The 69,629-nt window shown below is 46.8% G+C and overlaps 2 non-coding genes across 2 annotated transcripts; both read left to right on the forward strand.

Annotated features, from left to right (window-relative positions):
- The first annotated feature begins 48,948 nt into the window (after window positions 1-48,948).
- Window positions 48,949-49,031, forward strand: TRNAL-CAG (transfer RNA leucine (anticodon CAG)). Its single transcript has one exon. It is a non-coding gene; the product is annotated as a tRNA-Leu (tRNA).
- A 3,159-nt stretch (window positions 49,032-52,190) lies between these two features.
- TRNAL-CAA (transfer RNA leucine (anticodon CAA)) lies at window positions 52,191-52,273 on the forward strand. Its single transcript has one exon. It is a non-coding gene; the product is annotated as a tRNA-Leu (tRNA).
- The last annotated feature ends 17,356 nt before the right edge of the window (window positions 52,274-69,629 follow it).

The raw sequence follows: 69,629 nt of genomic DNA on the forward strand, positions 1-69,629 counted from the left end.
AGCAGCTTGTCCCAGCTTAAGCGCAATTGATCTTGGCAAGTGATCACTCCATGGCACAAACAGGTAGGCAGCTTCTCCACGGGTCCCCAGCACGTTCTAACAGCAGAAACTCGGGCATTCCAACTTTTTAAGCCAATTGGATTGGAGTAATGTGCCTAGGAGGTGGAGTTCCAGGAGGGAGAAGTCGTGGCGTGCCCCTTGACTCGGCGCAGCACGTACCAGCACACTCTCCCGCAAAAACAATCATGCAGAATGTATGGCTCGTCCCCAAGGTCGGCCACACCTCATCATGGTTTTCCTGTACATCCACGGATCTTTCCCTCCTAGCGCTTTTGAGTGAGTGAAGAGGTTTTGTCTGCAATGTGGTTTTGTTTAAAAGATGATCGAGCATCGTGTAAGAGAATTGGAGAGAAGGGAAAAACATAACAAAACCCACCCAACGCATTTGCCCCATTTCCATCTAAACAGGTGGAGGTCTATCTGCACACGTAAACTAACAGCATGACCGATTCTAACAGCATGACGATGACCGACCAGGGGGGGAGGTGCACTTATTTACCAGGGGGGGGGGGTGGGGAGGTTTCATAACAATCACAATATTATCGCACTCTCTGCGCATGTGCGGTCGGTAAAAATTCACAGCCAAAGTACTGTTAAACGACAGGTTTGTTTACAGATTCATGCTCAGATTCGTGTTCAAAATAAAACATTAAATTCAAATAAGTTGCCAACATTTGTGGACAGACGGACGTGAACCAATTGCTTCACCCCACCTATCACTTTGAGTTTGCAGGGTAATTAAACAGCTACCTCCAAGCACAACATGGGAATGTAAAAGTCTTTCATGTCAAAGACACAAGAAATGCCAATATTATGGACTGCATGTTCCAATTTGCAGAAACCCTTGTTGACACCACAGTTAAACTGAGATTTTTCTGTGACTTTCACCCCATCTGAAAGTACAACAAATACAGCGAGGCAGGTTAGATCAGGTATGGCAACCCATCGCCATGCCCACTTTCTGCAGGTACTTTACAGGAGTATTTAAGCAGTGGAGATGAAGCACGATACGAGGTGAATGTAGATTGCAGACCCAATTAGAGATGGTTCATGTCTCTGGAGAACTGTGCGGTTTCCTGGGCGTCGATGTGACAGAGTCGAGGACGACGTGGCTGGTAATTTGAGCGGGACAGAGAGGATAATGAAGGAGCGGAGATGAAGCCAGACAGGAAGCAAATGTGGATTGAAGGCCTGTTTCCACCAGAGACGACGCTCAGAGACTGTTCCGGTATCGAGAGGACATGAGGACGACCTTGCTGGGAAGGAAATGCTCAGAATGGCAAGGAAAAGCACTTCAGTGACAGATGCAATGGGCATGGAGGTCTGCGAACCCGAACAAGGCCTTGCGGTTGATTGTGTGCTCCAAACATTATTCAGAGAAGCAATCGACAAACGTAATGTCGAGTCACCAGCTCGGAGATCCCAGAAGTGAGAAACTACTTCCGATGGGCTGAAGGAGGGTGGGCGAAGTGCCGGGGGAAGGTAATAGCCTTCGACAAATGAAATGCGTGTTGGACATAAAGTAAAAGAAAACAAATTATGGGACACAAACCACCGTGTGGTATTAGTCTATGTGGCGGCACTGAGCTCACTCCAAAGAATGAAGCCTGCACCTCCTCCAGTGGGAAGAAACAGCATCTCACAATTGGATAGAGATTGGCACCAAGCAAAGAGGCTGTTTAGGTGCTACCCATCTAAAAAACTAAGCTCAAGAAAAGGAACCTTAGAGCAAGAAGGAGAAGGAGTCCATTTACGTTACTACTGTAATAGACATTACTACTGTAACGTCTATTCAAGACATCAACAGTAGGGGGTGGCCAGCAGAGGAACAACATTAATGGCCCAGCTGAGGAATACCAAATTGACCACCAGAGCAGGGATGGTGCCATCCAAAAAAATTGAAAAAGTTGAGTCAGCGGCACATAAATCCGAAAATAAAAATAAAATAGGTTTGGTGAAGGGCAGATGACAAGCACAATAAATGAAGAGGATGGGAGCCACATGGTCAGAGATGGACAGAGGAGAGGTGCAAAAGTGGCCACAATGGCACGGGGAGGGACTGCGTGATGAAGCAATGGTTTGGACTATGGAGCATCACTGGGAACCTCACCGCGAAGGTGTGGCGAGACAGAGGTAGAGGAAACAAAGAACCACTCTAATGGGGAGGGGAAACAGACCCGACTTACAATCGTGGACCGAGTGAAAACACCAACACAAATTGAATGGGATGAAAATGAAAATGGCAGATGATAACACACAGAAGGACAGAAGAAACAGGGGGGTGAAGGAGAGGAGTAAAAGGATGATGAGGAATAGCAAAGACTGGAATATGAGCTGGCAAACAAAATAGTGGAGATGAGGTTGCACCATTTGGGGAAAGACCACAACTATACAAGAAAACAATCGACGGACAAAAATGCTGTTTGGGGGACACCCAAAAAAAAGAAGAAAATGTGGAGCAATCCATGAACCCATCTGCAAAAGTCTCAATATCCCAGTTCCAGAAAACTCCTGTGAACATTATCCAAAAGCAATCATGGAAAACAATGAAGTAATCCCTGGTTCAGGTACAACCTAATTATCCCAATGAGCACAGAAAACAAAGCATTGTGACCATATATACGGGTTGTATATGCATACGGGCACGATTATCGACAATTCGTTACCATTTGTGTATATCTTGAGTAAATATTAGTGACTGTATGTAAAATTTAACAAATTAAGAAATATCGCGAATCACATACATGACGAGCCCTATGAATATGATCTCAACTCGTTTGTGTAAACATTCAGATAATGACAACTGGGCGTTTCTCGTACCCAATGGTCCCATCTAGCCAAATACATGGGTTTAAGGTATAAATGTACACAGATGCATGAATGAAATTCACAATACTAGGGCATGCCCGTACGTGGGTGCCCGTTCCTTGCCAAAAAAAAAAAAAAACGCTGCCCGTACGCCCGTAAACAAAAAAAACAACGCTCTTCGCTTCCGCCCTTCGCTCTGGGAGAAATAATGCGCATAAGAAATCGAGAAATTATTATTTTCTCCGGAAGAAATCGAATTACGAACCATAATGGCGCACGCGCTCGGCTCGGCTCGCTCTCACATCGGCCACGCCTACGCAACAACGTGTTCTGTGATTGGCTGCCGGAAGTGCAGTCTTCACTGTCCGGAAGGTCGCATATCGCAGTTACGATGAATCGCAAATTAGTTTTAATTAGTTTTAAAACATAGTTTAACGCCAACATAGCGCCAACATAGTTTGCCAACGTGAAATAAATGAATACGCTCTCAAATGTGCCGTCCGAGGCAGAGTCTGTTCGCCACGTTCGGCACACGTGATAGCTCGCTGCTCTCTGATTGGTTGAATCGTTTTTTGGACATAGCTCGGTAACTACTTGTCCGATTAATTTCAAACCTTGAAAAGGCACATCCTCGGGTCCCCAGCAATATACCTGGCAAGTTTCAAGTATATCGGACCCGTGGTTGTCGAGAAACAGTGGTCACAGACAACACACACACACACACACACACACACACACACACACACACACACACACACACACACACACACACACACACACACACACACACACACACACACACACACACACACACACACACACACACACACACACACACACACACACACACGTGGAATTATAGATAGATTAGCCACTTTTTTTTCTTTTCTTTTTTTTGTATACAGAATCGAGGCTCGTGAAAGAGCTAACACTAATTTCACAAACAAATCAAAACGACAAACAAAATATATAAAAAGAGGGAGCGGTAGACAAGATGGGGAGAGAAGGGGAAGCACACAAACACAACATTTGAGAGCACGGACATCAGGAGATGTGCGGGAGCGAGAGGGCTTGGGGGGAGGAGGCGTGGGAGGGGGGGAGGATGGGAGAAGTATAAAACACAAGGACAACAAGGACAGAAGTTGGTATTTCAAAAAGAGTGTATTTGGGGTGAAATTAGCAGAAGTTGGTTCACTTTCGTGAAGTTGGTTCCCATACTATTACTGAAATAGTGGTGGATACTTCGAGACTGGGAGGCCTCCATTCCACCTTCTGAAATCCACATATGTAGACAAAAACCAACCACACACACAACACACACAAAACACACACACAACACACACACAACACACACACAACACACACACAACACACACACAACACACACACAACACACACACAACACACACACAACACACACACAACACACACACAACACACACACAACACACACACAACACACACACACACACACACACACACCTCCCTTGCGCGGCGGATGGGCTGATTATCTGGATCTTCACCAAAATTTAACCAATACGTCAGCACACACGCAACCTGTCCAACAAGTTTAGTCAGAATCCATCCATAATGTTTTCAGATTTCCTGCTCACAAACAGACAGGAGTGAAAACATAACCACCGAATTTGGTGGCAGGGATAAAAAAAAAAATCAGCCACAGAACCTAAAGGTTACTTCTTGACATGTGATGTTGTATTTAAAGAATACGTCACGTATCAGACTTTGGTGTTAATCCATCATCCTGAAATTGGAGACAGCAGGAATCACTGAGCCCGATTCCACAGATACCAGAAACGTTGTCCAGGTGCACATTTTGAGATCCAAAAATCTTTTCACAGAAACTGCAAAGTTCCCAAATAACATTCTCTAAGGTGACGAAAATATTCCCCAATAGAGAAGAACATGCAATAAGGATATCTTGTGGCTTCGAAAAAGAATTAATAAATTTACAGAAGTCAGCATACATTGCAAATTGGAATTTCTCTTTGGCGAGAGAGAGGAGCTCAGTCCGCAATGGATCCGACTCAATACAAGCTCGAATAATCTTCCGATACTCGACTCCAAACATATCGATCACTGCTTAGGCTGTTTCTGCTCTCAGGCCTTGGGACTTGACCCATTCCAATAAGTTTTCCATTTCACCGATGACGTGCCAAGGATACCATGCTTATGTTAATCACAGAAAGTTATACATGTTATTTTCTTTACTCAGTTTGGAATTTTTTGTGAGTTATTATCTTATCAAATTTGATCTCATATCCAGCTAAACGGTAAGCGTATCCATCTTGATCACCACATATACACTAACAGTATACGTAAGAGAAAGCCACACTCACCTTTGAGCTGTGAAGCATGGTCACAAATAAATGATTTGCCAGTTCGTTGTCCTGATGAGCCAAAAATAAGGGGGTAAGCTGGATCGGCCACTCTAATTCCATGTATTTGTGACCAAAAATCTGTCTTTAAAGATCTGAGTAGGACATGGATGCTATCCTAGTTTAAAGGTGATCTGTTGGCCTAAAATAAACATTAAAGCCTTAAATATAGAGTGATGCTTACGTTAGTGAGATACTTGGTTTGCTTCTGAGAACCTATCAGATCAATCTGAGGTGGGGTGGGTGAGAGGCCGACTCACAACGTACCATTCAAAGTTGCTTTCAGATCATTCCTGGTCTTTGATTTAGTGCCAATCACAAGTGAAAACCCTGAATCACACAGGTATGTGGTGGTGAATGGTAACAGGAACTTGATAGCCTGCTCTGACTGAATACCCTTCCACTGTAAACCAGAACTCAATATATCCGGGGTTGTATTTCCTGACAATGTGTTTCACCTCCTTTTAGCAACTCCTGAAGTTCCGCCACCATCATTGGGTTTAATTTTCAGTTAACGGTCCATGTTTGTCAAAATAAAATACGTACAGCAAAATTAAAATACACCAGCTTGCCTTTTCGTGTGAACACGAGATGCCCGAGACGTTCTCCATACCGAAACACCTTCAACAACAAAAACAGACATTTTAAGGCCATTTTCCCTGAAAGAGCGGGGATTAGCTTTGCAGTCCACATGAACATGACAATCTTCTCCATTTTGCCCTATTTTCTGCATCATCCTTGTTAACCCCCTTGCCCGCATTTCTTCTTCGACCATCTTCAGCCAAGTCTTTCTCAGTCTTCCCCATCCTCTACTACCTTCTACATTCATTTCCATCACTCTTCTCAACCAGTCACTTTCATCCTTCCTCAACACATGACCAAACCATCTCAAACTGTTTCTCTTCACAGCATCCATCACATGCTCTATTCCCATCATCTTTTGCAATTCATCATTTGTCTTCCTCTTTCTCTCAATGATACTCCACACATTCACCGAACCATTCGCCTTTCCACCCTTTCCAGCCTTCGTTGCTGCTCTACGTTCCTTACCCATGTCTCGCCCCCATAAATCATAACACTTCTCACACATGCAGCATACACCTTCCCCTTCAGCTTCAACGACACTCCCCTCCTCGTCAGCATGCCACTCAGTTCCCGAAACTTCTTCCATGCACATCTCACTCCAGCAACCGTTGCCGAGTCTGATCCACCTTCTCCATTCAGCATGTCTCCTATGTAACAAAATGTTTTCACACCTTCCAACTTCATGCCGTCTCCAAGATCCAACTCAACATTTCCTCCATCTGCAGCTCCCTCTGTGCACACCTTACACTTGAATGTAGCTGCTAGGATATGTAGCTCCAAGATTCCAAGATACCGAAACACCTTCGATCAACCAAGTACGGTTATTAATGGCGAAAATGCAAATATCGAATCCGTGAATGTTACGGATGGAAACCCTTACGTCATTTCCTAATTCACCTTTAATCTCAATCTCTCTGTATTTTCATTTTAAACAGAATCATTCCAATCATAAATTCATACAATAACATCAAGATAACTTTTTTTCGTGAGGTTAATTTTACAAACACTTGTGAGTTAAACGAATCACCTGCCTTCTCAGGTGGGTATGATGTCCACGGACCACAACGTTGACCCATCCGGCCCACTGATGGTCATGACCCACCGGTTGAGAATCTCTGGCTTAAACGACTTTTTAGAGAACATCGTCCAACTTTAGATTTGGATGTAGCACATGGGGCCGACATTTTCTTCCATACCAACACTACATAGATCCCTCATCCATCCATCATCGACAACCTTTATAACTCCTCATTTAGAGGTGACATTGGTTGTACAAGTTAATTATAAAAACGTTCTATCTAGTTTGTAGTTAAAAGGATGAATGAGGTTTAACTACCGTTGCATGAATTTACTGATGACGTCATATAAAACAATGCAGTGAATAAAACAACGAGTGAAAAACATCTCAATAAATGAACAATCAAATACCTCAACATACATTTAATAAAAACTCGTTGAACTTATCTTCATTCCCGTCATCAACGAACAGAAAATTATTTTATCTTCAAATAAACGTTTTGCAGATCTTTCTCAGGATTAATAATTAATAATAAAACGAGAATCTCAGAACAAACCTCTTGAGTTCCGTTCACGTCTTTGTCACAATTACAGCACGAGGTTTGCAAGATCACCCGGAAGTTCTTCAACATTATTAAATACTGCCTGGTTAAGCACATCGTCCTCTTCCTCTTTTAAAGAAGATTCTTTGTGTCGTCGGCAATTTCTAAGCCGCCACATTACAGTGCAAAAATAAAAACGAAGATAAAGACGAAGCAGGGACTGCTTCCGGGTTAGGATTGAACCACGGGCGAGTGAGCCGCCTGCTCTGTCCGCAATGGCGGTTTAACGCACGTGTTTAATGGTCACGTGCCCAGGACCCCAAATTTAATGACGTCATTCAATCAATGCAACCCGAGATCATGAGAAATGAGAGATAACGCGAAACCGATCGTGCTCCACAATGTTTGGAGATGAGACCGAGGGTGGGTCTCACTTTACCCACAAAACACATCACCTTGTGAGTGGTGATAAGCACAGCGTAAAGGGAATGCTCCATCTCGAGGAAAGAAAGCATTGTCACGTGATTAATCGATTTTTTTTTTTACGTTTTTTCCTGATGTTTTCCAGGTTATTGACGGATTATGTTGGAGCAGATAACGATGATGTTGTGTGTGTGTGCGTGTGTGTGTGTGTGTGTGTGTGTGTGTGTGTGTGTGTGTGTGTGTGTGTGTGCGTGCGTGGTCCTTTATCAGGCGAGGTTTTAAAGGCCAAAATGTAGTGCCCAAAATACCCCAAGGGCCCAGAAGACCCCAAGGACTCCGAAAAGCCAAAATATACCAAAGACACAAAAGACGCTGAAGACCCAATGGGCCCCAAACTCCCAAAATACACAGAAGACCCCGAAAACACTGAAGACTGTTAAATATCCAAAATACTCCAAATACTTTTTAAAAACCCTAAAGGCCCCAAAATCCTTAAATAACCAAAGGACCATGAAGACTCCAAAGACCCTGGAGACCCTTAAAGACCCTGAAAACCAATAAAAACCCCAAATGCCCAAAATGCCCCAAAGACCCATAAATACCCCGAACACCAAAAAAGACCCTGAAGACTGTAAAACACCCAAAAAGACCCAGAAGACCCAAAATACCCCAAATACCCCAAAGACCCTTAAATACACTGGAGACCCAAAATACCCAAAATAACCTGAAGACCCCAATGACCCAAATGACCCAGAGGATTTAATAGACCAACTAGTCCCTGAAAACCCAAATACCCCAATGACACTAAGACCCTTAAAGATCCAAAAGACAACAAAAACCCAAAATACCCTGAAGACCCAAAATTCCCCAAAGACACATAAAGACCACAAATACCCAAAATACCACAAAACTTCCTCCGCTTCCGGTCTTGCCTCCGCTTCCGGTCTTGCCGGAGAGGTTTCGTTTTTTTGGCAGCTCTCCACACTGTCCATCGAAATCGAAGTTAAGTAATTGTTCCCATTTGTATTTTCGTTATAACTGTATTTATTTTATGGTGTGTGTACCTATATTGTGTCCCGAGAAAGTTTTTTCGGTGCAAATCTTTCATACCTGTGCAGAAAATCGTGTTAATTCGTATCGTGTCTTCTGAGGCCTTGTACAGTGTCCAACCTTGAGGCTTTGTTTTTCTCTCGGCGGTCCGTCTTTTTTGTGCGCAATAACTTTCGTTCTCTGCTTTTCCCAGTTTAAGTTAAGTTTAAGTTTAAGTTTTTCGAAGCTGTTCTTTCGAAGCAGCTTTCGAAGCAGCTCCTTTTCGAAGCTGTTCCATGCGCTCACGCTTTCGAAGCTAAGTAATCTTTCACAATTGTGGTTTTGTCGAGACTGTATCTATCTTTCGGTGTGTGTACCTATAGCGTATCTTTAGGAAAATTTTCGGTGCTAATTTTTTCGTACATGTAAGATGTATATACAATCGTCGGTTACTGCGTATCGAGTATTCTGAGGCCTAGTACTCGAAGGCTTAGGCTATCGTACCGTCTCTGACCTTGTGGTTTTGTTTTCTCTTAGCTGTTCCTCGAATGCGCTGCAATTATTTTCGTTCTCTGTTTCGTCCCAGTCGTTCACCCCATACCTCCTTGTTTAATATCTCTACTCAAAAAAAAACAACCCAAAAAAATATTTCCTTCCCAGGTCTTATTCGTTTATTTGTTGTTCTTACTTGTTCGTTCGTTCTTCGTTTGCGATCACGCGATCACGTGGTCACGTGGTTAGAAATGTAAAATCTCTCCCCTGAACAACTATTTTCTCTCATATATTATAACACCTTCTTCTTCTTCTCCTACAAAAGGATGCTTTCGTCTTGCTCACCAAATCTATTCATTCCAAAAAATAATAATAATACCAACTCCTACAGTTCCTCTTTTCTACATTCCCTAAACTCTCCAGAACTCCACCCCTCCTTCAGCGTCCTCAAACGTATTTTTGACTCGAAGGTCTCAAACTCATTTTGCAAAAAATGTTCGTTTCCCATGAATCGTACACTTTTCAAAATCCAATCTCACCCCTCCCCTCCAAATCTTCCCCATCCCCCCTTCCCTCCAAATCCTCCCCATCACCCATCCCTTTCAAATCTCCCCCCTTGCCCCTTCCCTCCCCTCCCTCCTAAACTCCTCACACACCCCTCCCCTCCGTGACTCTCCCTCGCTCCTCCCCTCCTAGACTCCCCTCTCACCCCTCCTCCTCAAAGCATCCTCCCTGCTTCTTCCCCCTTCCAACTTTCACCTTCATCTCCCCCAACCTTCTGCCTCGCTCTTCCCCCTCCTCAAATAACACCTCACTGTGCCTCACCCAATCTCCATCAAACCTTTTGTCCGCCCCATTCTTCCCTTTCTCCAAGCTATTCTGAAATCTATGAAATCTCTGACACACCTTCAACAGCTCTCCCTACCTCTTCCTCCTCTTCCACATCTTACCCTACCCCTCCCCCCCCCTGTTCTGTACCCGATGCTCCCCCTTCCACTTCATTAACGGTATGGACCTCAAACATCCGGGGCCTTCGCTCAAACTTGACTGATCTCTCCATACAGGTTGCTTCTGACAAACCAGATGTGATCTGCTTAACAGAAACTTTCCTCATTCATGATGTCTCTGATGCCTTGATATCTCTCACAGGTTACTCCCTCCTCCGGTATGATAGACCTGAGCCTCGTCCTGGAGGTGGGGTTGCTATCTTTATAAAAAACTCTCTTCCTCACTCGCCCTCCACTGCCCTCTCTCCACCTCACCCCCAGGAATACCTTTGGCTACGGCTTCCCCTTCGCACCCACCTTTTGTTCATATGTGTGTTGTACCGTCCACCAAACAGTGATGACTCCATCTACATCTTGCTCTCTGATAATATGGACCAACTTCTATCTACCCATCCCAACTCTCTCTTCCTCATATGTGGTGATTTCAATTGTCACCATGCCAGTTGGCTGGGTGTGGGTACCTCTCTCACCAGCCATGGCTCTTCAGCAAAGGACTTCTGCGACTCACTGCGACTGACACAATCTGTCAATTTCCCAACCCGGATCTCAGTCAACGGAGCATCTTCTCTTCTGGACTTGGTTATGACTAACTTCCCTGAAAATGTCTGCTGCTCTTCTTCTGCTCAGATCGGCTCATCTGATCATGTGCTTGTCAAAGTGGACATCTCTCTGACCATTCTCAGAGAGCCTCCTCAGCGTCGACGAGTCTGGCATTTCACCCAGGCCAACTGGCACGGTCTTCAAGCAGCCATCAATCATCTGGACTAGTCTCCCATCTCTACCGCCTCTGACATTAACTCATCCTGGGAATTCTTTCAAAGTAAATTGCTCTCTCTCATGCACAGATTTATCCCATCTCGTCTTCAGTTGTCATACCCTTCCTCCCATCCATGGTACACGGAATCTTGTGGTGAGGCGGTTGCCCTGAAACAACTTGCTTTCATCTCCTGGAAAGCAAATCCAACGGAAGGAAATCTCATTTCCTTTCACAAAGCCCGAAACAAGTGTGTGTCCACCCTCAGGAGAGCCAGGAAACAATATCTCACCATTCTCAAGACCGAACTCTCTTATCTGTCTCCGTCTTCCAAATCCTGGTGGCGTCTGGTCAAATATGTTTCTGGTGTTTGTTCCCCCTCCATCCCCTCCCTCACCTCAAACGGCTTAACGGCTGACTCCGCACGTGAAAAAGCTGAATGCCTCAACTCTCTGTTTGCCTCTACATCTTGTGTCCCAAACCCATCCCTCTCTGTACCCACCGTACCCAGTCGTACCCAGCTGCTCCTGGACTCTGTGTCCTTTCCTCCTGACAAGGTGGAAAAGTTTCTGTCAACCCCCGACTCTGATTCTGCAACTGGTCCTGACGGCATCAGCCCACGGGTCCTAAAATCATGTTCTTCCCCTCTTTCACTCCCTCTTTCTGTTCTCTTCACCCTCTCTTTTGCTCAAGGCCATCTGCCATCTGCTTGGAAATCAGCCAACATCACCGCTTTGCACAAAAAAGGTGCAAAAACAGATCCTAACAACTACAGACCAATCAGCCTTCTCCCAATTATCAGCAAAGTCATGGAATCCATCATTGCTTCAGATATGAAATCTTTCCTCTTCTCCAATGCCTGGATCTCTGATCATCAATTTGGTTTCAGACCTGGTCACTCTACTCTGGACATGCTGCTTCTGCTTTCTCAACAATGACTGGAGGTCCTCAATGCCAAACAGGAAATTAGCGCTGTCTCCCTTGACATTTCACGTGCCTTCGGTAAGGTCTGGCACCCTGCTCTGCTCACCAAACTCTCCTCCTTTGGTATCCATGGAAATCTCCACGCATGGCTGGCGGACTTCCTCTCTGGTCGTAGTCAACGTGTGGCCCTGAATGGGTTTCTCTCATCTCCTCTTCCTGTTCAGGCTGGAGATCCCCAAGGTAGTGTTCTGGGCCCTGTGCTTTTTCTGGTCTTCATCAATGATCTCTCTGACTCTCTTGAAAATCCTCTCTATCTCTTTTCTGATGACTCTGCTCTCTGTCACTCCATTCCTCATCCCTCAGATCGGCCGTCTGCAGCCTCCTCACTCTCTGCAGACCTGGACAAAATCACAGACTGGGCATCCAAATGGAACATGTCTTTCAATCCTGATAAATCTCACACTCTTACGATGTCTCTCTGAAAAGACCGACTGGACAACCCTCCCATCCACTTTCTGAATAATCCTCTCCAAGAAGTTCTGGCACTCAAGCTTTTGGGTCTCACTATTTGCCATGATCTTTCCTGGGAAAACCACATTTCAAATCTGGCCTCCAAAGCCAGTCGCCGACTGGGCATCCTCCGTCGTGCGAAGTCCTTCCTTGGCCGATCTGAGCTCCTCACCACATACAAGGCTTTCATCTGCAGCTCTATGGAATACTGCTCTCCCCTCTGGTCTGGTGCTCCTGCCTGACACCTAGCTCGTCTTCACGCTGTTGAAACCAAAACGTTCAGAATCATTGGAATCTCCCGTGATGAAGCTAACTCCAAGGGCCTTTCACTCACTCACCACAGGCAGGTTGGTGGTCTTTCCGTCTTCTACCGACTCCTCTCTGGCCTTGCCCCCCCAGCTCTCTCTGGGCTCTGTCCCCCAAATATTCCTACAGGTCGCACAAGATCTGCCTGCAACCCTCTTATGGTTAAACTGCCAAAATCAAGACTTTCTGCTCACCTTCACTCCTTCATTCCTCTTTTCTCCCACCTCTGGAACAAACTCCCTCACTCTCTTCAATCCCACTCCACCCTCCAGGTCTTTAGAACAGCTGTTCACCACCATCTCTTATCCTCACCCATCCAAAACCTTGATCTTTTCTACCCCCGCTAATTTCGGTCCCCTTGTGTTTTATACCTCTCCCCCCCCCCTTCCCACGCCTCCTCCTCCCCCCAAGCCCTCTCCCTCCCACACTTCTCCCTGCTCTCAAATGTTGTGGTTGTGTGCTTCCCCTTCTCTCCCCATCTTGTCTTCCACTCCCTCTTTTTGTATATTTTGTTTGTCTGGTTGTTTTGTTAGTGAAATAAATGTTAGCTCTTTCACGAGCCTCGATTCAGTATACAAACAAAAAAAAACCCCCCCCCAAAAAAACCCCCTGAAAGACCCAAAAGACCAAAAATACTCAAAATACCTAAAAGACGCAAAATACTCCAAAGACATTTAAATACCCAGAATACCGAAAATATCGAAAAGACCCAAAGGTTATGTTTGGTCGGCGAGGTTATGTTTTTTCGAAGCTGTCCACGCTCTCCACGCTATCGAAGTTAAGTAATATTTCCCATTTGTATTTTCGTCAAAACTGTATTTATTTTATGGTGTGTGTATCTACACTGGATCCCTTGGAAAATTCTCAGTGTAAATCTTTCATACCTGTATAGAAAATCGTGTTGATTCGTGTCGTGTCTTTTGAGGCCTTGTACCGTGTCCTACCTTGAGGCTTTGTTTTTCTCTCAGCAGTCCAGTCGATAGTGCTCCAATGACTTTCGTTCTCAGTTTTTCCCAGTCTTTTCACCCCATACTTGATTGTTTAAAATCTCAATTCAAAAAAAAATAAAAAATAAAAAAATACCCTTCTCTGTTCTTATTCATTGTTCTTATTTATTTAATCTTTGTTCTTATTCGTTCGTTCATTCTTCGACCACGTGTTCACCCCCATTTCCACAGATAGTTTTCACTGTTAAACTAAAATGTTTAAACTTTCCCCTGAAGTACTGTATTATGTCGTGTATTATAACACCTTTTCTTCTTCTTCTTTAAAAGGTTGCTTTCGACTTGCTCACCAAACCTATTCATTCCAAAAAAAAAATTCTATCTCTTACAGTGCCTCTTTCATACATTCCCTAAACTCTCATGCACTCCACCCCCCCCTCCAGCATCCTTAAACGTATTTTTGACTCAAAGGTCACAAGAAACTCATTTTGCAATAAATGTTCGCTTCCCATTAATCGTACACTTTCCAAAATCCAATCTCACCCCTCCCCTCCAAATCTTCCCCATTACCCCTCCCCTCCAAATCTTCCCCATCACCCCTCCCTTTCAAATCTTCCCCCTTGCCCCTCCCCTCCAAATCCTCCCCATCACCCATCCCTTTCAAATCTCGCCCCTTGCCCCTTCCCTCCTAAACTCCCCCCACACCCCTCCCCTCAAGACTCCCCCTCTCCCCTCCCCTCCTAGACTCCCCCCTGACCCCTCCACTCCAAATCTCCCCCATCTCCCATCCCTTTCAAATCCCTCACCTTGTCCCTTCCCTCCTAAACTCCCCCCTCACCCCTCCCCTCATAAACTCCCCCCTCGCCCCTCCCCTTAAAATCTCCCCACACTCATTTCTTCTCCATTTCCCCCCTCTCACTCCTCCTCCTCAAAGCATCCTCCCCACTTCTTCCCCCTTCCAACTCTTACCTCCATCTCCCCCAACCTTCTGCCTTGCTCTTCCCCCTCCTCAAATAACACCTCGCTGTGCCTCACCCAATCACCATCAAACCTTTTGTCCACCCCATCCTTCCCTTTCTCACAGCTATTCTGAAATCTCTGACACACCTTCAACAGCTCTCCCGACCTCTTCCTCCTCTTCCACATCTTACCCTACCCCTCTCCCCCTGTTCTGTGTCCGATGCTCCCTCTTCCTCTTCATTAACGGTATGGACCTCAAACATCTGGGGCCTTCGTTCAAACTTAACTGATCTCTCCATAAAGGTTGCTTCTGACAAACCAGACGTGATCTTCTCAACGGAAACTTTCCTCCTTCATGATGTCTCTGATTCTTTAGTATCTCTCCCGGGTTACTCCCTCCTCCGGTATGATAGACCTGAGCCTCATCCTGCAGGTGGGGTTGCTGTCTTTATAAAAAAAACTCTCTTCATCACTCACCCTGCACTGCCCTCTCTCCACCTCACCCCCAGGAATACCTTTGGCTATGGCTTCCCCTTCGCTCCCACCTTTTGTTCATATGTGTGTTGTACCGTCCACCAAACAGTGATGACTCCATCTACATCTCGCTGTCTGATAATATGGACTAACTTCTATCTACTCATCCCAACTCTCTCTTCCTCATATGTGGTGATTTCAATTGTCACCATGCCAGTTGGCTGGGTGTGGGTACCTCTCTCACCAGCCATGGCTCCTCAGCAAAGGATTTCTGCGACTCACTGGGACTGACACATTCTGTCAATTTCCCGACCCGGATCTCAGTCAACGGAGCATCTTCTCTTCTGGACTTGGTTATTACTGACTTCCCTGAAAATATCTGCTGCTCTTCTTCTGCTCCAATCGGCTCATCTGATCAAGTGATTATTAAAGTGGACATCTCTCTGGCCATTCTCAGAGAGCCTCCTCAGCGTCGTCGAGTCTGGCATTTCACTCAGGCCAACTGGCACTGTCTTCAAGCAGGCATCAATCATCTGGACTGGTCTCCCATCTCTACTGCCTCTGACATCAACTCATCCTGGGAATTCTTCCAAAGTAAATTGCTCTCTCTCATGCACAGATTTATCCCATCTTTTCTTCAGTTGTCATGCCCTTCCTCCCGTCCATGGTACACGGAATCCTGTGGTGAGGCTGTTGCCCAGAAACAACTTGCTTTCGTCTCCTGGAACGCAAATCCAACGGAAGGAAATCTCATTTCCTTTCACAAAGCCCGAAACAAGTGTGTGTCCACCCTCAGGAGAGCCAGGAAACAATATCTCTCTGTTCTCAAGACCGAACTCTCTTATCTGTCTCCCTCTTCCAAATCCTGGTGGCATCTGGTCAAATCTGTTTCTGGTATTTGTTCCCCCTCCATCCCCTCCCTTACCTCAAACGGCTTAACGGCTGACTCCGCACGTGAAAAAGCTGAATGCCTCAACTCTCTGTTTGCCTCTACATCTTGTGTCCCAAACCCATCCCTCTCTGTACCCACCGTACCCAGTCGTACCCAGCTGCTCCTGGACTCTGTGTCCTTTCCTCCTGACAAGGTGGAAAAGTTTCTGTCAACCCTCGACTCTGATTCTGCAACTGGTCCTGACGGCATCAGCCCACGGGTCCTAAAATCATGTTCTTCCGCTCTTTCACTCCCTCTTTCTGTTCTCTTCACCCTCTCTTTTGCTCAAGGCCATCTGCCATCTGCTTGGAAATCAGCCAACATCACCGCTTTGCACAAAAAAGGTGCAAAAACAGATCCTAACAACTACAGACCAATCAGCCTTCTCCCAATTATCAGCAAAGTCATGGAATCCATCATTGCTTCAGATATGAAATCTTTCCTCTTCTCCAATGCCTTGATCTCTGATCATCAATTTGGTTTCAGACCTGGTCACTCTACTCTGGACATGCTGCTTCTGCTTTCTCAACAATGACTGGAGGTCCTCAACGCCAAACAGGAAATTAGCGCTGTCTCCCTTGACATTTCACATGCCTTCAATAAGGTCTGGCACCCTGCTCTGCTCACCAAACTCTCCTCCTTTGGTATCCATGGAAATCTCCACGCATGGCTGGCGGACTTCCTCTCTGGTCGTAGTCAACGTGTGGCCCTGAATGGGTTTCTCTCATCTCCTCTTCCTGTTCAGGCTGGAGATCCCCAAGGTAGTGTTCTGGGCCCTGTGCTTTTTCTGGTCTTCATCAATGATCTCTCTGACTCTCTTGAAAATCCTCTCTCTCTCTTTGCTGATGACTCTGCTCTCTGTCACTCCATTCCTCATCCCTCAGATCGGCAGTCTGCAGCCTCCTCACTCTCTGCAGACCTGGACAAAATCACAGACTGGGCATCCAAATGGAACATGTCTTTCAATCCTGATAAATCTCACACTCTTACGATGTCTCTCTGAAAAGAACGACTGGACAACCCTCCCATCCACTTTCTGAATAATCCTCTCCAAGAAGTTCTGTCACTCAAGCTTTTGGGTCTCACTATTTGCCATGATCTTTCCTGGGAAAACCACATTTCAAATCTGGCCTCCAAAGCCAGTCGCCGACTGGGCATCCTCCGTCGTGCGAAGTCCTTCCTTGGCCAACCTGAGCTCCTCACCACATACAAGGCTTTCATCTGCAGCTCTATGGAATACTGCTCTCCCCTCTGGTCTGGTGCTCCTGCCTGACACCTAGCTCGTCTTCACGCTGTTGAAACCAAAACGTTCAGAATCATTGGAATCTCCCGCGATGAAGCTAACTCCAAGGGCCTTTCACTCACTCACCGCAGGCAGGTTGGTGGTCTTTCCGTCTTCTACCGACTCCTCTCTGGCCTTGCCCCCCCAGCTCTCTCTTGGCTCTGTCCCCCAAATATTCCTACAGGTCGCACAAGATTTCCTGCAACCCTCTTATGGTTAAACTGCCAAAATCAAGACTTTCTGCTCACCTTCACTCCTTCATTCCTCTTTTCTCCCACCTCTGGAACAAACTCCCTCACTCTCTTCAATCCCACTCCACCCTCCAGGTCTTTAGAACAGCTGTTCACCACCATCTCTTATCCTCACCCATCCAAAACCTTGATCTTTTCTACCCCTGCTAATTTCGGTCCCCTTGTGTTTTATACCTCTCCCCCCCCCTTCCCACGCCTCCTCCTCCCCCCAAGCCCTCTCCCTCCCACACTTCTCCCTGCTCTCAAATGTTGTGGTTGTGTGCTTTTTCTTCTCTCCCCATCTTGTCTTCCACTCCCTCCTTTTGTATATTTTGTTTGTCTGGTTGTTTTGTTAGTGAAATAAATGTTAGCTCTTTCACGAGCCTCGATTCAGTATACAAACAACCCCCCCCCCCCCAAAAAAAACCATGAAAGACCCAAAAGACCAAAAATACTCAAAATACCTAAAAGACGCAAAATACTCCAAAGACATTTAAATACCCAGAAGACCGAAAATATCGAAAATACCCAAAGGTTATGTTTGGTCGGCGAGGTTATGTTTTTTCGAAGCTGTCCACGCTCTCCACGCTATCGAAGTTAAGTAATATTTCCCATTTGTATTTTCGTCAAAACTGTATTTATTTTATGGTGTGTGTATCTACACTGGATCCCTTGGAAAATTCTCAGTGTAAATCTTTTATACCTGTATAGAAAATCGTGTTGATTCGTGTCGTGTCTTTTGAGGCCTTGTACCGTGTCCTACCTTGAGGCTTTGTTTTTCTCTCAGCAGTCCAGTCGATAGTGCTCCAATGACTTTCGTTCTCAGTTTTTCCCAGTCTTTTCACCCCATACTTGATTGTTTAAAATCTCAATTCAAAAAAAAATAAAAAATAAAAAAATACCCTTCTCTGTTCTTATTCATTGTTCTTATTTATTTAATCGTTGTTCTTATTCGTTCGTTCATTCTTCGACCACGTGTTCACCCCCATTTCCACAGATAGTTTTCACTGTTAAAGTAAAATGTTTAAACTTTCCCCTGAAGTACTGTATTATGTCGTGTATTATAACACCTTTTCTTCTTCTTCTTTAAAAGGTTGCTTTCGACTTGCTCACCAAACCTATTCATTCCCCCAAAAAAATTCTATCTCTTACAGTGCCTCTTTCATACATTCCCTAAACTCTCATGCACTCCACCCCCCCTCCAGCATCCTTAAACGTATTTTTGACTCAAAGGTCACAAGAAACTCATTTTGCAATAAATGTTCGCTTCCCATTAATCGTACACTTTCCAAAATCCAATCTCACCCCTCCCCTCCAAATCTTCCCCATTACCCCTCCCCTCCAAATCTTCCCCATCACCCCTCCCTTTCAAATCTTCCCCCTTGCCCCTCCCCTCCAAATCCTCCCCATCACCCATCCCTTTCAAATCTCGCCCCTTGCCCCTTCCCTCCTAAACTCCCCCCACACCCCTCCCCTCAAGACTCCCCCTCGCCCCTCCCCTCCTAGACTCCCCCCTGACCCCTCCACTCCAAATCTCCCCCATCTCCCATCCCTTTCAAATCCCTCACCTTGTCCCTTCCCTCCTAAACTCCCCCCTCACCCCTCCCCTCATAAACTCCCCCCTCGCCCCTCCCCTTAAAATCTCCCCACACTCATTTCTTCTCCATTTCCCCCCTCTCACTCCTCCTCCTCAAAGCATCCTCCCCACTTCTTCCCCCTTCCAACTCTTACCTCCATCTCCCCCAACCTTCTGCCTTGCTCTTCCCCCTCCTCAAATAACACCTCACTGTGCCTCACCCAATCACCATCAAACCTTTTGTCCACCCCATCCTTCCCTTTCTCAGAGCTATTCTGAAATCTCTGACACACCTTCAACAGCTCTCCCGACCTCTTCCTCCTCTTCCACATCTTACCCTAACCCTCTCCCCCTGTTCTGTGTCCGATGCTCCCTCTTCCTCTTCATTAACGGTATGGACCTCAAACATCCGGGGCCTTCGTTCAAACTTAACTGATCTCTCCATACAGGTTGCTTCTGACAAACCAGACGTGATCTTCTCAACAGAAACTTTCCTCCTTCATGATGTCTCTGATTCTTTAGTATCTCTCCCGGGTTACTCCCTCCTCCGGTATGATAGACCTGAGCCTCATCCTGCAGGTGGGGTTGCTGTCTTTATAAAAAAAACTCTCTTCCTCACTCACCCTGCACTGCCCTCTCTCCACCTCACCCCCAGGAATACCTTTGGCTATGGCTTCCCCTTCGCTCCCACCTTTTGTTCATATGTGTGTTGTACCGTCCACCAAACAGTGATGACTCCATCTACATCTCGCTGTCTGATAATATGGACTAACTTCTATCTACTCATCCCAACTCTCTCTTCCTCATATGTGGTGATTTCAATTGTCACCATGCCAGTTGGCTGGGTGTGGGTACCTCTCTCACCAGCCATGGCTCCTCAGCAAAGGATTTCTGCGACTCACTGGGACTGACACATTCTGTCAATTTCCCGACCCGGATCTCAGTCAACGGAGCATCTTCTCTTCTGGACTTGGTTATTACTGACTTCCCTGAAAATATCTGCTGCTCTTCTTCTGCTCCAATCGGCTCATCTGATCAAGTGCTTATTAAAGTGGACATCTCTCTGGCCATTCTCAGAGAGCCTCCTCAGCGTCGTCGAGTCTGGCATTTCACTCAGGCCAACTGGCACTGTCTTCAAGCAGGCATCAATCATCTGGACTGGTCTCCCATCTCTACTACCTCTGACATCAACTCATCCTGGGAATTCTTCCAAAGTAAATTGCTCTCTCTCATGCACAGATTTATCCCATCTTTTCTTCAGTTGTCATGCCCTTCCTCCCGTCCGTGGTACACGGAATCTTGGGGTGAGGCTGTTGCCCAGAAACAACTTGCTTTCGTCTCCTGGAAAGCAAATCCAACGGAAGGAAATCTCATTTCCTTTCACAAAGCCCGAAACAAGTGTGTGTCCACCCTCAGGAGAGCCAGGAAACAATATCTCTCTGTTCTCAAGACCGAACTCTCTTATCTGTCTCCCTCTTCCAAATCCTGGTGGCATCTGGTCAAATCTGTTTCTGGTGTTTGTTCCCCCTCCATCCCCTCCCTTACCTCAAACGGCTACACAGCTGAATCTGCACGTAAAAAAGCTGAATGCCTCAACTCTGTGTTTCCCTGTAAATCTTGTGTCCCAAACCCATCCCTCTCTGTACCCACCATACCTATTCATACCCAGCTGCTCCTGGACTCTGTGTCCTTTCCTCCTGACAAGGTGGAAAAGTTTCTGTCAACCCTCGATTCTGATTCTGCAACTGGACCTGACTGCATCAGCCCACGGGTCCTAAAACCCTGTTCTGCCGCTCTTTCACTCCCTCTCTCTGTTCTGTTCACCCTCTCTTTTGCTCAAGATCATCTGCCATCTGCTTGGAAATCAGCCAATATCACCGCTTTACATAAAAAAGGTGCAAAAACAGATCCTAGCATCGACAGACCAATCAGCCTTATCCCAATTATCAGCAATGTCATGGAATCCATCATTGCTTCAGATATGAAATCTTTCCTCTTCTCCAATGGCTTGATCTCTGATCATCAATTTGGTTTCAGACCAGGTCACTTTACTGTGGACATGCGGCTTCTGCTGTCTCAACAATGGATGGAGGTCCTCAATGCCAAACAGAAAATTAGAGCTGTCTCCCTTGACATATCACATGCCTTCGAAACGGTCTGGCACCCCGCTCTGCTCACCAAACTCTCCTCCTTTGGTATCCATGGAAATCTCCACGCATGGCTGGCGGACTTCCTCTCTAGTCATAAGCAACGTGTGGCCCTGAATGGGTTTCTCTCATCTTCTCTTTCTGTTCAAGCTGGAGTTCCCCAAGGCAGTGTTCTGGGCCCTGTGCTTTTTCTGGTCTTCATCAATGATCTCTCTGACTCTCTGGAAAATCCTCTCTATCTCTTTGCTGATGACTCTACTCTCTGTCGCTCCATTCCTCATCCCTCAGGTCGGCAGTCTGCAGCCTCCTCACTCTCCGCAGACCTGGACAAAATCACAGACTGGGCAAAAAAGTGGAAAATGTCTTTCAATCCTGACAAATCTCACACTCTTACGATGTCTCTCCGAAAAGACCGACTGGACAACCCTCCCATCCACTTTCTGAATAATCCTCCCCAAGAAGTTCTGTCACTCAAGCTTTTGGGTCTCACTATTTGCCATGATCTTTCCTGGGAAAACCACATTTCAAATCTGGCCTCCAAAGCCAGTCGCCGACTGGGCATCCTCCGTCGTGCGAAGTCCTTCCTTGGCCGATCTGAGCTCCTCACCACATACAAGGCTTTCATCTGCAGCTCTATGGAATACTGCTCTCCCCTCTGGTCTGGTGCTCCTGCCTGACACCTAGCTCGTCTTCACGCTGTTGAAACCAAAACGTTCAGAATCATTGGAATCTCCCGCGATGAAGCTAACTCCAAGGGCCTTTCACTCACTCACCACAGGCAGGTTGGTGGTCTTTCCGTCTTCTACCGACTCCTCTCTGGCCTTGCCCCCCCAGCTCTCTCTGGGCTCTGTCCCCCAAATATTCCTACAGGTCGCACAAGATCTGCCTGCAACCCTCTTATGGTTAAACTGCCAAAATCAAGACTCTCTGCTCACCTTCACTCCTTCATTCCTCTTTTCTCCTGCCTCTGGAACAATCTCCCTCACTCTCTTCAATCCCACTTCTCCCTCCAGGTCTTTAAAACAGCTGTTCACTACCATCTCTTATCTTCCCCCATCCAAAACCTTGATCTTTTCTACCCCCGCTAATTTCACCCCAAATCCACTTTTTTGAAATACCAACTTCTGTCTTGGAAGTCCTTGGTGTCCTTGTGTTTTATACTTCTCCCACCCCCCCCCCCCTTCCACACCTCCTCCCCCCAAGCCCTCTACCTCCCACACATCTCCCTGCTCTCACATGTTGTGTTTGTGTGCGTCCCCTTCTCTCCCCCATCTTGTCTTCCGCTCCCTCTTTTTATATATTTTGTTTGTCTGGTTGACTTGTTTGTGAAATAAATGTTAGCTCGGTCACGAGTCTCGATTCAGTATACAAAAAAAAGAAAAAAAAAGAAAAAACTGCAAGCTGGTCGATGGAAGAAAAAAGTGACACCACCTCCCAAACAAGAGGCAGAAGAGGATGCAGAGGGAAGTCAGTTTGGCTATCCCAGCTAATTCCTGGCACCAGAATTACTTATCCTTGTCAAGCTGCCATCCCTCAGGACTGTGATGTGAGGAGGGGCAGACTTCAAGCATCATTTAACATCTTCGGCCTTAGGGGGTGTCTGTTGAAGCATTACCGAGTGTTACAAGGTGTGTGGAAGTATGGGGAGAGAAAAGGATGGGGGAGGGGTGTGGGGAGAGAAGGGTGTGGGGGAGGGGTGTGGGAAGAGAAGGGGAGGGGGGAGGGGTGTGGGAAGAGAAGGGGGTGGGGGAGGGGGTGTGGGAAGAAAAGGGGGTGGGGGAGGGGTGTGGGAAGAGAAGGGGTGGGGGAGGGGTGTGGGAAGAGAATGGGGGTGGGGGAGGGGTGTGTGAAGAGAAGGGGGTGGGGGAGGGGTGTGGGAAGAGAAGGGGGTGGGGGAGGGGTGTGTGAAGAGAAGGGGTGGGGGAGGGGTGTGGGAAGAGAAGGGGGTCGTGGAGGGGTGTAGGAAGAGTAGGGGTGGGGGAGGGATGTGGGAAGAGAAGGGGGTGGGGGAGGGGTGTGGGAAGAGAAGGGGTGGGGGAGGGGTGTGAGATTTTAGCGTTTCCTCGTTTTTGAACATCCCAAACTGTTTATTGTCCATTCTGATGTGGATATTCTAACGACAACGAAACAAAATAGAAAAAGAAAAAAAATTGTCAGATTTTTGGATGTAATATTCATTTAGATTACTTTGACACCTTTATGTTCATTACTATGCCTTTGGGGGGTGGCGAAAAGTGGTACTTGCGTTGTACCATCGTTAGTGCTCGGCAAACGAGCCTTTGCAATGCAAAATTTGCACATTTTATTTGGAAATAACTTCCCCTTTTCAGCATGCCAAGAAGAGCAAGAAAATCTTCATTTTCAACAAAATCCAAACGTCCAAAAACAAACAAGGATGCAAGGTCCCAAGAAATACAGGAAACAAGATGTACCCGCTTAAGAGAACAACTAGAAAGACAAGCTGCAATAACAGCAAGAGAAGTTAAGAGGCTGCAACAAAAAGGCTAACACAGCAACATCAGCAACAACAGAAACAAGCTACAATAAGGGTAAGAGAAGATGGAGGCAACAACAAAAAGGCCAACACAGCAACAACAGCGACTTGCTACAAAAAGGGCAAGAGAAGACGAGGAGGGCAGAATAAAAAGGCAAGAATTTGAACAAGAACAACGAATTGTTTGGAGAACACCTGTAGCAAGCAGGAGACTGTAGGAGCTATGCTCCAACGTAAATCGAAAGAATGGACGCGACAAAAAGCTGGAATTCGTCCGAGTTTCTTTATTGTGTCAAATCAACTCGGGTACTCTGAAAAGCCTGTTTATCGGGCAGCAATATATATACACATTATCCCGGAGCGTTTGCCCGGGAAAGGCGAGAGGGGGCGTGCCCGGGCGTCCTGGACGCGGCCTGGCAAGTCGAGAGCGGGCATGCCCGGGCGTGTCTGGGCATGCCCGGGCGTCCCGGACGAGGCCTGGCAAGTCGAGAGCGGGCATGCCCGGGTGTGTCTGGACATGCCCGGGCATCCCGGACGAGGCCTGGCAAGTCGAGAGCGGGCATGCCCGGGCGTCCTGGACGAGCCGGCATGGTGATCGCTCCGCGTCCTCGGTAGGTGCAAGGCGATTGTGTATACCCAGCGGTAGCCGCTACACACGTCCCCCCAGAATCGACTTGCACCGGCAGGGTCAATTTAAGGGGGGTCCTGATGACCCGGCCGAAGCGACCCCTGGCGGGTCGTGGGGGGGAGTCCGGTGTGGTGGTGGGCGGTCGAGTGGGGGGCACCGTGGAGGGGGGCGGCCTCGCCGCGGCGGAAGGGCCAACCATGGCGGTTGTTCGATGTCCACGTGCACCGGCTTGAGGCGGTCCACCGCAATCCGGTCCGACCTGCCGCCGATGTCGATGACGAATGACTTGTCGTCCCGTCGCAGGACCCGGAAAGGCCCGTCGTACGGCGGCCGGAGTGGCCCCCGATGTGCGTCATGACGCACAAAAACGTACTCTGCTGTGCGAAGCGCTGGGGGGACGTAGGACTGGGGGTCACCATGGTGGGACGTTGGCACAGGGGCAACCCGTCGGGCGGTCTCCTGGAGGTCCGAGCGCTGGTGAGCTGCGGACCAGGGACTGGTAGCGTCGGGCATGAATTCGCCCGGGATGCGTAGCGCCTGGCCATAGACAAGCTCGGTGGTGGACGCCCATAGGTCCTCCTTGGGGGCCGTGCAGAGGCCCAAAAGGACCCACGGCAGCCGGTCGGCCCAACTGCCATCCTGAAGGCTGGCCATGAGCGCGGCCTTCATGGAGCGGTGGAATCGCTCGCACAACCCGTTGGCTTGGGGGTGGTAGGCCGTAGTACGGTGGAGCTTGACCCCCAGGTTGCGGGCGACCATGCCCCACAGCTCGGAGGTGAACTGCGGTCCGCGGTCCGATGAGATGTCCGACGGTGCGCCGAAGCGGGTGACCCAGGTGGCGATGAAAGCCTGCGCCACGTCGGCGGTGGTGGTGGAGACAAGGGGAATGGCCTCCGGCCACCTGGTGGTCCTGTCCACCATGGTGAGCAGGTGTGTGAAACCCCGCGATGGGGGGAGGGGGCCCACCAGGTCCACGTTGACGTGGTCGAAACGTCGTTCAGGCACGGTGAAAGGTGCCAGCGGGGCCTGGGTGTGTCGGTGGACCTTGGCCTGTTGGCAGGCTGTGCAGGTGCTGGTCCAATCACGGACGTCCCGTCGAAGGCCGTGCCAGACGAATCGCGCTGACACCAGCTTCTGGGAAGCTTTCCGGCCCGGGTGGGAAAGGCCGTGGAGGGAGGCGAAGATGCGGCCTTGCCAGGTAACGGGCACGATGGGGCGAGGCTGGCCTTGGGAGATGTCGCAGAGCAGGACAGTGTCCGCGAAGGGGATGTCGGCCAGGTGGAGGCCCGTGTCCGCCGCCCGGAGGGCTTGCACCGTGGTGTCGGTGGTTTTGTCCGCCGCCATAAGCGCGAAGTCCACGCTGAGGTGGACCGCGTTCACGCTGGCCCGAGAAAGACAGTCGGCCATGGCGTTGTCTTTGCCGGCGACGTGCCGGATGTCCGTGGTAAACTCCGACACGGCGGAGAGGTGGCGCTGTTGGCGGGCCGACCACGGCTCCATGACCTTGGCCATTGCGTAAACCAACGGCTTGTGGTCGACGAACGCCGTGAAGGGTCGGCCCTCCAGGAGGTGGCGGAAATGGCGAACGGCCAGGTGTAGACCGAGGAGCTCGCGGTCAAATGTGCTATATTTGAGCTCGTTCGGCCGGAGTTGCCGGCTAAAAAAAGCGAGTGGCTGCCAAACCCCGTTCACCCATTGCTCATGTACGGCACCCACCGCGTAGTCGGAGGCATCCGTGGTGAGGGCGATGGGAGCGTTGAGCATCGGGTGAGCGAGCAGTGTTGCGTCGGCGAGGGCCCGCTTTGAGCTTTTAAAGGCCGCGTCCATTGCTGCGGACCAGACGACGTCGTGCTTGGCCGGCTTGCCCCGGAGGGCTTCGTAGAGGGGCCGCATGAGTTGAGCAGCGCGGGGCACGAAGCGGTGATAGAAATTCACCATTCCCAGGAATTCCTGCAGGGCCTTTATGGAGCGGGGATGCGGAAACGTGGTGATGGCCTCGACCTTGGTTGGCAGCGGCACGGCCCCGTTCTTGGTGATGTGGTGGCCCAAAAATCAACGGCCGTCGTCCCGAAGTGGCACTTGGCCGGGTTGACGATGAGGCCGTGCTCGCTGAGGCGCCCGAACAGTGTTCGGAGGTGGAGGAGGTGCTCGGCCCGGGACGTGCTGGCGACGAGGATGTCATCCAGGTAAACGAAGAGGAACGGCAGGTCGCGCAGCACGCCGTCCATCAAGCGCTGGAACTCCTGAGCCGCGTTCTTGAGGCCAAACGGCATTCGCAGGAATTCGAATAAGCCGAACGGCGTGATGACGGCCGTTTTTGGGACGTCGGCCGCCCTGACAGGTACCTGGTGATATCTCCGTATTAAATCGATCTTTGAAAAAATGACCCGTCCTGCCAAACGGGTGGAGAAGTCTCGGATGTGCGGGATCGGATACCTGTCGGGTAGGGTGGTGCTCAAAATAATTTCTTTTACATATTTACTGGGACATGGCTTTATGTTGTTCCTTTTGCTCCAAAATGAAAAGACACCAAATATGAAAGCAATCTGATTTTATTTAGGGGTGCCACATCAGCCTTCAAACTAAAGGTGTCTACAAAACTTTTCTATATATGGATCGAAAGCAAAACCAGAAGTTTGTTTTATGAAAATCCACCCTCCACTCACTTTCTTTGTATTTAGCAAACACAAGTTACAATAGCTGCACAAATAGCACTATATTGCTATGAAAACTCAAATTCAATGATAACAATCCAAATGTTCAGTTCATAAAATGAAGACACACCATATCACATAATATTAAAAAACCCAAATATAATGAGAAATGTAACTCCTATTTCTGGGCCTGTTTCACCACTGTTGCCTTCTTGGCATCGGGGTACATCTTCCTGTGAGCAGCAACAACTTGGAGCAGAGCTTGCTTTTGCTCTTCATCCTTTGTAAGGAGCTTATTGTAGTCTTGTATCAATGCGACACCCCTTTCTGCCCTGTCGTTCACCACGACTAAGCCACTGGCGGCTTTCTTTGCTTCCTGAAAGCTGGTTTCTTGCTCCCATGAACCAGGATCCTTATCCATCCAATCAGTTGGGGTCCCTAGGATGCTGAAGAAATGCTTGGTGTGTTTTGTTATGAGGCCAGCGATTGACAGGGCGGTTCCTCGTTTGATAGCTGGTCTCTTTGGAGAGGGGTTTTCACCGTCATTTTTCAATGCTTCAATCATATTGATCTTGCTTTCTTTGTCAATTCTGGTGTCAAAGAATGCAAATGCCACTAGTACTGGGCTCATGTACCACGTGTGGCGGCCAAGTGCCTTCAAGGCTGCCTGAGCCATCTTCTGATTGATTTGTTCAAACTTTTCCAACTTCTTGAAGAGGTTAATGTCATTCAGGGGAGCCTCAATAGCTTGTGGAGCCCGAAACCAAGCCTGTACATACACAAGGCAGACAAAAATGTTGAAGGCTCGGAGTTCTCTCGCCTCTCGAAGTGTCAAGTGGAACTCTGACCGAAACATGAACACCTGTAGTGAATATAGTGCTTTTGCCATCCATCTGGCTCTGTGCATTGCTCCTGGAGCCATGATCCGGATTCCACGAGGTGGGATTCCTCCCATGTAGATGACAGTCAGTTCTAGGAGTTCACGATAATCATCTCGTGGCTGCTGATCTTTCAAACACACAAGAACGTTTTTGCTTCCAACACAGTGTCTACAGATCCCATTGAAGCCTTCCTCTCTGAGAATTGATCGTGAAGAAACTTCCTGTCCTCGGGGTTGGTGATTATGGCCTCCGAATCTGCATGCCTAAGATCAAACGTCTTCTCCAAGGAGGCCTTGAAGGATGCTTCCTTTTTCTCTTGGGTCGCACCACCCCGCTTTGCACCTTTTTGGAGGCTCCTCCATTCTTCATATAGCCTCTCCAAACGATGGATGCAGTGCTGCTTCGTCGTTGTAGGTAGGTGAGCTTTTTCCCAGAACTTCACAACCTCTTCAATGGTGAGGGTTGCACTCTCCCGGGCAGTGCGATTCTCCTTCTTCAGGTGATGGAAAAACAGGACAAGAGATTGATGCACAGTCGGGAGCTTGGCACCTTTGATGGCATCTCCAGAAGTGGACCCAATGAGATACACATTATCCTGAGCCCGAGTTTTCAATGAAACACTGGTACTAGCACATGCCATATCTGCAAAATAAGCAAGAATGTGGGTAAAATCCTGTTAATTCTTACTCCACAGGGTCACTCTCTACAAAAGAGCCACAGTCAATAAGTTAGGCCTACATATTACACACTAAAAAAGCGTACCCCTGACCCCAGGAACCTGTACAAAACATGCATGAAAATTGCCCAGATAGTGATCATAGGAAGTCTCAAAACTGTATGTATAATATATTGTATATATATATATAATGTATAATGTGTATTTATGTATATTTATTATTTAATGTATATTTACTATATATTTATTTTTAATATTATATTTAATGTATATATATAATTATGTATTTATTTTGTGTATATACAGCCCAAAAAATGGGAATTCCTATTTTTGCATGGGGGAAAATTCATCACTGATGTGGCACCCCTAATTATTATTGGATCCCATTCAAATTTGGTGTGGTTTCCTTTGACACCAAATGGAACAAACATAGACCATGTCCCGGAGAAATTCTGCATTTTGCTTTTTTGAAGCCCACCCTACTGTCGGGGGTGGTTGCGTCGTTAAGGCGGTGGTAGTCGCCACATGGGCGCCAGCCGCCCCCTGGTTTTGGGACGATGTGTAGTGGCGAAGCCCATGCACTATCAGAGCACCGCACGATGCCGAGGTGTTCCAAAGCGTCGAACTCGGCTTTGGCCACGGCGAGCTTGGCTGGGTCGAGGCGGCGGGCTCTGGCGTAGACCGGCGGGCCCGTGGTTGGTATGTGGTGCTCGATCCCATGTCGTACTGCGACGGCCGAAAACATCGGCCGCGTAAGGGCCGGGAACTCCGTGAGCAGGCGAGCAAACTCGTTCGCCGCCGGGAGGGCGCATGCCAGCTCGGTCGGAGCGGAGCTGCTCAATGCGCATGCCAGGGAGCTGAAGGTCTCGGCGATGATGAGGCGACGCCGTTGGACGTCCACCAGCAGACCGTGTGCGCAGAGGAAGTCGGCGCCTAGCAGAGCCATGGGCATGCTTGCGGTTACAAAAGTCCAATTAAAGCGTTGGCCGCCGAAGCAGAGGGTGACGTTGCGCGGGCCGAAGGTGCGGATGGCCGATCCGTTGGCCGCAACCAAGGAGGGGCCGCAAACCACGGACTGCCTGTCCTGATCGGAGGCGGGTATGACGCTCAGTTGGGCGCCGGTGTCACACAGGAAGCGCCGTCCGGACGCTTTGTCCGTGATGAAAAGTAAGTTGCCCATGTGGCCGGTGCTCATGGCTGGTAATGAACGCCGGCCCGGCCGTTTCCCGGCTTGCCGAAGGTGCACGGGGGTCGGCATGTCCGGGCCTTCTGTCCGAACCTGGCATGATAATAACACCACGCCTGGTCAGGTGGAGGCTCCGATCGTCGTGCTGGAGGTGGTCGGCATGGCGTAGCGGCCGCCAATTGCGTCAGCAGTTAGGTCGTCGACTGTGCCGGGTGCTCGGGCGCCATGGGCGTTGCTTCGGACGGCGGTGGGCTCCAGGTCGCTGCTCCAATGCGTTGGCCTGCCGCAGAGATCTTGTCGGCTTCCCTGGCGAGGGCACGGGGATCCGTGATTGTCGTGCTTGCCAGGGCGAGGCGTACTGGGCTAGGCAGCTGACGGAGGAACAGCTCCCGGAACAGGAATGCCGGAGAGTGCTCGCCGAGCAGCAAAAGCATGTAGTCCATTCGCTCGGACGGGCGCGTGTCGCCGAGCTCGGGCAGGTCGAGCAGGCGCCGTGCGCGTTCCGCTGATGAGAGGGCGAAAGTGTCGAGGAGGAGCTTTTTAATCACGTCCTATTTGTCAGTGGCTGGCTGGCTCTCGAGGAGGCTCAGTGCGCGGGCCGCGGTGGCTGAGCCGAGTGCTGCTACCACATGGTGGAAGCGGGTGTCGTCGGCCATGATGCCTCGCAGGGCGAACAGGGAGTCTGCCTGGGCGAACCAAACTGCCGCGTGAGCATCCCAGAAGGTAGGCAGTTTGAGGGCAACTGCCGTGTCCATGTCGGGTCACCAATGTAGGAGCTATGCTCCAACGTAAATCGAAAGAATGGACGCGACAAAAAGCTGGAATTCGTCCGAGTTTCTTTATTGTGTCAAATCAACTCGGGTACTCTGAAAAGCCTGTTTATCGGGCAGCAATATATATACACATTATCCCGGAGCGTTTGCCCGGGAAAGGCAAGAGGGGGCGTGCCCGGGCGTCCTGGACGTGGCCTGGCAAGTCGAGAGCGGGCATGCCCAGGCGTGTCTGGACATGCCCGGGCCTCCCGGACGAGGCCTGGCAAGTCGAGAGCGGGCATGCCCGGGCGTCCTGAACGAGCCCGGCATGGTGATCGCTCCGCGTCCTCGGTAGGTGCAAGGCGATTGTGTATACCCAGCAGTAGCCGCTACAAGACCAACATTATTCCTAAATGCTTTCAACTATGATCCCAACATTGACTATGAATCAAACCCCGATTATGATATTGAGAGAAGATCCGAAATATGTATTGCCATGCAAAAAAAATGGAAAAGAGAGCCACCTTCCATGTGTTGCTCAAATGGTAGAGTTCAATTACCACTTTTGAGGGAGCTGCTGGAACCATGAAATGCTCTTCTCATGTGAAGAACTCCAGATTCTAAAATGTTCTTGAAAAACATTAGAAAGTGCAACAGCTGTTTTCAGATTGCATCTTTTGGAACAAATCAAATCAGAGAGGATGGTTATATGCCCACTTTTAGAATTCAAGGCCAGATTAATCATAAAATTGGTTCTCTTTTACCATTATGAGATGAACCGACTAAATTTCTGCAAATTTATTTCATGGGAAATGAAGAAGAAGAGGCCAAACAAAGAAAACATTTACAAATTCCTAATCTTGATTCAAACATTGTTCATGCTCTTCAAGATATTGTTACATATTTATGTGAAGGTATGTGAATTACCATTCAGGTTGCTTATCCGTGTGTATTATATTAAGGGTTGTTGTGATTGGAGGGTCAGGAGCCCTTCGGAACAAGTGGCCGGAAACGGAAGTGGCCGGAAACGGAAGTGCCCGAAAACGGAAGAAAAAAGACATGAGGAAAAAGAAGGAGGTTTCGTCTTTCTCGCCCCGCTCCGACAAAAAGGTGGAATCGACCTTGCGCTGCGTGGAAAACAGCGGCGTTCCGAAACCTGCCCGGTGGAGACGTCAGGTTGACTTGGGGCCGTGCATCGACCCCGCGTCTGGAATCGTTCGCAGCACCGTCCAAACAGACGCGTGCGGGTCGCACGTTGGGGCCTAACGCGCCTTGCAAGCGGCGTGGGGTTTGGCTTGCTCTACCGTACCCGCTCCGCGTGGCCATGAGGGGCTGCAGCCACGGTGCCTGGTACGATACCTGCCCGGTGGAGAAACGTCCACCCGGGGTTCGTTCAACCGCCCGAGTGCGGAGACGCCGACCAGTAGCAGTATCTTGGTCAGGAGGGGCCCAGAGACATTGTGAGGAGCAGAGACCGAAAGGGGGTGTGAGTACTCACCGGGACACACATGTATAAGATGGCCATCTTAATCATAGGGAATTGATTGTGAATTGGGAATTGGTGATGATTATGTATTGTTGATTGTTCGGGGAAAATCTCCGTGGTTGTGTCATTGAAATATTGTTGATGGTTGTGTCATTGAAATTGTTTGGTATCATTACTATTGAAATATATCCTTGAACGTCAGTTGTCTCTTGGGTGAAATTCATATGGCTTGCGTGGCGAAAGCGCATATATAATACAGCTTTCTGGCGAAGTTCCTCTCACGGTCCGGGGGTCACTGAGACCAGGTATTCACCGAGGGGACCACATAACAGAATTGGGGGCTCGTCCAAATTACGATTTGCGGTTTCGCAATTGGGTCTACGTCCGGGATTTAAAATTGTATAAAATAATAAAATAATAATTTTTTATTAATTAAAAATTATTAATTAATTATTAATTGGTAATTTTTTTTTTTGAGAAATTGGGGTAAAGTCTTGCGTGAAGGTTAACAGGTGTTAACGATAGGCACCATGGCGTTTGTGGCACAGAACTTTGGGGTAACCCCGAGTGAGGCACAGTTCCGAGCGTTGCTAAAGTCGGACCTCTTGAAATTGGCCAAACATTTTAACTTGGAGGTCCGAACTAATTTGAGGAAGGCAGAATTGCAGGCCACGGTGATACAATCTATGGTGGGATTAGGAACATGGGACGAGTTAGCCTGGGAGTGGCTACCCGAAGAACCAGAAGACGTTGAGCTCCGGAAACTGGAGTTGCAATTACGGAGCCAGGAACGGATTAAAGAAGAAGAAAGGAAAGCAGAAAAGGAAAGAGCAGAAGAAGAAAGGAAAGCAGAAAAGGAAAGAGCAGAAGAAGAAAGGAAAGCAGAAAAGGAAAGAGCAGAAGAAGAAAGGAAAGCAGAAAAGGAAAGAGCAGAAGAAGAAAGGAAAGCAGAAAAGGAAAGAGCAGAAGAAGAAAGGAAAGCAGAAAAGGAAAGAGCAGAAGAAGAAAGGAAAGCAGAAAAGGAAAGAGCAGAAGAAGAAAGGAAAGCAGAAGAGAGGAGGGAAGAGAAACAAGCAGAGGAAAGGAGAGTGGAACGAGAACTCCAGGAAAGGTTAGAAGACAAAAAAGCAGAGGAAAGGAGAGCTGCAAGGGACCTCGAAGCAGAGGAGAGAAAAGCGGAAAGGGAATTAAAGGAACGTGACATGGAGCTTCAGCAAGAAATCAAATTCAAGGAGCTGGAGTTAATGAGAGAACGGGGAGAGGCACCACCCTTGCTGACGGGGTCGACACCTAACCAGAAAACCTGGGATGTGGGCAGACATGTGAGGCTGGTTCCACCGTTCAGTGAAAAAGAAGTCGCGAAATTTTTTCCACACTTTGAGAAAGTGGCTCGACAATTAAACTGGCCGGAGGAGGCCTGGACCATACTCGTGCAAAGTGTGCTGGTGGGGAAAGCTCAGGAAATTTATTCGGCGCTACCAATGGACCAATGTGCAGATTATGAGGTACTGAAGAAGCACATCCTCAAAGCCTATGAGTTGGTTCCGGAAGCTTAGAGGCAAAAATTCAGGAATGCCAGGAAGAGGGAGAGTGAGACCCATGTGGAGTTTGCCAGAGTGAAAGAAAACATGTTTGATCGGTGGTGTGAGTCAAAAGGAGTCGGGAAAGACTTCGAGACATTGCGGGACTTGATCCTGGTGGAGGAATTCCAGCAGTGTGCCCACGAGGACATCAAAGTGTACCTGCAGGAAAAGAACGTACCAAAGTTGTGGGACGCAGCCACCATGGCAGATGATTATGCCTTAACCCACCGAATAGGGGTCCACGAACCTAACTCCTCGCCTAGATCTCTGCAGGGGAGGTGGGGAACAGCAGGTGCGGAGAACGACCATACATGGCGGCGGCCTCGAGATGATTATGGGGACAACTATGATACCCCACCTGTTCGAAATCGGAGGGATGAGGGCCCAAGACAAACTTATAGTTCGGGGGGCCCGAGGCAGACCACGAGTTTTTCCTCCGGGCCAACTTGCGCTTTTTGCAAGAAACCTGGACACTTGATGTCCAGTTGTTACCGCATGAAAAGCGAAGACCCAGAGCGGAGTCCGACTACTACGACTCCAAACGCAATGGCCATTGTGAGAAATCGCCATCAAAAGGGTTACCAACCATTTATTTCAGAGGGGTTTGTGTCACGGGATGGAGCCTCGACTAACCGGAAACCGGTTAGGATATTGAGGGACACGGGGGCACATCAATCTTTAATGCTTGAAGGCATTTTGCCATGGTCCGAGGAGACGGCAACGGGGGATAGTGTTCGTTTACAGGGGATCGGGGGCGGTGTTAGTGCTCCCCTTCATGTCATCCATTTGGAGTCCGATTTGGTGTCAGGACCGGTCACCGTCGGTTTACAAGCCACGCTTCCTGTAGAGGGTGTATCTGTGGTTATCGGGAATGATTTGGCCGGGGGTCAAGTTTATGGTAACCTGAGGGTTGGTAAAGAGCCCAGCAGGGAAAATAACGCCACACCAGCTCGGGATGGCGACAAAAGGGCCAAGTTATTTGTAGGGGGACTGAACTTCAAAACAGAGGAAGAAGTTCTGACCTCTGTCTTCAACAGATATGGGCCGCTGGTGGAAGTGCAGTTGGTAAGAGACTGGGAAACGCAACAGTCAAGAGGGTTCGGCTTTGTCACGTTTGCCAGCACAAAAGACGCCAGAGAGGCAGAGAAGAATTGGAATGGCAAGGAGTTGGAGGGTCGGACCATAACAGTAGGGAAGGCATTTCGTCGGCGTCGAGAGGGCTACAGGAGAGGACAACTGGGCGGTAGTTTTGGTGGTGGCCGCAATCAATATTATTATGGAGGCTCCCTGAGTTATGGCCGCTCCCGAAGGAAGGATTGGGAAAATGGTGGCCGAGAAGGAGACCGCTATTCAGGGGACTACAGGGACCAGTGGTCCCACCCTAATTATTAGGGAAGTTCTGAGAAGTTGAAGCACTGAAGGCGGCGGAGCCGCCGAGCCAAGATTCCTACACGAATTAACCGTGAACGCCGTTCCTAAAGGCGTCCATGTAGTGAACTTTCATGCACGGACTAACCGTGAACTCCACGTTCCTCAAGGCGCCCATGTAGAGAACTTTCCTGCACGGACTAACCGTGAACTCCGCGTTCCTAAAGGCATCCATGTAGTGAATACTCGGCTTGGCCTCCCGGAAAAAGTGCTATCGAGTTGCTTAACTTTGGATTTTTGATCAACCCCTTAACCTTCATTCCCAAGAAACTGACGGTCAAAGTCAGAGGGTCATGAGATGGAGTTTGATTTGGCAGGGACAATGTCGTTGTTGGTACTTAGTCCAGAGGGAGTAATCTGGAGGGGTTGTGGTGAAATTGTGGTTGCTTTATTTTTAAGTGATCACTGTGCCCGGGGGGAACTGATAATGTGGGGGGGGGGGTTGAGTTATCTGGTTTGTTTCTCCAAATTGGCCGGCAAAGAAAGTTTTCGCTGGGTTCAAACTTTCTTTCTTGAAGGGGGGGAGTGTTACATATTTATGTGAAGGTATGTGAATTACCATTCAGGTTGCTTATCCGTGTGTATTATATTAAGGGTTGTTGTGATTGGAGGGTCAGGAGCCCTTCGGAACAAGTGGCCGGAAACGGAAGTGGCCGGAAACGGAAGTGCCCGAAAATGGAAGAAAAAAGACATGAGGAAAAAGAAGGAGGTTTCGTCTTTCTCGCCCCGCTCCGACAAAAAGGTGGAATCGACCTTGCGCTGCGTGGAAAACAGCGGCGTTCCGAAACCTGCCCGGTGGAGACGTCAAGTTGACTTGGGGCCGTGCATCGACCCCGCGTCTGGAATCGTTCGCAGCACCGTCCAAACAGATGCGTGCGGGTCGCATGTTGGGGCCTAACGCGCCTTGCAAGCGGCGTGGCGTTTGGCTTGCTCTACCGTACCCGCTCCGCGTGGCCACGAGGGGCTGCAGCCACGGTGCCTGGTACGATACCTGCCCGGTGGAGAAACGTCCACCCGGGGTTCGTTCAACCGCCTGAGTGCGGAGACGCCGACCAGTAGCAGTATCTTGGTCAGGAGGGGCCCAGAGACATTGTGAGGAGCAGAGACCGAAAGGGGGTGTGAGTACTCACCGGGACACACATGTATAAGATGGCCATCTTAGTCATAGGGAATTGATTGTGAATTGGGAATTGGTGATGATTATGTATTGTTGATTGTTCGGGGAAAATCTCCGTGGTTGTGTCATTGAAATATTGTTGATGGTTGTGTCATTGAAATTGTTTGGTATCATTACCATTGAAATATATCCTTGAACGTCAGTTGTCTCTTGGGTGAAATTCATATGGCTTGCGTGGCGAAAGCGCATATATAATACAGCTTTCTGGCGAAGTTCCTCTCACGGTCCGGGGGTCACTGAGACCAGGTATTCACCGAGGGGACCACGTAACAGAATGCTTCACCAATATAATCCTTATGTATCCAGTATAAAGTCTGCAATGGAAAAGATGAATTCAGATCACTAAAATTAATTATCACTGCTGATAAAACCCCAGCTGGAGAACAGGAAAGGAGATATAATGCTCCTATTACAGATGAAGTAGAGATATTATTGGTTGGTCAGGAGCATCGCACAAGAGATATTGTCATCGAGCAAAGAGACAGCCGACTGAAAATAATCAACGTAACACACAGAGCCTTTGACTCACTTCAATACCCTTTCCTGTTTTGGAATGGGGAAGATGGCTACCACTTTCAGTATTTCCAGGTAAATCCACAAACTAGAACTCAAACTTCATGGAAGGTTTTGGCTATGAATTTTTATTCGTATAGATTTATGGAAAGAGAACATGAATTCAACACAATACGAAGATCCACATCTCTTTTCTAGTAACTTGCAGTTGATATGTCGGTTAAAATTGAATCGGAAAGATTATTATTTGTTCGGACCCATCAAGCTCAGTTATGAGCAACTGATTACCAAAATCTAAGTGACGCATTTAGAAATGACAAAGATCCAACAACAAAAGTAAAATTAGTAATTCTTCCCTCCAACTTTATTGGTGGACCAAGGTACATGAATGAAAAAATACAAGATGCAATGTGTTACATGAGGAATGATGGAAAACCTGATTTATTCATTACATGCACTTGCAAATCTCAGTGGGCTGAGATTAAAAAAGCACTTATGGCAAATCAAAAGATAGATGAGCGTCGTGATGTAATAGAAGAGTTTTTGGACAAAAAAATCATTGCTTTTATGGATTTGCTCAAGAAAAAACACGTATTTGGAAAAGTAAGATGCCATATGACAACATTTGAATGGCAGAAGAGAGGATTGCCACGTGCCAGTATATCGATTTGGCTACAGGAGAAGATAATGCCCAATGAAATTGATGCTGTAATTTGTGCAGAGTTCCCCAGTAAAGACGAAGATCCATCACTCTATAAAATTATATTGACCAAAATGGTTCATGGACCATGTGGACATATTAATAGAAAGTCACCTTGCATGTGAGCTGGAAATGCACCAAGTACTACCTCAAAGATTTTCGCTTGGAAACCCAATCGGATGGAGATTGATATCCTGTGTACCTGAGGAGAAAGTTGCTGTTGGTGGCATTTAGGTGCTAATGGCTAAACATGTTGTAGACAATCGGTGGATTATACCACACAATCCATGTCTCTCCAGAATGTGCAATGCCTACATCAATGTAGAATTTTACAATTCTGTTAAATCCATAAAGTATGTCTGTTAATATGTAAATAAAGGTCAAGATATGGCTGTATTTTCATTAGGCAGAGATGGACAAGACCACTATGATGAGACCTATGCATATCAGAATGCTCGATATGTAAGCACAAATGAAGCACTCTGGAGAATCTTTGGCTTTCCCATCCATGAGCATCATCCAACCATTCAGAAACTTCAAGTTCATCGAGAAAATGATCAGGGGATTTATTATAACTCAAGCACTGCAGCACAAAAAGCCCAAGAGGCCCACATTATAACTCTTACAGCTTATTTCCTGCTTTGGAGAGAAGATAATTTTGCTCAGACACTCATTTACAATGAGGTTCCAAAATATTTCACCTGGGCTGCTGGTGGCAGAAAGTGGAAAAGGAAAGTTCAAGGCAATCCTGTAGAAGGTTATCCAGGGGTAAAGTCTAAATATGCCCTTGGAAGGGTGCACACAATACATCCAAATATGGGTGAAGTCTTCCATATGAGGCTGTTACTTCATACTCTTCATGGTCCAAAGTCTTTTGAAGATTTGAAGACATACAGGGATAGGATTGGTGATACCTTCAAGGAGGCCTGTTTATTAAATGGCTTACTGGAAGATGACCTACACTGGAAACAAACTCTTGAAGAAGCTGTGATTAGTCGCTCTCCTAGACGACTGCGACATTTATTTGCCATTCTCATAACACAGTGTGCCCTAACTGAACCCCAACAACTACGGAATTATCATAAAGAGAGCCTGTCTGAGGATACCTCACACAGAATTCAAAGAGAATCTCATGATTGAGAAATGACTTATCGTAATGAAATTTTCAATGAAGCTCTCATGATGATTGAAGACAAAGTTATGGATTTCAGAGGACATGATCTGAATCATTATGGACTTCAAAGACCTCATATAACAACATGTGAATTAACGAGAGAAATGTTAAAGGAGATACATTATGACAAAGAAGAACTTGCACAGTTTGTTCAGGAGAATGAAAAAGCTTTTGCATAGCCAAGCATCCATGAATAGGAAAATCATGGAGGTTATTGATGGTAATGAAAGATGACTGTTTTTCATAGATGCACCTGGTGGTACAGGTAAAACTTTCATTTTAACGTTAATCCTAGCAAAGGTAAGATCACAGGGGCATATTGCACTGGCAGTTGCATCTTCAGGAATTGCATCTACTCTCTTGCCTGGTGGTAGGACAGCTCATTCCACATTCAAACTATCACTCAACACTCAAAATAAGGAGACACCAACATGCAATATTGACAAAGGCTCTGCAAAGGGCAATGTCTTGAGAGATCCAATGTTATCATCTGGGACGAGTGCACTACGTCACACAAAAAAAAGTCTTCAGGCATTCGATAATACACTCCAATACTTAAAAGAAAGTAGTCATGCTATGGGAGGAACTCCACTGATTCTTTCTGGGGTTTTCTGACAAATTCTCTTCGTTATACCAAGAGGAACTGAAGCAGATGAAATTCAAGGAAGTCTGAAGGCATCTCCTCCTTGGGGTAAAGTTGTGTCATTTACATTGACAGTGAATATGAGAGTTCATCTTTAAGAGGAGGAGGATGTTGGCAATTTTGCCAAATTACTCCTTGATATTGAAGATGGCAATATTCCATTAGCTCCCAATTCCAACCAAATTACAATCGCAAATGGATGTGGAATTAATGTAAAAGATGAAGAAGAACTTAACAGTAATGTCTTCCCAACTATTAAGCAATATTACAAGACATTGATTGGCTTTGTGTAAGGGTAATCTTAGGTCCCAAGAATTCTGATGTAGAAAAGATAAATATACAACTGATAAAATAAATTCCAGGAAAAGAAGCGTCACGTAAGTAGACACTGTACCAAATGATGATGATGCTTCACAATATCCCGCAGAGTTTCTCAAGTCTTTGACACCACCAGGAATGCCACACCATATTTTAATCTTGAAAGTTGGTATTGCAATCATTCCAGTGAAAAATCTCGATGCACCAAGATGATGCAATGGGACAAGATTGGGAATAAAGAAGATGCTGCCACATGTCTTAGAGGCCACAATAACAACAGGGAAATATAAGGGTGAAGAAGTATTCATACCAAGAATTCCAATGATCCCATCAAATTATCCATTTCTGTTTGAGAGATTGCAACTTCCAATAAAAGTTTGTTTTTCAATCTCTATAAATAAAGCACAAGCACAGACCCTTACAGTTGCAGGCCTCCATCTGAAGTTATCCTGCTTTTCACATGGTCAGGTGTATGTTGCATGTTCGAGAGTAAGATCGCCAAGAGATTTCTATATTTTGCCCCAAGAAGGTTGAATAACTACCAACATAGTCAACAAAGAAACAATCTCAACACCAACAAAAAATATGCTTGAGCTTATGTAAAATTATTGTAGCTACCAGTAATGTTTCTGAAATAAAGTTATTTTAAGATAATTTACATGGCAGATAGTGTGATGTTGATAACATGAGTTTTACTTCACTTATGGTGTGGAATAAACTCACTTGAAAACAATGTCCATGTCAGATAATGTTTTAATTAAGCTTGTGATGTGCAGATAGATATATGTCATCTCGATTTAATTCTAATCTCTCATCCTCTAGACACAGGACTGGTAACTCAGATGTGAAAAAGAACTCTTCATTTAACCCTTTAACATGATTCCTGAAGGAGTCACGTGACCTCTCAATTGCGCTGATCATTCAAAAACCAAAATAGTACAAACACAACCAATACATCGATTTAAAAGTAATTTTGGTGCTCATCTAACATCACTCTCAAGGGTAAAAAAAAGTTGTTTGTAGAAAAAAGGTGACCACTTAGCTAACTTTACAAAACATTCACCTTCAAATATACACACAAAATACATCATCATGAACGAGGGTAGATCCTCATATACAATGCCAGCCACAAACCCACGTGCCACCATCTACAAGCCACCACATGCCAACGGGTAAACCTCCATCATCTACCTCACTCACAATAAGGTGAGTTTTTGTGTTTGTTTGTGACCTTACTGCTTTGAGCTCCCAAGGTGAATCACAACGAAACCTTCCACAATGAGACTTTTTACAACAATGCACCTGAATAGGGGTTTTAAACAGTCATGAGGACGTCATTTGGCCCATTATTTCCGTGGTGCACTCCCGAGTTAATCTATTTACGAACCCGAGGTAATTTCTTGACTTCACCTTCACTCTTACAAACCCTTTCCACCCCTTAGACCCCCGACACCCATCAAGCAGTACTTCGGAGGTACAACAAGCACGGATTGGAAATCTTCACTGATGGAATGGAATGAGGTTGTCGAGGTTACCAGCTCCACCAATTGTGACATATGCTCACTGAATATTTACATTGAATTCTTGTTTCTACCAATACACACTCCAACGTTAATTTCTCACTTCAGGTCAGACATCTACGAACCCCCTTCATTGACGGGTATCTTCCCTAGAATGCCCAATAACACAGCCAGTGCATTTGTGCTTTTGGGACCTCTCTTTATTGCGAAACCCTTCACAAAATTAGGCTTCAAGAAAAACATAAGCAGGAGACTTCTTCTGATTAACAATTTTACAACAAGAGTGTTCTCCCCACATCACACATATCAATCACACATGGACTGCAGCAAAGATGGAGCAACAATTGATGTCCAAACTGCCATGGAAAGATGCCATCTGGGCATAACCAAAAGGGACAAGAAAAACAACCAAATCAGACAGAAAACAAAATTCCTAAACACTCGTCACAATCAAAAACCTCAAATGGAACTTGGCTGGATACATGGCAAGTGCAGAAACAGAAATTAAAAACTGGAAACCAAAGAAAAACCCTGAAAGAAATACAATGAGATCCAAAATCAGATTGAGAGATTAAGTTCTGTTACCATTTGGGGTTATGGCATCAATTTTTCAATAATTCTCTATTATGGGAATATGGAGAACCAGATTAAGAAATTTAATATTTTTTTAAGCTGTCATTTTTAAAATCCTATTTACCTCATTTTCCATATCCTGGTATTTCAGATTTCAGCTCTCCTGTATGGATCTTCACATGTGATCTCAAACTGCCTTTTGAGAGAAACCTTTATCACATATCGAGCATTTGTGCGGTCGATCTCCTGTATGGATCCTCATATGTAATTTAAAATTTCTGTTATGAGAGAAACCTTTACCACATATCGAGCATTTGTGCGGTCGATCTCCTGTATGGATCCTCATATGTAATTTCAAATTGATGTTTTGAGAGAAATTTTTGTCACATATCGAGCATTTGTGGGGTCGCTCTCCTGTGTGGATCCTCAAATGTGATTTCAAACTGTCGCTATAAGAGAAACCTTTATCACATATCGAACATTGGTAAGGTTGCTCTCCTGTATGGATCCTCATATGTAATTTCAAATTGCTGTTCTGAGAGAAACCTTTATCACATATCGAGCATTGGTAAGGTTGCTCTCCTGTATGGATCCTCATATGTGATTTGGAATCGCGTTTTTGAGAGAAACATTTGTCACATATCGAGCATTTGTGCGGTCGCTCTCCTGTATGGATCTTTATAGGTGATTTCAAATTGCTGTTATGAGAGAAACCTTTCTCACATATCACGCATTTGTGAGGTCGTTCTCCTGTATGGATCTTTATATGTGATTTCTAACTGTCGCTACGAGAGAAACCTTTATCACATATCGAACATTGGTAAGGCTGCTCTCCTGTATGGATCCTCATATGTGATTTCAAATCGCGTTTTTTAGAGAAACATTTGTCACATATCGAGCATTTGTGAGGTCGCTCTCCTGTATGGATCTTTATATGTGATTTCAAATTGCTGTTATGAGAGAAACCTTTATCACATATCGAGCATTTGTGAGGTCGTACTCCTGTATGGATCTTTATATGTGATTTCAAATTGCTGTTATGAGAGAAACTTTTATCACATATCGAGCATTGGTAAGGTTGCTCTCCTGTATGGGTCCTCATATGTGATTTCAAATCGCGTTTTTGAGAGAAACATTTGTCACATATCGAGCATTTGTGAGGTCGCTCTCCTGTATGGATCCTCATATGTAATTTCAAACTGTTGTTACAAGAGAAACCTTTATCACATATCGAGCATCTGTAAGGTCGCTCTCCTGTATGGATCCTCATATGTAATTTCAAATTGCTGTTTTGAGAGAAACCTTTATCACATATCGAGCATTTGTGAGGTTGCTCTCCTGTATGGATCCTCATATGTGATTTCAAATTACCTTTTCGAGAGAAACCTTTATCACAGGCAGAGCACTTGTGGGGGCGTTTTCCAGTGTGGATCCTCATGTGCATTTTGATGTTACTCGTTGAAGCAAAATCCATTCTGCACACATTACACTTGTAACGTTTTCGCCTTTCCAGAGCCTTTTTATGTTTGTTTAATTTAATGTTAATCTTGGTGTTGCGAGGATCAGACATGCACTTGCATTTTATTCGAAATGAGTCTTGATCTCGTGATTTCTTCTTCAGAAAAGGCTTCTTCTTCAATGTCAAGCTGCGACTGGACCTTATTGGTCCCATATTCCTTCTGGATTGTTCTACAGAAACAAAGAACACATTTCCTTTTTTTCGTTCAAAAACAAAATATTTAACTCTTTTCCAAAAATTATATGTTTTGTATATGTTAATTATAAAATATATATGTCAATGTTTTACATTTTCACTCACCAGTTGCAAAACACGAAGCACTTCCGTTTGTCATGTGAATATCATCTGAACCTTCCTTTGCAGAAGAACATTTTGAATCTTCTGTTAAAGATGAATCGTTGTCGTGTTGTCTGCCTTCCATATTTACAGGAAAGACATCACCTGTGCACAAATCAGTGTCAGGCTTTTGCAGAGAAATGAAATTGAGGACCATCTAGAGAGCTCATATAACATGTTACGTCATGGAATGTCCACTTCAATTCGAATATAATAATGAAATTAAAGATTGTTAAGAAGAAAAATTCCGGATATTAAGCGTCATTGAAGCAGTCTTATACATCACCCTTGTTCACCCCCTATTTAACATGTCCAAGTATCACTACATTGGAGTATAGCGGAAGCAACAAGAAGACGATTTGTGTTCGACAGTGTTCAATTATTTAATTCAATATAAATAAAACGAAGATTGTAAAATTCATTTTAAAAATATTCTGGAATTTACTTGCGTTGCACAGTGTCCATTGCATCACTCTATCTAACACATTACATTGGTTATTTGTGCCTGTTCTTTGTATCCTTTATGATGTCATTATAAACAGTACTTTTCCGGTTTGGAATGATTTTCAATTTTGTTTGACTGCCATGTAGGCAAAGTGAAAATATTGTTGTAGACATAAGGTTTGGCGTGCTTCAGAAGTGGGACTTCTCAGACTCTCTCCGACCTCTGGACCTGGAAAGCCGCCGTACTATGGATAGCTTCGCGGCCTCATGGGATGTTAAGCAACTACTGACACAGATTGAGACCACCAAACCTGGCAACACAATTGATCTCGGCAGGCGATCCTTTCATGGCATGAACAGGCAGGCAGCTTCTCCTCGGGTGCCCAGCATATTCAAACTGCAGCGATTTCTCTGGAATCCCAGCTTTTCAGCCAATTCCACACTCAATATTCAATCCCTTGTAAGCCTCCCTCTGTGGGAAAGTTTGGTGGCACATCCATAGCCTGCCAATTGATTTAATTTATGGCATTGACATTCGGCAGATTTCCTAAGTGTTCTCCACATCCACTGCTCATGCTACGGAACCTCCAGACGTCATATGCATACATGCAGCCACGTATCTTTCACCACACCCACTCTCGCACCGTCGTACATCCCCAAACCATGCATGCTTACATGCTGCCTCGGAAACAAGTGCACACAACTTACACACACTGGCCGTCTCACAATCTCGCGTACACCATTTATTCACACGATCCACACCACAGTCAATCTCACTCCATTCACACACATGGGTCATGGTGTGTCACTCAATAAATGCTAAACAATGGCACTGATCATTATGAACAAGAGCATTTACTTGAGGCACGGATGAATGAATATGAATGAATGAATGAATGAATGAATGAGGAACGGATCCACAAACATATTTCCGACACCGTCAAGATGGCGTCCCCGGCCATCTCTCCCACAATCCCATCCCGCTTAAATCATCATCCCTTCCCAGCAATCCCTAAACATCCGGAAATTCACCAACAACAACAACAACAACCACAAACTCAGAAATAATCAAGCACATAAGAAAGAACACAACATTATCTCCCCTCTCCCGCAAAGTGCAGGTATGGAATGAGTTCACAAAATCCTGAAAACGACTGGGGTGCTGGCGGGCTTTCCGAGGTCGTGGCAGTACCCCCAAAGGTTCAAGTCCTTCTTCTATATCAGCCGTATCACCTGTATTGGTGGGGCACATACCAACTCCCACCTGGCTGGAAGGCTGGGTCACAGGGGCAGCCACTTTCCTTCGTCTGCTGGCGTGCCACCGAGACCCATCCTGAAGCTGGGAATTCACTGGTCCAAGCTGTCGGCTCACAAGAGGTGTGGAGGACCAGAATGATTGCATGTTGTTTTTCCGATGAGGATATTTAACTCTGACCCAATGATGAACCTGTATCGCACGAAGCTTTGATCTGTGCACTCCGTCAAAGTGTTGCTTCATGTGCTGCTGGCTCAGCTTTACTGCAATGCTGGCAGTAGGTGAGGGGAAGCAAGACCCCATGGGTCGAAGCCTGTGCATCGGCAGCAATAACTCACATTATGTCATTAACATTGCTGGTGAGGCACCTGTGGTGGTGTGCTTAATTGCCCTGTAGTTCTTGAGGGTCTTTCGTAGGGCTGTTTTAAATGCACAACCTTGAGCTAGGTGTGCTGGAATTCCATTCTTGAGGGTTTCGTTAAACCTTTCCACCCCTCCATTGGCCTGTGGGTGATACACGGCCGTGCGGATATGTTTAATTCCATTGACGCTAAGATACGTGGTGAACTCAGCTGAAATGAACCGGAGGCCATTATCTGTGGTAATGACCTGTGGCACCCCACAACGAGCTATCAGTGTGTCCAGGATGTGGATAATGTTCTGGGAGGTAACTGATCCCACAGGAACAAACTCAAGCCACTTTGAATGTAAATTGTATGCGACCACCAGATAGCGCTGATGGTGAGGGACATCACAAATTTCTCCACAAATGTCTCGTTGTAGGCGTTCCCAAGGGTTAGTCAGCCAGAGAACTGGCTGCAATGGAGGCGATATGGGCTGTCCAGCTTTGCCACTGATGAAACAAGCTGTACCATCCTTTACCAATGTTTCAATGCCATGGTCGATGCTGGGCCACCACACCAGGTCACGGCAACGTTGCTTTACCTTAACCACGCCCAAGTGACCCTCCTGAGCCACACTCAACACTTGTGCTCGCAGCATACTTGGCACCACTGTGCGGCGTTCTCGTGCCACACAAAAATCGTTCCAACAGGATAGCTCGTCTTTCACCGGAGAAAACGGTATCAGTTCGTCTGCTACTCTGGCCAGCCATCCCTCTGTAATATAGGAGCACAGGGTACTGAGAAGAGAGTCCTCCTTAGATGCCTGCTCGAGCTCGGGAAGGGATACCACATCATGTTGGGGTCCATGCAACAGTTGTATTACATCCTGCTCTGTGTCTTCTTGTTCAGAACAAGTGTGAGCATCCATAACTGATCTGGATAAGTGGTCCGCCACGGTATTGTGACGTCCAGGTGTGGACTGAAGCTGGAAATTGTACTGCTGGAGTCGGTCCGACCACCAGTACAATCAGAGTGGCTTGTTTCCTGTGCCTGATGTGGACATCAAAGCCGTGAGTGCCTTGTGATCTGTTCAGAGTGTAAAAGGCTGACCGTACAGGTACAGATGCCAGCGTTTGCATGCCAATACACAGGCCAATGCCTCTGCCTCTCTCTCTGCCTCTCTCTCTGCCTCTCTCTGCCTCTCTCCTTTGCATGCCAAAGGTTCCTCCGGGAACCCCTTTTCTACAATGCCCTCTTTCCTGCTATTCCTCGCTCACGTGCCTTTGTGCAACGTTTTGTGAGTGCTGGCGTGAAAACGACTCGGGACCTTCGTGACTGTAACAGGAACAGTTGGTTCTCCGCAGGACATCTTCAAGTAAGAACTGGCATCAGATCTTTGAGGAGCGTAGCCAAGGTCCTACAGGAAATCCTGTGTGTTTTTAGGCACCTGGGCCTGAGCTCAACCGCCAACAATGGTGACCACCGTACACCACCACAGATCTGTGCTAGCTCTAGCCTGCCAGCTGATAGCACCACAACATCTATCTTGCTATCCTCATCGCCACTTTCCAGCAAGGATAAAAAGAGACTGTATCGTTTGTGTATCTCAGTTCGGTTTCCCTCGTTACAGCCTCTTTCTTTTGGGGCTCGATGGAAAGAGAAACTGCCTTCTGGGTCTCCCTCCCATCCGCAATGGTCTGCAATGTATGTTTCACCGATTGTTAAAAGGACTGGTGATATTGCTTGGAGACTCGCCCATATGGTGTTGCCCTCCAATGTTTTATTACATCGTTTTAATGAGGATAATTCAGTGGAATGCCCCTTTTGTATGATTTCTGAAGACCTTTTCCATGCTTACGTAGATTGTGCAAGACTCTTTCCCTTCTTTGGTTTTTTATCAACTTTTTTTAATCGTATGAACTTTTCTTTTTCTACACATGTTTTTATCTTTGGAACACCACTTAGTTATAAAAAACGCTCTGAGACTGCTCTTGCTAATTTCTTAATTTCTATTGGAAAATTAGCAATCTACAAAACAAGAAAAGCAAAGCTCCTGGCAAATGCTGATATTTTATGTGATGTGGTAATTGTGTTTAAGGCTCTAGTCATGGCAAGGTTACGCATGGAATTTTCTTTTTTCCAAATGAAAGATGATTTACAAACCTTTGTGGAAAAATGGTGTGCAAAGGGTGGGTTTTGTAAACTTGATCATGGTTTGTTAAGTTTTTTATTTTAGTGTTTGGTGTTTTTATTGTTGTTGTTTGGCTGCACATGTTTTGAATTGTGGTGACTTTATTATTTGCATGACTTGTATGGGTTTCTTACCTTTATAATAAAAGAGCTTCAAAAGTCTCTGCCTCTCTCTCTGCCTCTCTCTCTCTGCCCCTCTCTCTCTGCCCCTCTCTCTGCCCCACTCTCTCTGCCTCTCTCTCTCTGCCTCTCTCTCTCTGCCTCTCTCTCTCTGCCTCTCTCTCTCTGCCTCTCTCTCTCTGCCTCTCTCTCTCTCTGCCTCTCTCTCTCTGCCTCTCTCTCTGCCTCTCTCTGCCTCTCTCTCTGCCTCTCTCTCTCTCTCTCTCTCTCTCTCTCAGAATATTTTTGCTCCATGGGACTCAAGGCACGGGATGCAAAAGCGATGGGTTTCTCCACGCCACCCTGCACCTGGGACAAAATAGCCCCCAACGCCGTTGTCGAAGCATCACAAGTGACCAATGTGGCACTGTTGATGTCAAAATGAGCAAGAAGAGGGGCTGTAGTGAGCTGAGCTTTCAACCTGTATATGGCTGCTTGACAGGATGGGGTCCAATTCCAGGAGGTTTCCTTCCGAAGAAGCTGACATAATGGTGCAGTGATGGCTGAGTACTGTGGCAAGAACCGGGTGTCGTAGGCCGCCATGTCCAGGAAGGAGGCCAGCTGAGAAACAGACTGAGGCTCAGGGATGCGGTGAAACACTTCCACATTGGACTGGAGAGGGGAAATCCTGTGAGGTGACAGCTTAAATTCCACAAACTCTATTTTGGGTACCGCAAAAACACATTTGTTGCCATTCAGTGTTAAGTTGTGCTGAGCAAGTTTCTGGAGCACTTGGACCAAGTGTTCATCATGTACTGAGGTGTTGGGTCCATGTACCACTTTGTCATTTAAGTACAAGGACATGCCTGGGATGCCAGCGAAGATGGATGACATAATCTTTTGAAAACAGCTGGGTGTGTAGCATAAGTCAACAGGATGTTGTGATGACAAGGAGTCAGGATGGTGTGATGACACAGTGTCAGGATGGCCGAGTGGTCTAAGGCCCTGCGTTCAGGTCGCAGTCTTTTCTAGAGGCATGGGTTCAAATCCCACTCCTGACATGATTATTATTTTTAACAACCTCGAGACGTCATCGTTCATCCCAAAGACCTTGAGGAAATTGAAGAACATTTGCACATTGACTCATTAAATTGGAAAACCAACTATTTTTGAGGTCAAAAGGTCAAAGGTAAACTCAAGGTCAAACCTCTAAAATCATCAATTTTCATCTGAAAAATCATCGCTTCACATCCTGTTAATCCGAGCTTTGATCAAGATCGTCAATTTTAATGTTGATGAAATGGACAATTTGATGGATCAATTGCAACCTTTTTGGGGCGGTGGGGGTGGCTTTTGCAAGTGTCGTGCTCTGCCTGACGTCTTCTTTTTATAATTAGTCGTTTGTGTCTGCTGCGGGTGTGCACCTTGTCTTTCTCAAAATAATTTTCACTCCACGATGAATAATTATACTTTCCATAATTCTGACATTTCCTGAGACTAGAAAGTCAGGATGGCCAAGCGGTCCAAGCCACTGCGTTGAGGTTGCAGTCTCCTCTGGAGGCATGGTGTTCGAATCCCACTCCTGACATGATTATTTTTTTTAACAACCTCGAGACGTCATCGTTCATCCCAAAGACTTTGAAGAAATTGAAGAACATTTACACATTGAGTCACTAAATTGGAAAACCAACTATTTTTGAGGTCAAAAGGCCAAAGCTAAACTCAAGTTCAAACCTCTAAAATCATCAATTTTCATCTGAAAAATCGTCACTTTACATCCTGTTCACCCGAGCTTTGATCAAGATCGTCAATTTTTATCTTGATGAAATGGACAATTTGATGGATCAATGGCAACCTTTTTTGGGGCGGTGGGGGTGGATTTTGCAAGTATCGTGCTCTGCATGGTGTCTTCTTTTTAAAATTAGTCGTTTGGGTCTGCTGCGGGTGTGTAACTTGTCGTTCTCAAAATAATTTTCACTCTACTCTGAATAATTATACTTTCCATAATTCTGACGCTTAATGAGACTATGTAGTCAGGGTGGCCGAGCGGTCTAAGGTGCTGCATTAAGGTCACAGTCTCCTATGGAGGCGTGGGTTCGCAATCCCACTCCTGACCTGATTGTTTTGACACTCTCAATGACGTTGTCGTTGGAGTGTCTCCTCTGAGTGTGCGAGGTCAGTGTTTTGAGTCCTGGCTGAGTCAGCCCAAGCAAGATTGAAAGAGTTTGTGCTGCTTCCTTGCTTGACGCTCAGCATTTTAAAAAGAATGGAGCACGGACAAACAACCATTGGCTGGTAATAATAGTGCAACCTGTATTGCTTTATGCTTTGTTCAGTCAGTAAGTTTTCGCTCTCCCGCTCTCTCTGTGCTAATAAACATTTTGTTCATAAAAACCTGTACATGGTTATTAGTCCCCGACCGGTGCACACCGTAGGGGACTGGAGGTTTGCACTCCGTCCCTCCGTCTCTCAGTCTGTCGGCCCATCAGTCCGTCACGCAAGGAACAGCTTTCTGCACTTTTTTCCTATACTCTTAATGCTTATGATTTCAAACTTGGTAGATGGTTTCCTCATGATAATTTGGAGATCATGTTCGAACTTCACGACGTTTCGATCATTTTTGACAAAGTTATGGCACTTTGAACTTTGGGGATTTCTCCAACAGTTTTCCAGACTATAATTTGAGTGCGGCAATTCATAATACTGTCTTCTGTGACAGTGCCACCCAATGCCGGGAGGGGACATGCATTGCATCGCAATACTCAGAATGCTTGTTCACTTTGTCATTCAGCGTGATGGAATGGGCTTAAAAAAATCCGGCAATGGACCGATTGGGAAACGCATTTAATGCGCCGTTCAAAAATGACGTAACACGTTTCTGGGTCTTGATTAAACCGAACTAATAATTTAACACTCGACACAAAGCCAATGGAAACGTGATGAAGCAAAGCTGGGCAGTCCATAATCATCAGAGGCCTGTGTTGGCCGAATGCACTCATCCCTGCACGAAACAAGATGGCGACCACTTCACTTCGTCTTGGCACTATGGTGGGTGGAGTCAAGCGTTAGATGTGGGTGTGGTCCGGCAGCTGTCCAGCCAATGGTTGCACATTTCAAAAATCGACCCCCAACAAGAATTCAAATAACAGCAGCAACAACAGCAACCATTTTGAATTTTTTTGTGAATTTTCCAACATTGTTTTCTTTATTTTGAAAGATTATTTCCAAACAATGCTGAACATGCATCATCTGGTCAAAGTGATGTTAAACTTGTTTCTCTGTAAACAACATGAATGTATTTTTCTCTATCCTTTTGAAATTTTTTTTGAATCAACAGGATGTTGTGATGACAAGGAGTCAGGATGCTGTGATGACAAGGAGTCAGGATGCTGTGATGACAAGGAGTCAGGATGCTGTGATGACAAGGAGTCAGGATGTTGTGATGACAAGGAGTCAGGATGTTGTGATGACAAGGAGTCAGGATGTTGTGATGACAAGGAGTCAGGATGTTGTGATGACAAGGAGTCAGGATGTTGTGATGACAAGGAGTCAGGATGTTGTGATGACAAGGAGTCAGGATGTTGTGATGACAAGGAGTCAGGATGTTGTGATGACAAGGAGTCAGGATGTTGTGATGACAAGGAGTCAGGATGTTGTGATGACAAGGAGTCAGGATGTTGTAATGACATGGTGTCAGGATGGCCGAGCAGTCTGAGGTGCTGCGTTCAGGTCGCAGTCTCTTCTGGAGGCGTGGGTGTCAAATCCCACTCCTGACATGATTATTATTTTTAACAACCTCGAGACGTCATCGTTCATCCCAAAGAATTTGAGGAAATTGAAGAACATTTGCACATTGAGTCACTAAATTGGAAAACCAACTATTTTTGAGGTCAAAAGGTCAAAGGTAAACTCAGGGTCAAATCTCTAAAATCATCAATTTTCATCTGAAAAATCGTCACTTCACACCCTGTTAACCCGAGCTTTGATCAAGATCGTCAATTTTAATCTTGATGAAATGGACAATTTGATGGATCAATGGCAACCTTTTTGGGGGCGGTGGGGGTGGATTTTGCAAGTGTCCTGCTCTGCATGGCGTCTTCTTTTTATAATTAGTCGTTTGGGTGTGCTGCGGGTGTGTAACTTGTCTTTATCAAAATAATTTTCACTCTACTCTGAATAATTATGCTTTCCATAATTCTGACGCTTTATGAGACTATGTAATCAGGGTGGCCGAGCGGTGTAAGGCGCTGCGTTCAGGTCGCAGTCTCCCCTGGAGGCGTGGGTTCGAATCCCACTCCTGACATGATTGTTTTGACACTCTCAATGACGTCGTGGTTGGAGTGTCCTCTCTGAGTGTGCGAGGTCAGTGTTTGGAGTCCTGGCTGAATCAGCCCAAGCAAGTTTAAAAGAGTTTGTGCTGCTTCCTTGCTTGACGCTCAGCATTTTAAACGAATAGAACACGGACAAACAACCATTGTCTGATAATAATAGTGCAAGCTGTATTTCGTTATGGTTTATTCAGACAGTAAGTTTTCGCTCTCCCTGTGCTAATAAACATTTTGTTCATAAAAACCTGTACATGGTTATTAGTCCCAGACCGTTGTGCACCGTGGGGGACTGGAGGTTTGCACTCCGTCCCTCTGTCTGTCAGTCTGTCGGTCCGTCAGTCCATCACGCAAAGAACAGTTTTCCAGACTTTCCCATGGAATGGGCTTTAACAAATCCGGCAATGGGCCGATTGGGAAACGCATATATGGCGCAGTTCAAAAATTACGCAACACGTTTCTGGGTCTTGATTAAACCGAACTAATAATATCGGCCACAATATCACCGACATCATATAAAGCTGGAGGCATTAAATGCTGTATATTTATGCTCCGCCCATGTTTGCCTCATGCATATCATGCTCCACCCATGTTTTCCTCATCACATATTCAATTCATGCTCCACCCATGTGTTGCGTCATCGGTACGTCGTCATCTTCGCGTCATATCCGTTGAAGTGGCTGCTGCTGATTATTTCGCTTTGGACGGTGGATTTATGTGATGAAAGTTTGGTTTTTACCGTCGCACTTGGAGTGTTTTATAATGAAGCAAAAGTGATTTAAAACCTCTGAGCGTTGGTGAGCCGCCTGAAACGTTCCTTGTTCAAAATAATCGACACGAGGGCCGTCCCGGGATATTCAGAGGTTATAGTTATAATTGATCAAAAATCCAGAGGGGTAGGGAGGGGAGGGGGGGAATGCGCACCCCCTGCACCCTCATCCTGGATCGAAGGGGGCAAGGGTATGCACCCCATACACCCCTCTGGATCCGCCCCCCGCCCCGCCCCGCCCTGCCCTGTCATGTGACCAGATCCTCAGCTCTGATTGGTATATGCTTGAGCGGACATACGGACGGACAAACTGTTCTTGACGGCTTTGCTCTCTGGGCGACGCTGTAAAAAAACAATTTCAATTTGTGTGGATGGTGTACCGACAGACCCATGGTGGAACTGTAAACTCCCGTCGAACCTGAGGTCGATATAATAACAATAACAATAAAAATAATACAACAAAAATAATTAATAATATCGAAACAAAATGCCACACATTTTATTTACTGACCACGCCCCCTTTGTTTGTCGCCTGACGTCACCACATAAATCATTGTGACCTGACGGCAAATCGAAATGTGTTAACAGAATGCGTGTTACGAGCTTCAGTGTGACACACGTTCTATGTGTGAGTGCGATTAAAATCATTCCATTTATTTATTGAGTGTGTTTTAGGAGTCGCGGAAGGCGATACGTGGCCATTCGTAGGGTTCGAAGATGGTTTATTGTAACAGCAAGATCCAGCACACTCAACTCGAATGGAAGTCGGCACGCTTATATAAAGCCAAAAGCCCTCTTCGGAGGGCGTGGCTCCGGCAACCGCGCGTGCGTCTATGTCCGCACAACCACAAGTCCAACAGGCCCGTGCACGTGTATTATGCCCAAATAAGGTAACCGCCACATGCGGTTACCTGCACATAAGGTAACCGCCACATACGTCCCCCCAGAATGCACTCCATGGGCCTATGCATAGGCCGAGGCGACCGAGGGGCTGGGCAAGTCCTCGGGGGAGGCTGCCGAGGTTCCTCGCGGGCCTCCCGAGGTTGCAGGTCATGGGTACAGTGCCGAGAAGGCTCGACCGGTGCACGCGAAAAGCGGGTGAGCCAACCGAGGGGCTGGTCAAGGCCTCGGGGGAGGCTGCTGAGGTTCCTCGCGGGCCTCCCGAGGATGCAGGGTCGGAGAAGTAGTTGCGGTTGTAGTTGTAGTTGCGCGAGTGTGACGAAGCGGCCGTGCCGCTAACGTCAGCGCGTGCGAAGGTGACGAAGCAGCCGTTCCGCCAACGTTAGTGCTCGCGAAGGTGACGAAGCAGCCGCGCCTTCGGAGGGTCTTGGAGTAGGCTCGCCCCTCCGGTCGTAGAGGAGGAGCTGAGCGTGGTGCGTGAACCTCATAGTCATGGCCGTCGTCGTTACCGTAACTCCGGCATTTCGAAACCGCGTTCGAAACTGCGCCCGAAGCCGTGTGGGAGAAGCCGGCGTTGTTGTGAAAAACCAGTCGGGTCCACAACTTTAGTCCATCTGGTGGTTTAATTCCATTAAGACCATGACATCATTCTGTAATACAGGAAATGCAATAGGAATAAGGTTTGGCATCACATGGGTCCATCCATAACATTCAATGCAAGCAAGCTTAATATTCTATGCAGGCGTACCGTTAGCAAGTCCACTAGATGTAACATGTCACAGGAGAAGTCCCCCTGAGCACCGACCGCAGCGGGTCTTATAGCCGCGCCCATAGCGGTGTCAGCGAGCAACGATCATCACCTGGGTTCAGCATTAGTACGAATACGATTTCACTACATTCTCCCCACCATTAGAATTATACTGCAGAGCGGCTAGAATCGAGCGAGCGTCAGCATTAACAGGGTGTGGAACATGGTATCAGTCGACCCAACCGTACCGATCCGGGCGGAAAATTTCTCTGCCAGCATGCGTCCGAAATTCCCCGGGTATGGCATCACGTATCCTAGAGACCCCAGCGTCGGAGGAGCTACCAGAGTCAGGTGATGAAGGGGGTACCACCAAGCCTTCGGGCACGGGTAGATGCGGCGAGGGGAGGGTCGGCAGACTTTCAGCGACGGGAGCGTCGGAAGAGTCCATAGTCTCATAGATTGGTTCGATCGGTTCGTCCGATTCCCTACAAGGGTCGGCGATCCCACATGGGGCAAGATGATGTACGGAGACAGTGGTCTCACGTCCATCAGCCGTCATCACACGAGCATGCTCAGGATTAGCCTGGAGTATCTGCACTTTGTCCACTAAGGGGTCGTACTTGCTCGTGCGAACCGCCTGTTTGAGGTAGGCCGGCCCGGGCTCAGCGAGCCAACTGGGTAAAGACCATATACACCCCGTGCTCCTGGGGTGGTGGAAAAGTCGCTCGTGGGGAGTCTGGATGGTGGCCGTGCACAGGAGAGCCCTGATCGCGTTCAACGCCGCAGGTAGTGACCAAGCCCATTTATCGAGGCCCCGGCCGAGGGTTCGGAGGTTGAGCATGACAGCCCTCCATATAATCCCGTTGAAGCGTTCGATCTGCCCATTCGCCTGGGGTCTGTACGGTGTGGTGTAACTAGAAGCGATGTTATTTTGGAGCAGATAGCCTCGCACCTCCTGAGACAAGAAGACCGCACCCCGGTTGGTATGCACATAGGCCGGGTACCCGAACATAGAGAACAAGTCCTGTAAGCATCGCATTACCATGGCATCAGTCATGTCCACGCACGTATAAGTGAAGGGGAATCGCGAGTACTCATCGACGATAGTGAGCAGATAGCGAGAGTTACTCGACACTGGCAATGGGCCCTTGAAATCCATCGCCAAGCGTTCCCACGGTCTCATAGCCCTAACCAGAGTCCCCATGGGTGGGTTATAGAAACGCGGTATGATTTCCGCGCATATAGCGCAGTCGCGACAGATACGGCAGATATCATCAATCGAGTATGGTAGATTGTCACGCCGCACAAGATGAGCGAAACTCGTTATGCCTGGATGCCCCGCAGTGGCATGCAGCATGCGTAGGCCCTCCAAAGTGGCGATACCCGCGCACGTAGCTGGTCTCGATAAGGCGTCGGCGGCCTGGTTATCCTTCCCCGGGCGGTATTTGATAGTGTAGCAGAAGTCGGCAAGCTCTATACGCCAGCGAGTGATTTTCTCATTCTTAATGCGCTGGGCGTGTAATGTGTCGTACATGAACGCAACACTTTGCTGGTCCGTGATGATTTGGAAACATCGCCCGAGTAAGTACGGGCGCCATCGCCGAATAGACTCGACGATCGCATACGCTTCCTTTTCGACAGACGAATGTCTCCGCTCAGCGGAGGTAAGAGTCCGTGAAAAGAAAGCCACCGGACGCCCTCCTTGGGAGAGGGTCGCCGCGATGGCCTGATCCGAGGCATCACTTTCGAGGACGAAAGATCCGCTCTCGTCGATCGTCGCCACAGCGGCACTGGCGATGTCGGCCTTAAGGCCTCCAAAGGCCGCCAATGCGGCCGGATGCAGAGGGAATGTGTCGCAGGCCACAAGGGGGTGAAGTTTCGCGGAGAAATTTTGGACCCATTTGGAGTAATGGGCGAATAGCCCGAGGGCGCGCTTCAGGGATGCCCGATCGCAGGGAGGGGCCATGTCGAGCAAAGGTCGCAGACGCTCCTTATCCGGAGCAACAGAGCCATGGGTCACGGTGTACCCCAGAAGATCTATCTTGCGTAGAGAGTATTGACACTTATCCTCGTTTATGGTTAAGTGATACCTCTGCGCGACCTCGAGGAAGCGCGTCAGATTAGCATCATGGTTCCCTTGGTCATACCCACAAACCGTAAGATTGTCTAGGTAGACGAAAACATCGGTTAAGTTCTCCCTCACAATGAGGTCATCCAAGGCCCTCTGGAAACAGGTGACCCCGTTCGTTACCCCAAAAGGCAATCGAGTAAACTGGTACAACCGTTGCCCTGACTCAAATGCGGTATAGATACGATCTGCCCTAGAGATGGGGATCTGATGGTACGCACTACGGAGATCGAGAGTGCTGTAGACCGAGTACTGGGCCACCTGTCGCACCAGCGTGTCCATCCCCGGAAGGGGGTAGGCATCCAGCTGTGTAAAGTGGTTAATCATTTGGGAATAGTCGATTACCATGCGTCTGCGGTGTGCATCGCTTCGCACCACCAAGACCTGGGCTCGCCACGGCGACTGGCTAGGTTCTATGATACCGTCTTTCAAGAGCTGAGCCGTTTCGTCCACAATGAATTGCATGTCTGCTCGAGAGTAGCGCCGTGATTTTACTGCGACAGGGGTACAGTCGGAGGTTAGATTGGGGAACAGCAAAAGCGGCTGGATTTCCATTTTCGCTAGGGCACACAAAGCAACCGTGTCAGCCCCCACAACAAGCATGTCAGGCCCACCAAACTCCATTTCCAGACGTCCATGTCGCTGAAGAAAAACGTGTCCTAACAGAATATCAGCACATAAAGCAGGTAAGACCATAAGGTGTACATCTGGGAAAACCCGTCCCTTTATCACGAGTTTCAATCGGCATTCCCCCTTCGTGCTGAGTCGAAGTCCCTGGGAAGCCATGAAGATCCGTCTCGTAGACCTCAAGACCTGCCAACCATGCCTGTGCACTAGTCGCTGGTCGATAAAACTATCCGTAGACCCTGTATCCACCAAGGCCCGCACACAATGGCCTTTGACCATGAGGGGAATAAGGGCTTGAGCCAGGCCGGACGAGCCTGCTGGGAGTGGGACCGAACCTCCCGAGTGGGTCGGCCTCGCCTCGCGGGCGGATCCTATGCCAGCGGCAGTTTTCTGGGCATCAGAGGGTGCCCGTGGAGTCTCGTATAAGTTGTCAGGGTGTGTTCCCATGCAATCTGCAGTTTTGCGGTCGTTGCCGGAGCATTCGTTGTCCATGGGGAATCCATTAAAGCCATCAGAGAGCTTTCCCATGCATTCCGGTGTTTTGCGATTCAAAATCGCCATTTGATGTGTATGGGCCTCCGTAGTATTCGAAATCGCCGTTTGACGATTTTGACAGGTATAGGCCTCCGTAGTATTCGAAATCGCCGTTTGAAGGGTGAGGGCCAACGTAGTTGGTACCGAACTCGTGTCGCCGCCAGTGGACGCCGTACGCTCTTGAGAGACATGACGAGAATGTACCGCTGGGGCTTGGCGAGGCTCCAAAGCCCCTCGCGTGGCCCGGAGTCTGGTCAAGGACGCATGTGCCATGCCCGATCGAGGATGAGACTGTTGTGGCTGTTCGGTGACTCTCGCCAAGGTCGATTGAGCGACCAGGGGCCCGCAAAGAGGGGCCCTGTCCTTCAAAGCCGGGTAAGGCGCCGTGTTCCGAGCTCGGCACGTAGGCTCCGCAATGAGCCCATTCAAGGTTGCGCGTGGCCACGAGCCGCGTGTGGTTTTCCGGCACACTTTCGCGTAGTGCCCCTTTTGCGAGCACAAATGGCATATGGCATCCCGAGCCGGACACACGGCCCAGGAATGACGTTGTCCCCCACAGAAATAGCAGGTGGCTCCGCGTAAGGCCTTGGGTCTGGCCGTTGTGGCAGCCATCAGGACCGGATCCTCCTCCGGAGTATCCTGGAGTTCCGCGAGCAGTTCCGCTCCCTCGGCGGTAGCACTCTCCCGCCGTGCGTGGAGCGAGGTTCCCGCCAAGAGGCGCGTGCGATCATAGACGTTCGACTGCAACCGCGCTTCAGTGTGTACCTTTCCTTGCTCGAGTGCCGCAGCGAAGGTCAGGTCGGTCTTCTCCAGGAGTTTGAGCCTTAGGTCCTGAGAGGAGACCCCAGCGACATAGGCGTCTAAGAGAAGGTCATCCTGAGCCTGCTCGTGAGTCCGTGGCTCCTGGGTGCTGTCCAGCAAGAGTTGCCGGAGCTCCAGGGCATAGTGATCCATCGGCTCGTTGGGTTGCTGGCGTCGCATTAGGAGCAAGTGCCGAGCATACACCGGGCTCTTTTCCTTTATGTACAATCATCTGAGCTCCGCAATCGCGAGTGTGCGATGCTATTGTACACCTTGTAGTCGATTTTGGAGTGAAGCGTTGCTAGCTTCGCGACAGCCATCGGCTCGGTCTCAGGCTCAGCGAAATGATTCTCCAACGTTATGAGCCAGTGCTTCAGTTGCAATCCGCCATCTGAGGCTTGCGGGTCGGCGCAGAATGGTGTGACCACCAGCGTCTTGTTGCCCGCCATGTCAGTAGATCTTTAATGGAATTAAGTGTTGTGAAAAACCAGTCGGGTCCACAACTTTAGTCCATCTGGTGGTTTAATTCCATTAAGACCATGACATCATTCTGTCATACAGGAAATGAAATAGGAATAAGGTTTGGCATCACATGGGTCCATCCATAACATTCAATGCAAGCAAGCTTAATATTCTATGCAGGCGTACCGTTAGTGAGTCCACTAGATGTAACATGTCACAGGAGAAGTCCCCCTGAGCACCGACCGCAGCGGGTCTTATAGCCGCGCCCCTAGCGGTGTCAGCGAGCAACGATCATCGCCTGGGTTCAGCATTAGTACGAATACGATTTCACTATAGGCGTCACCAGCTTAGGTGGCTTCCCTGGCTAGGGCGCGCTTGCCGTGTTCGTTCGTAGCCCCCGAATCAGTTCGGGGGCAGTCGGAGGTCACCAGTTTAGGAGTCGCAGAAGGCGAGAGAACGAGGCCATTCGTAGGGTTCGAAGATGGTTTATTGTAACAGCAAGATCCAGCACACTAAACTCGAACGGAAGTCGGCACGCTTATATAAAGCCAAAAGCCCTCTTCGGAGGGCGTGGCTCCGGCAACCGCGCATGCGTCACGTCCGCACAACCACAAGTCCAACAGGCCCGTGCACATGTATTATGCCCAAATAAGGTAATCACATAAGGTAACCGCCACATGCGGTTACCTGCACATAAGGTAACCGCCATAGTGTTCGTCTTTCCATGAAGGACAAAGGTCGAAGGTGGTCGAAGGTGAGTCTGGTCAATCGAAGTCGTCGGTCAAGCTCGCGAATTTCCCGTCAATGACGTCATGTGGGCATTTTACATCTTTTTTATTCTTCTGAAATATTTTGCCTTTGATTGATACCCTCGCAGTTAGAAGCGATAACATATCTGGTGTTCATCGATCGTCCCTCGCTTTGGATTGGATGTTAAGCCGGTTGTCCCTCATGCGTGTTTGTCGGTTGCACCTCATAAAAACTGTCATGGACGCTCCACGCTCACTTTACGTGCAACACCACCAACAACAACAACAACAACAACGACATGCATTTTAAGGCCATTTTCCCTGCGAGAGCGGGGGTTAGCCTTGCGGTCCCCATGACAATCTTCTCCATTTTGCCCTATTTGCATCTCCCCTTGTTAACCCCCTTGCCCGCATTTCTTCTTCCACCATCTTTCGCCAGGTCTTTCTCTGTCTTCCCCGTCCTCTACTTCCTTCTACATTCATTTCCATCACTCTTCTCAACCAGTCACTTTCATCCTTCCTCAACACATGACCAAACCATCTCAACCTGTTCCTCTTCACAGCATCAATCACAGGCTCTATTCCCAACATCTTTTGCAATTCATCATATGTCTTCTTCTCTCTCAACGATACTCCACACATCCACCGAACCATTCGCATTTCCACCCTTTCCAGCCTTCGTTGCTGCTCTACGTTTATTACCCATGTCTCGCTCCCATAAATCATAACACTTCTCACACATGCAGCATACACCTTTCCCTTCAGCTTCAACGACACTCCCCTCCTCATCAGCACGCCACTCAGTTCCCGAAACTTCTTCCATGCACATCTCACTCTAGCAACCGTTGCCGAGTCTGATCCACCTTCTCCATTCAGCATGTCTCCGAGGTAGCAAAATGTTTTCACACCTTCCAGCTTCACGCCGTCTCCAAGATCCAACTCAACATTTCCTCCATCTGCAGCTCCCTCTGTGCACACCTTACATTTGAATGTAGCTGCCACACTGGTTAATGACCCTCTCAGACCACTGCATTTTTTATGAACCCACTCAGCGCACATTGTACATTGAATGGAGTTCACTCGACACACTTCCTGCACACAGCACATGGCCACTTCCCAGTTCTTTACACCTCACCACATGCTTTACCACTTGCCATCACCTTCGTCTTTCGGATATTCACCTTCAGACCTTTTGTCTCCATACATTCCTTCCACTTGTTCATCTTTTCCTTCAGTCCATCCATACTTTTCACAATCAACTTTATGAGCAACAGCAACAGGTGAAAGCTGCTGATTTGCATGTCATAACCAGCTGTACCTAGGAGTGTCGCCAGAGGGAGCCTAAGGTGTGCTGAAAGTAGTTCGGAGGCCAGAGAGATTGAAGAGTGAATGCAGCGAACCATCTTAGGCAAGCAAGGATCATGTGCTGGGAGAGGAAGCATGTCCACATGTAGATCAGGGCTTCGGCCTTCAGCATTGGTGAAGCTGTGTTGTCCAGGGAAGCGGTATAAAACAATATGGACACTGCAAGGACTATAATAGGATACTAGGACACAAACACATGGACACTGCGAGGACTTCCAGGAGACAAGTTGGTATTTCAAAAAACTGGATCTGGGGTGATTTATCGGGGGTAGAAAAGATCAAGGTTTAGGATGGGGGAAGATAAGAGATGGTGGTAAACAGCTGTTTTAAAGACCTGGAGGGATGAGTGGGATTGAAGAGAGTGAGGGAGTTTGTTCCAGAGGCGGGAGAAAAGAGGAATGAAGGAGTGAAGGTGAGCAGAGAGCCTAGATTTTGGCAGTTTCACCATAAGAGGGTTGCTGGCAGATATTGTGTGACCTGTAGGAATATTTGGGGGACAGAGCACAGAGAGAGCTGGGGGAGCAAGGCCGGAGAGGAGTCGGTAGAAGACAGAAAGACTACCAACCTGCCTGCGGTGAGTGAGTGAAAAGCCCTCACAATCAGCTTCATCGCGGGAGATTCCAATGATTCTGAAAGCTTTGGTTTCAACAGCGTGAAGACGAGCTAGGTGTGAGGTAGCAGCACCGGCCCAGAGGGGGGAACAGTATTCCATAGAGCTGTGGATGAAAGCCTTGAATGTGGTGAGGAGCTCAGGTGTACCAAGGAAGGACTTTGCACGATGTAGGATGCCCAGACGGCGACTGCCTTGGAGGCCAACTTGGAAATGTGGTTTCCCAGGAAAGATCATGGCAGATGGTGAGACCCAAGAGCTTGAGCGACAGAAGTTCTTGCAGAGGATTTTTCAGAAAGTGGATGGGTGGGTTGTCCAGTCGGTCTTTTTTGAGAGACATTGTGAGAGTGTGAGATTTGTCCGGATTGAAAGACATGTTCCACTTGTTTGACCAGTTAGTGATTTTGTCCAGGTCTGCAGAGAGTGAGGAGGCTGCAGACTGCCGATCTGAAGGATGAGGAATGGAGCAGCAGAGAGTGGAGTCATCAGCAAAGAGATAGAGAGGATTTTCCAGAGAGTCGGAGAAATCATTAATAAACACCAGAAAAAGCACAGGGCCCAGAACACTGCCTTGGGGAACTCCAGCCTGAGCAGGAAGGGGAGATGAGAGAAATCCATTCAGGGCCACACGTTGACTACGACCAGAGAGGAAGTCCGCAAGGCCTGTGTGGTAAAATTAAATCACCACGTCTCGCAAGATATGGAGCTTTATTGTCCCCCGTCGCACAGCGGAGCGAAAGGGGGACTATGGTTTTCCCCTCCGTCTGTGTGTCCGTCCGTGCGGGCGTGCGTGTGTGCATGTGTGTGTGCGTGCGTGCATGCGTAAGCGAAGGACCGCATTCAAATTTGGTGTGTGGGTGCAACCCACGTCAAAATCCAAGATGGCCGCTGCCATGTATGTCTGATGCCATGTATGTCTGAACCTTGTGAGCTGAATATCTTGAAAAATAAGCGAAGTACCAACTTCTATTCTGGTGTGTGAGTGTCTCTCGGCATAAGGAAGAAAGCTATTGAAAATTGGGTCGCCACGTCAAATTCCAAGATGGCCGCCACCATAATATTGTTTTCCCAATATCTTCTTTCCCTCCTCCTTGTTTGTTGACGATGGCCCCTAGGTAGTTGTACTTATCGACTTAATTTAGATGTTGGTCTCCAATTTGAAATCTGTTGTTATTATTATTATTTATCCTCAAAACCTCAGTTTTCTTCTTGTTTATTTTGAGTCCTGTTTTTGATGCGAATTGATTCATTTTGTTACTTTCGTTTGCATATGTTGGTAGTTTGATGATAAAAGCGCAACACCATCAGAAAAGACCATGTCCTCCAGGTTGGTTCTCCACTTCAACTTTATCCCTGTGTTATTTCCTTCTGTTGTCTTTCTCATTATCTAGTCTACGAAGAGCAAAATATAAAACCGGATATTACATCTCCTTCATTCACTCCTGTTTTGAACATGAACCACTCTGATTCCCCACCCTCTTCCAGCGCTACACACTCACTATCCTCATACAAGATCTGTACCATTCTGATAATTTTGCGAGGGAATTCCATAATTAGCCATGGCCTTCCAAAGGCTTTCTCAATGCACGGAGTCAAAGGCTTTTTCAAAGTCCATGAAAGTAATGTATCAGGTTGCCTGCCACTCTGCGACCTGTTCAATCATGTTGCACAGAATAAAGATTTGCTCCACTCTGCCTCTACCTCTCCTAAAGCCTGCTTGCTCATCCCGCAACTTGTTGTCAACTCCATCTCTTATTCTGTCTATCAGCACTCTTACAAATACTTTACTTGGAACAGATGTTGACGTAATTCCTCTCCAATTTCCACATTCCTTAAGATTGCCTTTCTTTGGTATTTTGACGAATAACCCACGTTTCCACGCATTAGGTACTTCCTCTTTGGCCCAAAATGTTCTGAACAATCATTAAACTTGTTCCCTTGGCACACCTGAGCTCCTCACCACATACAAGGCTTTCATCCGCAGCTCAATGGAATACTGTTCCCCCCTCTGGGCCGGTGCTCCTGCCTCACACCGAGCTCGACTTCAAGCTGTTGAAACCAAAGCATTCAAAATCATTGGAATCTCCTGCGATGAAGCTAACTCCGAGGGCCTTTCACTCACTCACCGCAGGCAGGTTGGTGGTCTTTCTGTCTTCTGCCGACTCCTCTCCGGCCTTGCTCCCCCAGCTCTCTCTGTGCTCTGTCCCCCAAATATTCCTACAAGTCGCACAAGATCTGCCAGCAACCCTCATGTTTAAACTGCCAAAATCTAGGCTTTCTGCAAACATTCACTCTTTTATCCCCCCTTTTCCCCATATCTGGAACAAACTCCCCCACTCCCTTCAATCCCACTCCTCCATCCAGGTCTTTAAACAGCTGTTCACCACCATCTCTTATCTTCCCCCATCCAAAACCTTGATCTTTTCTACTCCTGCTAATTCACCCCAGATACTCTTTTTCGAAATTCCAACTTCTTTTCTGGAAGTCCTTGCAGTGTCCATATGTTTTATACCTCTCCCACCTCCCCCCAAGCCCTCTCCCTCCCACAGTTCTCTCAATGTCCCTGCTCTCAAATGTTGTGTTTGTGTCCTGCCCCCTCTCTCCCCATCTTGTCTACCGCTCCCCTTATTTTGTGTTTCATGTGTTGGTTTGTGTCGGTTTGACTTTTTGTGTGATTAATGTTAGCTCTTTCACGAGCCTCAATCTTGTATACAAACCCCCCCCCCCCCCCAAAAAAAACACAAGTTGTCAAGCCACTCCTCTGTTGTGTGTATGTCTGCTTTCAATCATTCAGCAGTAATTCTGTCCTTGCCTTCAGATCTTCCGTTTTTCATCTTTGCTGTTCGAATTTCTGTGTTTGACATTATTTATGCTGATTTCTTCGATAACAGGATCACACTCCTCTTCTGTTGTCCAATATGTCTTTCGATTCATCATAATCTTGCAGCACATCATACTTGTTTCTTATCTTTAATGAGAACTGTGTTTTGATAGCTGGTTGTTGCAGTTTGATTACATAAAATTTCTTTCTATTCTCCTTGGTATTTTGTTTTCTCCTTAATTTCAGTTTGATTTTTGTTCGCACTAGTTGGTGGTCACCTGCAATATCTGCACCCCTCATAACTCGGGTGTCCATTATTGGTGTCCCATGTTGTTTGCTTACCATCACGTGGTCGATCTGGTTCTTTGCCTTTCCTCCTGGGGAGGTCCATGTTTACTTATGTATTACCTTATGTGGGAAAATGGTGCCAGTTATCACAAGATTATGGAGTCCTCAAAATTCAATAATCTTTTATTCATTTTCATTTCTATCACCTAATCCATGATTTTCAATGACACTCTCATATCCTACGTTGTTGTCTCCCACTTTGGCGTTAAGATCACTCATTTATTATCTAAGTCATGTTTGCGGACCTCATCGGCCATTGACTTATTTCTCATAAAATCTTTCTTTGTCTTCCTCACGTGCATCATTGGTACGTTCATAAGCTTGAATCACAGAAATCTTTACATATTTGGAGACAAATCTCGTGTATATTATCCTTTCATTGATTGGTTTCCATTCAAGTAGTGTTTGCTCAGCCTTATTGGACATCATAATTGCAACACCATGGTAGTGCAAATTATCTTCTATCCCTGAAAATATAACATTCTCTCCAGAATTCAAATTGACTTTTCCATACCCTGTCCACCTACATTCACTAATCCCCAATATCGGACATGGTCATCTTGTTAGCAAGATGAGTGGATTTACCAATGGTGTATAGTGTTCTTACATTCCAGCATTGGACATTAATTATTTATTTTGGCCTGGTTGTCGATGTTGTCGGCCACTGAACGTCCTGTTGGCTTTGGTCCAGAAGCGTCATACTGTTCAAGAAATCTGATGTCATCTTCTTGCGAGATTTGGGTCGGCGCTTCATCATAACCATGACCAGCATCAGCTGGTATTTGAGTTTTGCTTGCAGTTTCCATAACAATAGTTTTGAACTGAGTGGGTTGTTAGCACTCTGCCGTAGGTTTATTTTCGGGGTTTTCCTTCCCTTGGCAAGAGCCTTGTTGTTTCCGGGGTGGAGGTGAGGTTGACTGGTGATGGAGATGAGATTGACTTTGGTGCTCTGTGGTTCACTGGTCGGTAGACTACTATTTTTCGCTTTTCACCCATAACTGAGCTAGCCTGCCCCGACACCACTGGCTGTGATGACGAGCACATGAACACCTTCGCACACCAATCGCACCCCAGACCACCTCAGACCCCGATTTTTTTTTAATGCCATGAACAAACTTTGTACATCATGGGTGATGAAGGTTGTGGTCAAGTTTCATCGAAATTGTGTGTGTAGTTTCAGAGGAAAAAGCAAATTCCTATTTTGTTGGGGCAAACCTGGAGCCACTTTGACCCCCGGTGACCCCATTGGACTCAGATTTTATTTTATTTTAATGCCGTGAATAAACTTTCGTCGCAACATAACAAATATCATTTGTGCCAAATTTGGTCACAATGCCATCAGCGGTTTTGGAGAAGAAGTTGCAAGTGTTTACGGATGGACTGACTTATGGACGGACGACACGCCATCGCAAAAGCTCCCCTGAACTTCGTTCCAGGTGAGCTAATAATCAGCTTCTAGCTCTTATTGGTGAACCAATTATTTGACCCAATATGCAAATTATTAAAATTTCAGGTCAATTGGATGAAAATTAATGATTTTATGCAACCTCAACCTTTGACCTTTTGCTCTAAAAAAAAATTGACTCCCGTCTTTTGATTAGTGAACCAATTCAGTGACCCATATGCAAATTCTTCAATTTTTAGGTCAATCTGGTGAAAATTGGCCATTTTATACAACACTAGCAGGAGTTCCGGGTGGAGGGGGGAGGGAGGAGGCAGGAGAGGGAAGGGTGAGGAAGGGAGTGGAAGGGGGTTCATCATCTTTTCATTGATTATATTATATGCTGGTGATTTGTGCCGTTCATGACGTTTATGAGTTAAGTGTGATGGGGATCAGGAAGAAGAAGAAGCCCGACTAGGAACTTCGTACACTTCCGGAATTGTTTGCATTATTTGTGTTCACATGTCTGGTGATTGTTTTGTATTTATTTTGTGCATGTGTACTTGTATATAACTGTCATAAATTTTAAAAGGCTTGGGCACTATCGAGTGATTTTTTTTTTTTTTTTTTCAAAAAACGAACTTTCTTTTTAAACATTTTTTGGCACAAAACACCCCCAGGCACTCACTGGTGAACATCTGAAAGCTTGCAAAGATTCGTTCAGCCATGTCTGAAAAAAATGGGGACACACACAGATCAACAGCTCTCTTATATAGTAGATTGACCTTTGACTATTTGACTTTAAAAAAACAATCTGCTTCTAGCTTTTGATTGAACCAACTCATTGGCCCAATATGCAAATTCTTAAAATTTCAGGTAAAACAGATGAAAATTGACAATTTTATGTGACGCTGACCTTTGACCATTTGACAAAATTATGAATTTGCCTTCTCCTTATCTATATTATAATAGCCGTAGATGATTCTGTCTGTCTGTCTGTCTATCTGTTGGGTGTCTGTCCGGGGTGTGGCTTACTCGGTTTGCAGAGTAGCTCCACCCATAGCTCCACCCATTCTGGGAGTGGCTATAAACAAATATCCACCATTTTATTAACTCGCATAGCTTTGAGTCCTGTTTTGTAGGCCCGTGGTGTCTTGCTCTCCCCCAGTTTTATTTCAAATCAAATTCGATAAATCATTTCATTTTTCACAGTCGCTAACATAGTTTTAGACTCGGTTGAAAAAAAACGGGAAGAAAATCCGATGAAAGTTGCCGTTTATAGAACGAAATGAATTCTCAAAGGCCTGTAACTTCAAGGCCATTGAGTCTCTCTCACGCCTTTATCTCCAATCTAACTCACCATATGATTTCATTTTTATCGATGGTTTTACTTTTAGACTCGGTGTCAGCAATAATTGAGAACAATCCACACACGCGGGAAAATGCAGAGATATATTTTTTAAAATCGCGTCATGGTGTATCATACACCGCCCAACATGACACCGCCGGCAATGTGTCGATATATATTAAAAATTCGCTTTTGCTTTTCCGTTATGATATATTACTATTTCGTTTGATGATAGTCGTCACAAAAACGTCAACAATGATGCCGACATATATTTCTTCGTTTTTATTTCATTCAACATATTAGCCGGAAGTAAAATATGTTTCAGGAAATTACCGAGAGATATTTCTTCGTTTTTTTTATTAGTTATGTGCGCATACACTTTAAATAGGTTTATTTGAAATCTTTAATTTTCCACAAACATTCCACACACGCGGGAAAATGCAGAGATATATTTTTTAAAATCGCGTCATGGTGTATCATACACCGCCCAACATGACACCGACGGCAATGTGTCGATATCTATTTTAAATTCGATATATCATTTCATTTTTCACAGTCGCTAACATAGTTTTAGACTCGGTTGAAAAAAAACGAGAAGAAAATCCGATGAAAGTTGCCGTTTATAGAACGAAATGAATTCTCAAATGCCTGTAACTTCAAGGCCATTGAGTCTCTCTCACGCCTTTATCTCCAATCTAACTCACCATATGATTTCATTTTTATCGATGGTTTTAGAGTCGGTGTCAGCAATAATTGAGAACATTCCACACACGCGGGAAAATGCAGATATATTTTTTTAAATCGCGTCATGGTGTATCATACACCGCCTAACATGACACCGACGGCAACGTGTCGATACATATTAAAAATTCGATATATCATTTCATTTTTCACAGTCGCTAACATAGTTTTCGACTCGGTTGAAAAAAAACGGGAAGGAAATCCAATGAAAGTTGCCGTTTATAGAACGAAATGAATTCTCAAACGCCTGTAACTTCAACTTCAAGGCCATTGAGTCTCTCTCACGCCTTTATCTCCAATCTAACTCACCATATGATTTCATTTTTATCGATGGTTTTGGACTCGGTGTCAGCAATAATTGAGAACATTCCACACACGCGGGAAAATGCAGAGATATATTTTTAAAAATCGCGTCATGGTGTATCATACACCGCCCAACATGACACCGACGGCAACGTGTCGATATATATTAAAAATTCGCTTTTGCTTTTCCGTTAAGATATATTACTTTTTCGTTTGATGACAGTCGTCACAAAAACGTCAACAATGATGCCGACATATATTTCTTCGTTTTTATTTAATTCAACATTATTAGCCGGAAGTAAAATATGTTTCAGGAAATTACCGAGAGATATTTCTTCGTTTTTTAAAATTAGTTATGTGCGAATACACTTTAAATAGGTTTATTTGAAATCTTTAATTTTCCACAATATAATTTACTTGCCATTTATCATTTGATGATTACGAGACAAATTCCTCTTGAGGATCGTGACAATTCATGCGCTGCGTGGAAACTTCTATTTCCAAAATGAATGAGACGATCGATGAAGAACGCAGACTTGAACAGGATGCAGCAAGAAAACGAATGAGACGGGCGAACGAGTCCATCGACGAACGTCAATGCAAACTTGCGGGGTCACCCGTGGGAATCCCACGGGCATGGATGTGTGTGACATTTCGACATATTGAGTTAGATGCTGCACATTCATTTTTACAAAATGG

The sequence above is a fragment of the Myxine glutinosa genome, chromosome 1 (genome assembly GCF_964187855.1).
Source record: "Myxine glutinosa chromosome 1, kmMyxGlut1.1, whole genome shotgun sequence".
Taxonomy (NCBI): Eukaryota; Metazoa; Chordata; class Myxini; order Myxiniformes; family Myxinidae; genus Myxine; species Myxine glutinosa.